Here is a 72,089-nt window from a genome sequence, read left to right as displayed (position 1 = left end):
TTTCAGAGGTCTGCCAGTCCCTCCTAGGTGGGTACCTCCTTGTTTCCCCTGCCTGTGGCTCATAATTCCTCCTATGCGGTCCCTGATCCCAATTACTTGTGTTATGCTGTGAGTCATGTTCTGGTCTAGGGGGTCGATATACATTGCTTTTATAATTACAGTTCCGTGCGTAATGTCCTTCCCTCTTGCAATTATAACATTTCACTACATATGACTTACCATCAGGGGTCTGGGGTGTTGGCTGATGTGGCTTCGTTGTCAGGGCTTTGATACTTACGGTCATCAGCTCATCCCCCTGTGACTCCCTGTGCTTAATGATGTTCCGATCGTGCTCGATATCGGACTCTCTTAATGCAGCCACCGAAATACCTCTCCAGTTAGGTTGAGTGGTTTGTACCCTTGTTCTCAACATTTCTTTCAAGTGTCCATTAATACGGACACAGCTACCTCTCTATGATGTACATTTTCCTTAATGTCCTCGACCCCAGTGTATCTAGCCATTTCCTTCAGTGCTCGATGGAAATATTCAGAAGCAGTTTCACCTTCTTTTTGTCTTATGGAAAAGATTTTATTCCACTTGACAACAGTAGGGAAATATACCCCTAGCTGCAGATTGATCTGTTTTACATTCTCCTGAGTGTATTCATCAGTGAGAGGTACTTCTGCGTCTAATTTACAATCAGCAATGAATTTCACAGGGTCAATATTGGAGGGCAAACATGCCCGTAGCACTGTCCGCCAATCTTTGTTTGTTGGTTCGGTGGCGTTACCTAGTTCTCTAATAAACCTCTGACATGCGGCTAGATCCTTTCTGGGATCGGGAAATTCAGACATAATTGTTCTCAATTCTGTCCGAGACAAAGGACAATGCATAGCAATGTTCCTGATGGGAGTGGTTCCCTGAGCGTCAGTCTTCCCATTGGGGACTGCGATCACCCTGACAGGATTTAGTTCAATTACATCATTCTGGGTTGCTTCTACAATGTGAGGTGCAATTGTCTCTGCATAATGTACTGTAACGTACTTACCTGTGGACACGACCTCACCTGTCCCTCCACTAGGGGCTTTGCTACTGTTCTTACTGGTTGGGCCGTGCCCACTTGTATGTCTTGTATGGTGGCTGCTAGAGAGAGTGCTGATATCGTGCTGGGCTCATCTTCTTGCTCGCAGTCCTGAGGGAAGTTTAAGATGGGATACAACTTGCACGGATTAGCATTAATACATTTATCAAGTTCACTCTTATCATATATTAGTATGCCATTGTCTGTAGCCACTTTCTCCCCTGTAATATACGGTGGTGGTGGTGCAGTTGCAATCAGTTTCCTGCTAGGGTTGGAACCGGCTGCGTGAGCTAGTTCCCTTTGCATATCACTCTCTCGTTGCCATAAATGTAAACAGTTTGAGTGTCTGATCCTTTCTTTTTGGGATTTTAACAGACATATCCTAATCCTTAAATTCTGCAACACCTCTGGATTAAAATTGCCTACCTTAGGGAATGGTTCCCTATCTTCCGCAGTCATACGTTCCCATTCATTGCATAAAACCTCTGCGTGTGATCCATATTTCTCACACATTATGTACCTCGCCGACCCCTTGGGCCGCGGAATATCAACCTGAACCCTGGTTGATCGTCCCTTACTTGAGCAACTGGCCCCCATCTTTTGCAGGTATTGCCTTCTCAGCTAATTCCTACAAAAAACCAAAATACTCAGTGATAAGGCAACGGTGAAAGTTCAACGAGTGCTCTCACCCACTCACGCCCACGTTGGCCAATACACCTAAACACTGTTGTACCCAACCTAGGGCCCCTGTGTAACCTCTATTTACTGGAAATATGTGGGAGTGACTTACCCTAACCAGTAAATATTGGTCGTTGGAGATTTCCTGAGTGACCAGCGAAACTCCCTTAAAATAAAAAAACTGTTACACAAATCAAGTTGCGTGTGCTACACTTAGCGCCTATGATCCCGCGATTTTTACGCAAATGTCGTAAAAGAATATCAGGTTGAGCTAAATATTGCACCCACTAACGCGCAGTACAATCGAACAGCGTATAGGTAACTGTTACTTATCCGCTGTACGACCAATGGAATAATTTTTCAGGCTGCGAAACCTCAGCCGGAGCGTATCTGAAAGGGCCTATATGGGTACTACGCCAACCCCCTGGGCTGCGCTCTCTACACAAAAACCTCGCTGACCTTTTAGGCCGCGGTATTCAGAGCTTCGCTTGACTTTGTCAGCGGTTTTCTGACTTCGCTGACCTCTTGGTCTGCTGTTATCTAATACTTGCTCCTTTATACCTTAATCAATGTTAACGTGAGCAAGCCACTCTCACACCACCAAGTGTCCACTCACCTGGTGTGGTCTCCTACGGGATCCCGAATTCCCTGGGTCCACAAAACCTTTATTGTTTGCACACTCGCTCGTTCACTCATATACACTTTGGTTTTTCTGTACAGAAAATTAACTTTCATTCAGATAAAACAGTCTTAGTTCCAGAGGTAATACAGTAAAAAAGGTATTTAAACTAAATATTGGGAAACTGATCAATTTGTGCTATTATCGCGTGGCTACCGTCTCGCGCCTAAACTAAAACAATGCTATTGTGTGATTTGTACTTAGCGGTCGTACTTTTACGCACGTTGCGTGAACACGCCACGTGTGTATGCCTTTACGTTGCGTACGCAGTCCCGTACCCTGTCAGAGACACGTGTACAAAAGCCGTACGTCTGCAGTACTACAAAACCCACACTTCTGTAAATGTAAGCGATATTTAACTATAATCGCTTACTGAACACAACACACAGTTTCTACTGTATAAACCTTTACAACTAGGCCAGGCTGCGTGTGCGTCTTACACTTACTTCATTAACTATTAACTCTATATTTTAACTAAATAGCAACAAATATTCTCAGTACAGGTCAAAATGAATCTAGTAATCAATGCTTATGGCAATAATGCGAGCAGATATGCAAAGTACAAAATACAGGTGTATGCGTGTGTTGCATGCGCATTTGGCGCCAAACAGAAATTTCACAGATTTTAAAAATAAATAGCTTTTGCATTCTTACCTTACGGATCCCTCCAGCATCCCTTCAAACCATGCAGGGCAGACGCTTATCTAATCAGCACTAGTGTATCCACCGACCAAGAGAAGGCTTACAGGGGATACCTTTCCGCCCTTTGCTGATAGATAAAGTCTGCGTAAACTTGCTAGGCTGCTGGTATGAGGAAGAACCAGACGAGCTCCCAATTGATAATGTTGATATTATCTTAGACCGTAAAGCTATACCTCTAAATACACTTTTACCGTGGAGCCGCTATGGCCACTAGACTGAATACACGTGCTACGCACTTTGTACGCTATTTGCGTACAGAGTCCAACACGTGGTACGTACTTGGAGTACACACGCCACGCTGAGTGTACAGAGTACACACAGCGTGCACACACACAATTGATAACCTTTAAACCTTGCTAATGATACAATGCAATGATATGATTACACTTTAAACCCTTAGCAGCAAAGTACTGCAACGATGTTATACCTTAAACCTTAAGTAGCGCTGACGGTACAAAGTACCCGCAGTGCGTACACCTTATCAATACTTATACACCTTATACAGATAAATACACTCTAAAACCCTTGCAGGAAAGTGAAGACACAACACTGATTTGTAGTTGCAACCACAGGGTTCTAAGGCCACAGTGGATTAATTCCAAAAGGTAAAACAGTACAAATCATACACTACAGGCTAACAAGATAAATCTAAACAGAATAATGGCTACCGAGAATGTACATATGTGAGAATGTTCGCAAGCGCAACCCGCCCGGTCCTCCGCTAGTCAGATAGAAAGCGTTCAGAGTCTTCTGACCGGCCAGGCAACAATGGGCTTTTTATACACAACATGCATACACAATACAATGGTCACTGTAATCTCATTGTCCATTGGACACAAGGATGTGTCTTTACATTACAGAAGAGGTCATAGGTGGATTTGAATAGGTGGGCGATGTCTTTCCCCAACTGCTCTTGTGGGTGGTATCCTCTGGATTCCCGTCGCATACATAAAATACAGTAAATACAGTTAATGTTCATATTCTACTTTTGCACATAACTATATGCAGGAACATGCGATCTTTCTCTAACCAACACCGGAATGTTACCCTCAAAATACCCTACAGCTGGATACTAGACATCACCTTCCAACCTTTATCTGACCCTTCCTATCATGCAAAGGTGAATCTCTTAGTCCAGGAACTGTTTAAACTATTGATACTCGCTGATGTGGTGTGGGGGAGTTATATCTAAAATTTACACTATTTTGGTTAAATATGTAATGTTCTAATAACCCTCTACGCGCTCACAAACTCCGCCGTAAATACCCATATCACGCGCATGATCGCCGGAGCGATCCTACGCAAATTGCGGATATGTGCACGCACGGAGGAGTGCACGAGCAGCGGGCATTGCATGGGGTTAGTACAAGGCATATGCATTACAATATTTTTTTACTTTAGCAGGAGTCTGTGTGGGGCCACTGGGTGTCCCCGCATTTCCATGTGGGTATAATCTGTGCTGTGAGGCTACTTGACTCCTGCAATATCTAGCTCTATGGCCGTACTTACCACATGTAAAGCATGCCATTGGGTCTGGGTGTCTAGGGCCCTGGTATACCGGACCTATATTTCTAGGTGTGTACTTACCTCCCTGCGGTCCCTGCCATGAGTTTCTCTTCTGCTGACTATGTCTTGGCTGTCTGGGGTCCCAATGGCTTTGTGCAGTTGGCCCCTGATTGTTTTGATCTGTCTGTGGGTTGGTTATATTTGTCTGTTGCTGAATTTGTGCAGGAGGAATGTGTTCTACAACAAGGACTGGAGTGGGTTTGACAAGATTGAGTGCATGTGCTCTTGCTTCCCCCACTACAGTGTTTATTGAGAGGTTCTCCATGCTAATTTAGTGGTTTTGAGCGCTGTCATTACTGCAGGCTTTAGACCTTCAACAAAACATGTGACCAGCATTGTGGAAGCCTCATTTGGTTTAACTATCATTTCACCTGCAGTAAAAGTTGGTACCATTAACTTAAATCTGTCAAAATACTCATCCACTGTTTCATTATCTGCCTGTCTGATTGTAAACAAATCATCCCATTTTGGGACTGGTGGGTATAATTCCCTTAGTCTAGTATATAGTGCATCTATTTTGGCCTTAGTTGGGTTGCTGTAATCATTTGCAGCAAGATTAATGTTTGCAGCAAGGGATTACGCTAAGTCTTCTGGTAAACAAGTATACAGCATCTGCTCTAGATCCCTGCAAGTAAACTTATGTACATAGTACTCCTGTGAAAGGTACTTGCAAGTGGCATTAGAGTTTTTCCTTGGGTCGGGAATCCTGCTTTTATACTTAACAACTCAGGTTTTGATAATGGGTAACTGACCTCAACTGAGGAGGCTGGCACAGCCGGGCTTACAATGGTATCTCCTTTGCCTTTCACTTCTGCTCTACCCGGTAATGTCATTGTGTGCATAGGATTCAGTGCTATAGTATCAGTTTCCATGAGTTCCTGATCTGTAGGTACTTGTATGATGTATGCTGCAAGCTGATCTTGAGTGGCAGTGTCAATTACTTCTTGTTTTCCAGTGCGGTGGAATACCCACTGTCCTGTGTTATTTAGTATTTTGTAATTAAACCTTGGTCCATGTCTGAGTGTTCTAATCGACTGTGCAATCTGTTCAGGTGTATGTAGTAGGTGCACTATGTGTTTGCTGCGTGCTGCCTGTGAGTGGAGGGGGTTCTGAGCCCAGTGCGTCTTGTGTTGCTGGAGGAGTGCCAGGACATTGTGCAGCACTTGCTGCTGGCTGTGGAATATTAGACACCTGTGCAACGTGAGGAAGTGTATTTTGAGAAACAGCAAACTGAATAAAAGCTGTGTCATCTTCAATAGTTGAAATATCATTAGGTGCATTTTGTAGTGACTGTAATTCTTTCACAGGATATAGAGATGCTGGTAGTGGTGTGATATTGTTGTATGGTGGAGGATTGTTATGCCTGTTTGGAGTGTCAGTACATGTGTCAATACAGAGGTTAGTTTTAACATTATCTGCAGTCCAGTTACACATTTCTTTTTTTCCACAAATCTAAAACTTGTAAATGCTTAATGCGATCATTAGGTTTTATAACTGACTTTCTCCATTTTTCACGGCATTGAAGTACTGCGGGGTCAAAACTACCCATTGTAGGAAATGGTATAGCCTCATTCTGTGTGATGTCATTCCACTTTGAAATAAACTGGACGCAAGGTCGCCCATTTATGTTAAGCATGCAATTCACTGTGGTACCGTCATTACTCTTTGACAAGTCACTTCCCATTTTTCAACAACAATGTATCTTATTTCTCCCAATTTGATGCCTGGACTGCTCTTTAGTGGCCACAAAGAGTATCAAATAGACAGCATATCAGCGTATTTTACAGATTTGGTTTGCCAAATTTATAACTTATAACAACAAGTGACTCACTTCTTTATTTCCTTATTCCTCCATAGGGAATAATATTCCATAAATAAAACAAATTTTTTTTTCTATTCAAACTGGCACAAAAATCCTACAATATCTTATCTATGTACTTTAGACTCTTCACAAATAACACAATTAAATATTCAGTTAGGATGAGGCAATAAACTTTTCCTGTAATCTCAATTATATATGCACACTAGCAGTACTTCAGTGTCTTGATAAACAGCAGAGGGCAAGAAGAAACAAAACATCACATCATTTAAATTGTACTGTACTGTGATACTTAATTATTTAATTATGCATGAATATGGATCACAAGACCTCACCAAAAATTCCCGAGTTCAGTGTAACTAGCGTCCCATCACCTACAGAATACTTTGACCAGGTAACAGAGCAGAGGGGATGGTACAATTTATTGTATATATATATATATATATATATATATATATAAAGGTAAAATTACCTCCAAGCCAGCTATATGTCCCCTTTGTCTGTGCCTGGGAAAGGTGGTCTTCCATAGGAGCTGGGTGGTCGTAGTTAGAGGACATGCCCCCAAAATGTTAAAGCCTAATTATTTTAAAAGAATTGGGGAGTCTCCATTGTGATGATATTCAGCATATAAAATGTATTATCAAAGAAGAGTCCACGCCCATTTATCTGTGCAGAGAGACATAACTCAAGACAGACTTCATCAATGATGCCCATACCTTCAGGGGATTTCAGGCTTACATATATAGTACATAATTATACAATAATTCATAATTGATTAATCAATGGGGTGTGTTTAGATAACAAGGGGATCATTGATTGGCTGATGGTCACCAATAGGAAATTCCAAATATGGTCAGCTGGGCTAGGTGAAATGGCTGATCTTCTCCTGAAGATGGCAGACTGGTTCCATGAGTCTTGAATCTCCCATTCAAGATAATAGAGTCTCTAAATAAGCTTCATCAGCAAAAAGGTTATTCCTGTTCATGTGTCATGATGCTCTTTTCAAAGCCGAAGGTTCATCTGATATTTACTTATCAAAACCCATAAAATGTCATTATGTTCTGTTTATCTAAATACGAGGGTCTTTATCTAAGCACGTATGCTCTTAGTCACAAGCTAGGACAAAGGTTGACAGAAAATTCCACTGTAAGTAAGACTGACCATTATTGGCATTAAAGAGACAGTTACAGATATCTAACTATAAGTTTGAAAGCACAATTTCTGTGGCAATACAGATCTATATTTGATTTTTCCTCCATCAACAACCAATTGATTTAGAAACAAAGTTGATGAATTAAAAAGTGAAACAATGGATCTATTTTCAATATGTTTCAGTAACTCACTTTGCTGCATGTAATTACATGTACTTAATTAGAATCATCCCAATTGACAGAGGTTGATCCAGAAATTTTATAAGAAAGCTGGGGTTCCCATGAACCTGATGTTGCCTGGCTAAAAGTTATTAAAGTCTCTGGTATGATATCCTAATAGCCGCATATATCAATCTCGGCCAGCCACGAATGGCTGAACTCACTCTGTCCCATGTTTGCTCAAATGGGGGACCTGTTGGCAAGTATTAGGAGTTTCTATGTAGGCTGGAGTGGGTTTGTAGGAAAACTGATCCTGCTGCAGAAAGACTAAGCTCCAATCGGAACAGATTTGCTGTGTGTGGACCTCCAGACTTTATAGCATAAGCTCAGACTTTTGGGACAATTCTGGGAAAACACGCCAGCATAGTCTGAAGAACTGAAACAACATGTTGAGGTATTTTGACTTACAGTGCCTGTGAATCCAGGGTCAGTGCTCATTCACATGGAAAAACTACCCCATAATTTACCTAAAACCTGATATGTTCCCCTTTCACACAGACAGTAATACAAGCTTTTATAATACCCTAAACATTACTAACTAGACAGTTTGCATCTGAGATGCCATTAAAAAGAATATATATACTGGTAACAATCAGCCAGACTAACAGCTATTTAAATTCCCCACTACTTTGCTGTTTCACATTGGGTCAAAAATTGAAAGACAGATTGTTATTCAAAGTAGGGCCTTTTAAAAAGTTCAAACTATATGATATTTCAGCACAAGCAATAAGCATACATGAACAAAAGAATCAGATAAGCCTTAAAAATATCACCTCATGCAACTTGTGATAATTAGAAATTCCATAGTCTAAAAAATCACAACAGCATAGGCAAGTGCATACAAACATGAATTAGACCTAAGTGCACTTTCTAACTGTGAGATTGTAAGGGGAAGGGTAATGGACTGCACACCCTAATTTTAAATATAGTAATAAGAGGTGCTACATGTTCAGACTTGTAGTTCCACACATAAAAAGAGAAAATGGCAGTGGACACTCTAAACACTAAGAACACTGGCAATCACAACAATTATAATAAAAAAATGCGCCCTCTTACCATGGCCAGGTGACCTCATCAGGTGGGTTACTAACATTCCTAAGGTTAAAGTCTGTAGTCTGGACTTGAACCTTAGAAATGTTATGGACCCACATGATGAAGTCACCAGGTCATGGTAAGGTGCCCATATTTTTTGGCTAAAAATTATGCTAAGAACCTCTCTAGTATTGTTAGCACAATTGAGTTGAGGTTGTGGTAAACCCTATTTAAGGGACGGTGGATAGCAATTGTCATGATGTAACAGTGTGTTCTTATTAGTTTCTTTTTGAAACACTGTTATATTTAGTATGCCATCTGTAATATGTACAGTACTATATGGACGTTAAAGAAAATGATGTTGTCAAAACTATGCAGGAATGTAAGTTTAGTAGTGCCTTCCATCTGGTTGATGTTGGAAATAAGAGAGATCACTGGACCAAATAAGGAATAAGTCATCTATACACCTGGTGTACATGACAGTATTATCTGAGATAGTTGAGTCAGAGAAAAAGAATGCCTCCTCCTATTCAAACATAAAGACATTAGTGTATGATGGGGCCAAATTGCACCCCATCACACATCCTGTCTCTTGTAGCTAATAGCCACATATATACATTAAATAATTCTGGGTTAGTGTAAGCTCCAGCAGGTGTAAGCATAATAATATGTCCAGAGAACCAAACTTGATTTTGAGTCAGAATGTGCACATAGTTGCCTATCTTTTAGAATGAGGGATGGTGTAAGTATGCATTGTTCAAAGAAGAGAATGGTGGGGTACCTCTACCAAATCTTACAGCATGGCCAGCTGTTGTGTGGTGTCCTTTAGAAATGTGGGTTGACTTACTATATATGGCTGTGTCAATGAATCAAGAAAGTAAAATACTGGATACAGAAGGGATCCATGGACTGAGATCATTGGCCTCCTTGGAGGAATAATAGGGTCTTCATGTGTCTTTGGCACCATGTACAAAATAGGTGTTATTCATGTGTTTGTGATAAAGCCTTTAAAATGTGTTTGATAATCTGGCAATTTTTGCATGCTTGGGATATTAAGGAATCCAATTCTCCTTTAAACAGTAATGTGGGCTTGCCTCTGAGTTTCTTATATGTAGAAGTAACCAACAGTTTGCATTGATATCCTCAATATATTTGTACAACGGCTCCTCCTTTGTCAACAGGACAAATTGTACACTTATTGAATGAGTACGTGAGCAACTATAATCCATTTTGTAACAAAGATCTTCAATGATGCATTGTTTGATAGAGGGTCAAACAGAGACATAGTGTTTTTCCTCAGAAATACTTTATTTGAATCTGGTATTTGTGCAGGTTGATTTTGGAAAATTTCTTTCATTTTATGGGATTGAAGGAGGTGCTGAATGTCCAATTTCCACTACATATACTTATGTGGGTTGGTGGATAAAAAAAAAAACCCTATGTAAAATATAGACATCAGTAGATGTTAGGGGTCTAGAAGATAATTAAAAAAATCAGTCTTCTTTTTGTTTGCAGATGGTTTTACAGTCTTTTTTATGTTACTGGACTTTGCCTGCCTCCTCTATGACTAAGAACATTAAGTTATATCTGTATTTATTTAATATGGTGATCCAGTGCCTGCAAAACTCAGAACTGTTGCTACCTATTCTGGAAATATTTCTTATGTGCAACCCTCTGAAGATCATTCTTGAACAATAATAATTATACAATTATACAACAATGATCCATTCATTTATAGCATCCATGTTTTTTCTTTTGTGTGGATAAAAAAGGTTGCTGGATGATAATGGTCTTAACCAATATGTATCTTTAATTTCTTTTTTTCCCTGTTTATAACTGGGCAAAAGTATTTTTATGCAGATGTGGTAGATCTTTGTCACTGGTAGAAATGGGCCAAAAGGCCTTAATGGCCCTCAATAGGTCCTGACTGGATAAACAATACTCTGTTACAAAGGGAATTTTGGAAAACGTTGTAGCAGATGTTGTCCATAGAAGATTTTCTCTTGGTATGTTGAGTACCTCTTGTTTGATTTGTTGGATTTTTGTATAGCTCTCTGAAATACTTTGTCTACCACTAGATCCACCTGGGCTGGATCACCAAAATTCATCATGTATTAACTTGTACCACATAGTTTTTGATATATGTTATCATCTGTCCATGTGGTCTGCAATATGTGGGCCAAACCACTGGGACATTCTGAAAAAGAATGAGATTACATACTGTAGGTCATTAAAGCAGCCTTGGTGAATAAAAACATCAATCAAACAGTGTCACACTACCTCTGTCATATAGGCCACCTGTATAACGGACATCAAATACAAATTATTGATCACATACGCCCACTTCAGTAAGGAGAGGATAGAATACAAAAACTAATACTCTGCAAAACCCATTGGAGTCACACTCTTAATAATTTGATTGCCAATGGACATAATGAAAAAATAATTTTGAACAGTTATCTATAGCTTTTTTATGTAACCGACTATTTGACAGCAGTTTTTTAATCCATTATTTATTATTTATTATTTACTATTCCTTAGTCTTTATCTATTTTTTATTAGTTATCTTTAAATTTAAATGTTTATGTTTTTATTATTTTCATTTTAATTATTCATTTTTTTCCAACTTTTTTTTCCTTTTCTTCCATTTCATTTCATATTCCTTTTTTGTACCTTTGTTTTACATAACATCAGTGTACAGTATCTTTTCTCCCTCTGGAATTCCCATTGACAATGGTAGTCTCCTGCAGATGGAGCCACGCTAATCAAGACTCCGTCTGTGCCGTTTGTTCCACATAATTGCTTGTACAGTACAACTCAATTTGATGCCTATTTTTGTGACTAGAATCTCAAAACTAAATTTTTAAACATCCTGTGGTATTTTATATTGTATTAGATAAATAATTTAAATGATATCCCTTATATTTGTTTACTGCATCAATATATGCATATGTATCTTTTATACGATGTTTTCATTATTGCAATTGAATTGCAGTGTTTTACTAAACTTACGTATAAGCATAGTTTTATAATAGTGACACATTTGTGTAATTCTAATATTTTGCCATGTTCTTATACTGTATACCTCTTTTTTTGTGTTCACATGCAACACTTATTCTAACTTAACCTATGATAAGCTTATGGATCCAGAAACTTTTGAAATTTACTCTCTAACTAACTAGGGATGAGTGGGTTCAGTTCTCTGAGACTCAAACTCCCCCGAACTTTGTGATCCAAGCCTGTATCCATGTCTAAGTTTTTTGCACCTAACTCAGATCTGAAAACGAGGTAAAACATCATCATCCCATTGTCTGATCTTGTGGGTTTTGGATTCTATATATAGCTCCGGGGATCGGCGCCATCTTCACTGTGGACTTGGATAGTGCACAGTAAGGACGTTTTCCTTTTCTGTATTCTGTGCTGTATTCTGTGCTGTAATTGGATATGCAGGTTAGGGAAGGGGGGCAAGAGAGAGCAGAGGGGTTGCATTGGGAGAGTTGAGTTAACCTGGGGTGCGGTTTGTGTAGGTGTGCTGTGACTGTCACTGTGTTAGGGCGCTGCATAGTAGACAGTGCACTACATATAGCATACTGTGGCTGTGTATAGGACCAGGTGTTGTTATCTGTCTATAAAACACTGTGTACTGCCGTACACTACTGCTATGTATCCTCTGTATGTGATACAAAGCAAAATATATATATTTCTATTGGTGCGTCACTTTGACTACTAGTACTACGGCTGCCATACACTACTGCTATATATCCTCTGTGTGTGATCCAGAGCAAAAAATATATTTCTATTGGTGTGTCACTCAGTGGTGACTATTAGTACTGCCATACACTACTGCTGTATATCTGTGTGTGATCCAAAGCAAAAAATATATTTCTATTGGTGCATCACTCTAACTACTAGTACAGCAGCTGCCATACAGTACTGCTATATATCCTCTGTGTGTGATCCAGAGCAAAAAATATATTTCTATTGGTGTGTCACTCAGTCACTCAGTGTGTGAAGTGAAAAATGGAGGTAAAACAAGTGAAAGATCAGGAAGCTCTTACTACTGCTAGTGCTGAAGCTGCTGCCACTAATCATAACAACAAAACAATTCCATCAATGTAATTGGCTAAGGCCAATGACCAATGGAGTGCAGGGCATGTAAAGTCAAAGAAGAAATAGTTGAAGATGATAAAAAAATAAAGTTAGCGGAAGAGAAACATAAAATTGGCAATATGCCATTCACTACACAAAGTGGCAAGGAAAGGCTAAGGCCTTGGCCTTTGCTTATAACTGGTGGTTCTGCACCTCATAATGATAATGTAAGCCCTCCACCCTGTATAAGAGTTGAAAAAAGGAAACTTGTAAAGACACAGGAACCAATTGTGCCTTCAATAATATCACAAATTCCCAAGGAGAGTACAAGTGGGTCCACGGTTGACATGTCTAGCCATACTGTACTGGAAAAGGAGGCTCCTTCCTCCATGTGCATACCCTTTGCAAGTCCTGAGAAGAGCAGTGCCAGTCCATGTGCTGACATTGAGGATGTCACTGTAGAAATACACCAGGTTGAGGAGGATATTGGTGAAGGTTGCGCTGAGGAGGAAGTTGACTATTTGGATTCTGATGGAGATGTGGTTTATTTGAATAAGGCACCAGTGGAGACAGTTGTTGGCTATGGGATGAAAAAGCCCATTGTCATGCCTGGGCAAAATACCAAAAAATCCACCACTTTGGTGTTGAATTATTTCCCCATAAATCCAGACAAGTGTCAAGCCAAGTGTATCCATAATAAGTAGGGTTAAGGACATTATGCACCTAGAAACATCCTCCCTCATACGTCACTTGCTGCGCATTCATCGAAAGTCATTGTCAAGATCATAACTTTGGCTAGGAGTGTGACCAGTGCAGTGACACCTAGCTCCCTTTCTTCTGTTGTATCCAAGCACCTGCAATCCACACCACAACATCCTCATCATCAATTTCCTCCTCAATCAGGATCGGAGGTAGTTCTGTAGGCCATGTCATAGGCATGACTGACTCTTCTTGCCTACTGCTGCTGTTGTTGCTGCTGGGAGTCAATCTTCATCACAGATAGGAGCAGGAAGACCACTTGTACTACTGTAACAAAGCAATTGACTGTTCAACAGTCTTTTGTGAGGAAAATGAAGTATGACAGCAGTGACCCAGTTGCAAAGAAGATTACTTTGGGCATAACAACTATGCTGGTATTAGCCATGCATCCCGTATCCACCATTAGATCAGTGGGATTTAGACAGATGATGGGCATACTGTGTCCCCAGTACCAAATCCCGTTTAGATTTCACTTCACTAGACAAGCTATTCCCAGACTGTACAGGGACATTACCAAAAGTATCATTAGTGCCCTCAGAAATGCTGTTGTACCCACTGGACATGTGGACAAGTGGAGCAGGGCAAACTGAAGGAATACATGACTGTGACAAACCACTGGGTAGATGTATTGCCTTCCGCAGCAACAACAGCAGCAGCATCGGCAGCATCTCACAAATGTTAACTCATTCCTAGGCATGCTACGCTATGTATCACTGGTTTCATTACACACCTCTTAGAACTTCTTAGAGAAACTGAGGGACATCACTGCACAATGGCTTACCCCACTTGGACTCTCCCCAGGATTTGTGATATCTGACAATGCCACCAATATTGTGAGAGCTTTACATCTGGGCAAATTACAACATGCCCTATGTTTTGCTCACATAATTAATTTGGTGGTGTAAAATATTTGTTTTAAATGACAGGGCTGTGCATGAGATTCTGTTGGTGGCCCATAAAATTTGTGGCCATTTTCTACATTCAGCAACTATGTGCCAAAGACAGCAAACACTCTTGAACTTGCCCTGCCATCATCTGAAGCAAGAGGTAGTAACGAGGTGGAATTCTACTCTGCTATTATATATGCTTCTAAGGATGGAGGAGCAGCAAAAGGACATTCAAGCCTACATATCCACCTACGGGAAAGGTGCAGGAATGCACCTTACTCAAGCGCAGTGGAGAATTTCTGTGTTGCGCAAGGCTCTCAAACTCTTTAAGCTTGCCACACGTGACGTTAGTTCAGACACTGCCAGCTTGGGTTAGGTCATTCCTCTCATCAGGCTCTTGCAAAAGCATCTGCAGAAAGTGAAGGAGGAGCTGAAATGGAGCGATTCTGCTAAGTATGTGGGACTTGTGGATGAAGCCCTACATTTGCTTTGCAAGAATTCAAGGGTGGTCAATCAATTGAAATCAGAGCACTACATTTTGACCACCATACTTGATCCTAGGTTTAAAGCCTACATTGTATCTTTGTTTTGACACAAATCTGCAGAGGTGCAAAGACCTGCTGGTGAGAAAATTGTAAGCTCAAGCGGAACATGAAACAGCAACATCTCCCTCATTTTCTCCGGCAACTGCGGCTGCAAGGAAAAAAACTATATTTCTCCTACGCTACTTCATGGCAGCCATCACTACTGGGATTGTATCCCATTCCTAACTTTTAGACAGGGAGTCCATTTAACCATTTGGGCCCACCCACTCCGGGTATATAACCTCACTCCTCCCCTTCCTTCCTTAGTCTTTTTCCTGTCTCCTAGCTTTAGACAGTGTAGGGGTTCCTTTTTATTTATTTTTATTTATTTTTATTTTCTGCATGGACTTACCTCAGTTTTTCCCAGCTGTTAGGCCTTATTATAGCCGTGCAGGAAGAGGGTGGTTCCCTGGGGAGTATTGGATGTGTGCTTGGGGCGGTCAAGTAAGTCCCCACTTGTCAGCTTTAAGGTGTTCGCCCATCAGTTTTAATGTGTGGTACCCCCTCCGGCACTTTCCGCTGTCCATACCCGCCGTTTAGTTCTCGTTTCTATGAGGATTATTTGTGCCCTGAGAGGTCCCTTCGGGTGAGGGGAAGCTGCGGCTGCCGGCAGGAAGGTCCGCGCAGCGTGTATGTTCTGAGCGACAGGAAGGTCCGTTCGCGGAAGGGTAGCCACGGCTGGTAACAGGAAGGTCCGGCTAGCGAGTGCGATGTAGCGGCTGCCGGCCGGAAGGTCCTTACAGTGAAGGGGCGGTGCTGTGGCGGTCGGAAATGGTGGGGGGAGGCGGCAGAGGCTGGTGGGCCGAAGTGCTGTTGGCGGCCGTCCCAGGGAACTTTATGGGACGGTCTGCTGTGCATCTAAGTCTCTATGGTAATAGGGACATATAAATAAACGGTGCTGCACACAGGGAGCAGAAGGAAGCTCCTAGAATTGCTGTGCTGGTGTTCTGAGCTTATTGGCAGAATGGAAAAAGAGCCTTCTCCCCAAAAGCCTGTCAGTGCCCAAAAGAGGTAAGTCCTCATAGAGGGCATGTTTTTTGACTCCATTAGTAAGTGTTAGGTTAGGTTTTAAGGTGCTGTTATTTATTATTTTAGTGTGTCTCCACCTAAGAAGAGGTTATGTAAGAAGAGACATAGAGACATGCAGTGTACAGCGTGTGAAAATGTTAAGTTTTGTGAAGAATGTACACAGAGTAATTCTCAAAAGAATGTGCAATCTAGACAAATATGAGATTTAATGAGATGGATGAAAGAGTCCTTTGTTACTAAAGAGCAGCTCCTTGAACTACAAGGGGATAAAAGAGCTAGATCCCTGACTGATACTGACTTTATGGATGAATCGGGGTCACAAGAGCTTGATTATGATAATTACCAGTATGCTTCTAGTGCGGAGTCAGTGGAGCTAGAAGAAGAGGATAGAAGGTTTAATTTGGAAATTGTGGACAGCGTTCTGAAGGATATCTTTAAAACAATGAATTATAAAGAGCCGGAAAAGAAGTGTGATGATGAGGACATTTTATTTGGTGACAGGGCCAGGAAAAACAGGTGTTTTCCAGTCCATAAAGCATTGAAAGATGTCATAAGTAAGGAGTGGCAAAATGTTGACAAGAGGCTGGGTAATATTGAAAGGCTTGATCGTATGTTCCCGATAGAGGATGAGCAGTTTTCTAACTGGTGTGCGGTCCCTAAAGTTGATGCTGCTGTTGCGGAGATTGTGTCAAAAACTACCATTCTGCTGGAAGATGGAGCAGTCTTGAAGGATGGTATAGATAAGCGCATGGAGAGTGCGTTAAAGAAATTGCATTTATCTTCTGCAATATCATTAAAATCTGGTATAGCGGTAGCGTCTGATTCCAGAGCATTGAGAATCTGGGGGTCAGTGTTGTCGACAGATCTGGAGGAGGGAATCTCGAGACAGTATCTGCAAAGGAACTTGAATATAATGCTAAAGAGCATTGAGTATCTTTGTGAACCTTCTTTAGATGCCTTGGACTTTGCCGCAAAGTTTATGGCGGCGGGAGTGATGGCAAGAAGAGCGTTATGGCTTCAATCTTGGTCAGCAGATATGCATTCCAAAAATAGGTTAGTGTCTTTGCCATATGAGGGGTCTCTGCTATTTGGCAACAAATTAGAGGCTGTTATCCAGAAAATGTCGGGAGGTAAATCGGCAAAACTGCCTCAAGATAAAAGGAATAGGTTTCCGATACCTTCTTTCAAGCAGCAGTTTAAGGAAGCAAGGGGGTATCGACCAGGTCGTTTCTATTCGGGAAGATACGCCTCAGGGACCAGTAGACAGTCCTTTCGCCAGTCCTACAGGAGGGGTTGCAGAAGATCATGACTATCACAGACTGCTGGTATCCGTTTAGGTAGGAAGCAGGCTTCAAGGATTCATAAGTTCTTGGGTGGAGCCTGTTCAGGATATCTGGGTACTAGAAGTTGTGTCCCACGGATACCGGATAGAATTCTCAAAGCTTCCAGTAGGGGACAAATTCCTGGTCTCAGAAACACCTACTGTGTGCCTGGAGTTAAAAGCTATGCAGGACAGCTTAAAGAAGCTGATAGAGACAAGAGCCATAGGAGCTGTTCCTCTTTCAGAAAGAAGGGGCGGTTCCTATTCAAGAATATTCCTGGTGAAGAAACCTTCCGGCGAATTCAGAACTATCTTAGATCTGAGACGGCTCAACAAGTATATAGAAACAAAGAAGTTCCAGATGCAGATTTTGAAGTCTATTCTGTTGGGAGTGAGAAAGAAAGACTTTATGGCTTCTATAGACCTAAAGGACGCTTATTTTCATGTCCCGATCGACAAGTAGCACAGGAAGTTTGTAAGATTTTTCATCCTCGGCAAGCATTTTCAATTTACATGCCTGCCTTTTGGCCTAAAGACATCTCCAAGAATATTTACCAAGGTTCTTATGTCACTCATAACTGTGATAAGAAGTCGCGGAGTGGCAATATGGGCATATCTGGACGATCTGCTGGTATGCGGAGATTCGGTCAGAAAAGTCAAGAATGCATTAGTCTTAACATTACACATCCTGCAGAGTCATTGCTGGTTAATAAATTGGGAGAAAAGCAAGTTGACACCACAGCAAAGTATCCAGTTTATGGGGGTACAGGTAGATACCCTTGGTTATACAATAAACCTTTCAGAGGAGAGGTGTCTGAAGCTTCAAGGCCTGGCTGCTCTGGTAAATGGATGCAACAGTGTGACGATTCGTCAGGGGATGTGTCTTCTGGGGATGATGGCATCCACCATAGATGTGGTCCCTTGGGCGAGGTGGCGGAAGAGATATACTAAGTTACGTTCGGAAGGGGTTTTCCCTAAATTATCGTATAAAATTAGGTCAGAAGACAAAGAAGTCTCTAGCCTGGTGGATGGATCCGCAGCTGGTCAACAGGAAACGTCCTTGTCGGACCATCACTTTCTGGTTTAAACGACAGATGCAAGCACAACAGATTGGGGAGCACACCTGCTGCAGCAAAATTGCCAGGGCAGGTGGAACCCAGAGGAGGCTAGTCTATCTTCAAACCACAGAGAGATGAGAGCTGTGTGGAATGCAATAAAATATTTTCGGGAACAGCTATGTGGAATGCACCTCAAGGTTTTCTCAGACAATGTGTCTGTTGTGGCGTACCTCAATCGTCAAGGGGGTACCAAGAGTCAGGTGTTGATGAAGGAGGTGTCAAAAATACTGAATTGGGCAGCATGCCATCTCAAAAGTCTGACAGCTTTGCATGTGCCAGGAGTGAACAATGTGGTGGCCGATTTTCTCAGCAGGCAGGAGGTACTACCAGGAGAATGGGAATTGAGCGATGTAGTATTTCAGGAGATTATACAGAAGTTTGGGATGCCTCAAGTAGATCTGATGGGCACACATGTCAATGCCAAAGTCCCTCTTTTCTTCTCCCGAAACCATCTCCCAGGAACAGCGGGACTGGATGCTTTCTCTTTACCTTGGACATTCGACCAGGCGTATGTGTTCCCTCCGTTTCCGATGATTGGGAGAACTCTCAGGAAAATCAGGGAGGAGAAAGTACAGGTGGTAATAATTCTTCCTTATTGGCCGAAGAGGGTCTGGTTTCCTTCAGCGTTGAGAATGGCAGTACAGGATCCTTGAAGGTTGCCGTTAAGAAGGGACTTACTGCATCAGGGTCCGTTGCTGCATCCGAATTTGCGACAACTTCATTTGACGGTGTGGAAATTGAACGGCAACTATTAAGAGGTAGAGGTCTGTCGGAACAGGTTCTCAATCTACTCATCCAGGCAAGGAAAAAAGTGTCCTCTAATGTTTACTATAGGATATGGAAGAAATTCATATCCTGGTCTGGTCCTAGAATTAATCCGCTGGAAGCAGATGTATCTTAAATTCTACAGCTTCTGTTTGAAGGTTTTGAGAAAGGGCTGTCGGTGTCTACCATCAAAGTTCAAATATCAGCTTTGAGTGTTCTTTTGGAGCGAAAATTGTCCGATGATGAATTAGTCAAAAAGTTCTGTCAGGCAATTAAAAGAATGAGGCCGCGAGTTAGGTCATCTCTTGCCCCTTGGGACTTGAACCTAGTTCTAAATGCTTTAATGTTGCCTCCATTTGAGCCTTTACAGGATGTGTCATTAAAAATTTTAACTTGGAAAGTTGTGTTTCTAGTAGCCATCACGACAGCCAGGCGAGTTGGTGAACTGCAGGCTCTATGGTCAGAGGAGCCTTTTCTTAATTTCTTTCCGGATAAAATCGTTCTGAGAACCAATCCAGATTTTCTACCGAAAGTGGTATCAGAGTTTCATCTTAGTCAGGACATTGTGTTACCAGCCTTTTACCTAAATCTGCAGAATGTGGAAGAGGAAAGAATGCATAATTTAGATCTGATAAGAGCGGTTTCAGTTTACATGGAAAGAGTTAAACAGTTTCGTAAAACGAAGCATTTGTTTGTATTACATTCTGGAGTAAAGAAAGGCGAGAAGCCGACAAAACAAACCATTTCTAGATGGATTAAAGAACTCTTGGGGTTTATTTAAGAAAAGAGTGGTCGTAAAATTCCGGAGGGTCTGAAGGCACACTCTACTAGGGCCATGGCAACTTCTTGGCTAAGAAGAATCGAGTGTCGGCGAAAGAAATTTGTGCAGCAGCCACGTGGTCTTCAATACATATGTTTTCTAACCATTATGCGCTGAATGTCGGGGACAGCCACTTTGGAAAAAGTGTCCTTCAGGGGGCATTGCAATAATAAATGTTATGTTTCAGCATTGAAATAAAGACTCTTGTGTGGTTATGTTACCATCCCTATATTGAGCGTTGGTATATCCCAGTAGTGATGGCTGCCATGAAGTAGCGTAGGAGAAAGTAGCAAATTATACTTACCGATAATTTCATTTCTTCGAGATACTTCATGGCAGCCTACAATATACCCTCCCTTAGTAAGTTTCCCAGAGGGGCCGGTCGCAGGAGACACTCAAAAGATTAAGGAAGGAAGGGGAGGAGTGAGGTTATATACCCAGAGTGGGTTGGCCCAAATAGTTAAATGGACTCGCTGTCTAAAAGTTAGGAATGGGATACAATCCCAGTAGTGATGGCTGCCATGAAGTATCTCGAAGAAATGAAATTATCGGTAAGTATAATTTGCTACTTTAACTAAGAGACACGCTGGTGGTCATGCAGATCAGTCAGGAACAAGTTTTGACATCTGGTCCGGACTGAAGGAGCTGCCTACAATTACTGACATGTCTACTGTCACTGCATATGATGCTGTCACAATTGAGAAAATGGTTGACGACTATTTCAGTGATAGCATCCATATAGGCATTTAAGGCAGTCTGTTTCAATACTGGCAGGAAAAAAAACAATTTGGAGGCCCTCACACAATCTGGCTTCATTTTACTTAAGTTGCCCACCCTCCAGTGTGTACTCAGAAAGAGGTTTTAGCACAACCAGGAACCTTGTCAGCGATCAGCAAAGGAGGTTACTTCCCCAAAATGTGGAAAAGATGATGTTCATCAAAATGAATTACAAATTACACAAGGAAGATTTACCAGCAATTACCTCCACAAAGTACAGAGGGACCTGTGATGCTGGATTCCAGCAGGGATGAATTAATAGTCTGTGAAGATGAGGATGAACACACTGATGGGGGTGAGGATTTGGAGGATGATGACCACATCTTGCCTCTGTAGAGCCAGTTTGTGCAGGGAGAGATCAATTGCTTCTTTTTTTGTGGTTGCTCAAACAAACCAATCATTTTAGCCACAGGTGTGGCAGTCCCTGTCGCGAAAATGATTGGTTTGTTAAAGTGTTTTTGTCCTGTTTATACTACATAAAGGTGTGTAGAGTGCCCAAGGACAATTCCATCTTTCACCTCTTTTCTTTGCATTATGTGCTCTTTGGAGCATAGTTTGTAAAATTGCTATCCTGTCTGACACTCCAGTGCCATTCCTAGATGTGCCACGTGTTTGTGCTGCCCACTTCTGATCCATCTACCTTGGTGCAGCATTTTGGCCTAAAAACAATGTTGTAAGCTGTGAAGTGTTCAGAATAGACTGGAAATGAGTGGAAATTAATGTTATTGAGGTTAGTAATACCACAGGAACAAAAACGCCCACAAATTCTGTTATTATAGCTGTTTTGATGCTTTTTTCCCAAAAATCAAGATCCAAAACCAAAATAAAAAACCGCAAGGGTGGTTTTGACAAAAGCAATCCAGACCCAAAACATGAAGGAGATACAGATCCAAAACCAGAACACAAAAACCCAAAAAATTGCCCGGTGCACACCGCTATAACTAACTCACCTGATGAAACTTCTATCTTCAGATACTTGTGTGCTCTTAAAGTGGTGATGTGAGGCATCACAATACAGTTGGGTTCTATTCTTAAGAAACTGAGGGAGGCCCACCAAGTGGATCTGGAAACCAAGCTTAAAGAATTTATGTCTCAGAAACAAAAACATCCTTTTGCCACTGTTAAATTATGCCTGTCTCAGATGCAGGGACCCTAGAATAGGTTACATAAAATATTCTACTCTGCAGGTAACAAGGTGAGTAGATTTTTGGGTTAAAAGCTATGGGGAAAACAGGCCATCATTTACTCACAAAGTTCCACATTCCTCAATCCACCTGATATAGGGGGTCATTCCGAGTTGATCGCTTGTTGCCGATTTTCGCAACGGAGCGATTAAGGCAAAAATGCGCATGCGCATGGTACGCAGTGCGCATGCGCTAAGTATTTTAGCACAAAACTTACTAGATTTACTCACGTCCGAACAAAGAATTTTCATCGTTGAAGTGATCGTAATGTGATTGACAGGAAGTGGGTGTTTCTGGGCGGAAACTGACGGTTTTCTGGGAGTGTGCGGAAAAACGCAGGCGTGCCAGGATAAAACGCAGGAGTGTCTGGAGAAACGGGGCAGTGGCTGGCCGAACGCAGGGCGTGTTTGTGACGTCAAACCAGTAACGAAACGGGCTGAGCTGATTGCAGTGTAGGAGTAAGTCTCGAGCTATTGAGAAACTGCTAAGAATTTTCTATTCGCAATTCTGCTAATCTTTTGTTCGCAATTCTGCTAAGCTAAGATACACTCCCAGAGGGCAGTGGCCTAGCGTGTGCAATGCTGCTAAAATCTGCTAGCGAGCAAACAACTTGGAATGACCCCCATAGTGAAGGTGTTTGCAACTAATCCTGCCCAATTGTATAAGCTGAATGGAGATCAAACCACTTTCCAACTGATCCCTTCAACCTTCTCCTCTTTCATTCTTGACCTTCCCTTCATGAGACAGAGGCCTTGTAATCGTTAAATGTTCCTTTGACTGAGTCCAAGGTACCTGCTACCCATGAGATATCTGCCAAAGAACAAGGCTCTATTTATAGTAGCTGTGGGTCAAGGTACTGTCCCTTTGAAATGTTAGAAGTGCAGATAAGTTCTGTCCCTAAAACCAATAAAGATCTGGTGATTCTAGTAATTATACAAACCCATTGCAACTTTTATCACTTTGTAGATTTGTCTGGGCCAGGTGGGCTTTGTGCATGGATGCCAGGTATCTGACAATTTCCATAAGGTCTCTCACATGAAGGAGAGCTTGCCTGCTTCTCATTTTAATAGATAATGAAAAGGCATTCAAACAGCTCCATTGCTCTGGTCTCTAAGTAGTTTTGTCAAGATTTGGTTTTATAGGAGAAATCTTTCACTCTATTAAAAGTCTTTATATGGGTCTATCTGCTAGGGTTTTTAGTACTGCATACTGTAACTGGGTTGGGATTGATTTGCCGGCGGTCAAGGATGCCGGCAGTCAGAATACAAACCGTGGTATCCTGATATTGTGAAGCTGACAAACCAGCCACTCACAGCCAATCACAGGACAACATTTACAGTGGAGCCCTCTGATTGACTGGCGGGTCTTTTAGTGACAGAAGTCACCCAGATTCCGCTCATTTGTATAGTGGAAGTGTATGTGTTCTGTTTTATTTTCTTTAACCTTCTTGGATGCCTACTTAGAATGAAGAGGACCTGATCTGCACAAGGAATATGTGAGCATGGATTTCTTTTTTTACAGGTTCTGTGGATGCTTGTATGATGCATGTTAATGTGCAACAGTGTTTACGGTATTAAAGTTTTATTTTCAAGTTGTGCATGTTCTGTGTTTTTTAATATTTAAATTACAGGGGGAATGTAGGTACCCTGCATGCTGGTACTTGTGGTTCTTCTAGTACCATCCTGTGGGGAGGCTTGCTGGCACTTGTAGTCCTGTAATAGACAATATTAATTCACTTTTTGAAAAAATCTAAATGGACTATCAATGCAGCACATACAATCCATGGGTACTGTAGATAGCTTCAGTTTTGGCCTTGGGTGCCTGGAGGACACCACTTTATTTGAAGAGTCCCCATTCCACAGGGAACCGCATCCAATGCTGATGAGTTAGGGGATGTTAATATCACGGCCATGTGGACCAATATCAGCATGTCCCTTGGATGTGGCATTGTCTCCCTTACTAGTGAAGCCCAGTGATGGTTTAAAAAATACTGGGTACCTTTATGTCACTTTCCCACCTTTTTTTGGAACCAGAACCAGTCCAAGAGCCTGGTGCTGGTTATCATTTCCTATTTTTTACACTTGTTTCACATTTTACCAAAGAAACCCTGCCTAGATCTCACTGATCTCACTGATCTGTACAGGCTTCATGTTCGGGAGTGTTTGGCTGTCGGCAAACGCGATAGCCAAATACGGACACATACACCATTGGAAAACATGAATTTCTAAAGCACGGGAACATAGTAAATTCCTGTGTTTAAGTTATAAAGTGAACAATTTGGTTGGGGAAGGAGAGAGTGGTGCTAGGGATGTGTGTCAACTGTGGAGAACAAAGTATCATGCACAATTGCCTCAAGGGTATGTTTTCTAATAGTAGACTGATGATGAAGGGTTAAAGGGGTATGGTACAAGTTAAAGAAAAAAGGTAATGGTGAGAGAATGGGGAATTGTCAAAATCAGAGAAATCACATTGGCAAATGAGGACAAGATACAGGAAATGCCCACTTGAGTAGTAGGATGAGGATGTCTATTGTGAAAGACCAACACATGTTGTGAGAGAGGAGAGGTCAGTGGGATTATCAACAAGAATATTAAAGCCACAGAAGAGAAAATGTGTGATAGCCAGGTGGAAATGGTATGTAGGAATATGGAGATAGGACCAGGGAGACAATAGATGAGTGCTATGCACATATGAACAGGTTCAATGAGACAAATTGTGTGAACCTCAAATGAAGATTTGGGGAAAAGGGTTGAGTAAATTATCTGGATGTGATGGAGAAATTGTCAGTAGAGAGTGTGGTAGGAAGTTCAATAGGAGAAGGGTGTAGTAGGATGGCTGCTGGACTTAGGGACTATTCACAATTGTATGCTATGCCAAAGTTTTCACAGATGAGAAATTATTGGTAAACTGTGCATGCATTACTGCCATAAAGTGCACTCACAGCTACAGATTTGTGGTTACACTTGCAATGAGGATTCATTTGCAAGTGATTAATAGGGAATGGCTGTTTTGTGGGAGGTAATGGGAGTGGTGGAAAAATTTGGATGTATTGGATCAATTTTCATTGGTTTATCAGCTGCCAACTGCAATACTGCCGTGATGCAGGAATCACGTCTCCGGCATTTCAGTTACTGTGGTCATTCTGAGTGACCATATACTTACTGGAGGAGTCAATGTTTTCCAGATCTGCATCAATGCTGAAAATGTGTATGCAGTTGTGGGCAGCTGTAAAAGCTCTCATGGGTGTCTCTATAGAAATTTCAGTGGATGTTCAATTAGCATATTCTCACACATCCTGTAAATAGTAAATTGCATCTGAAGCAGCATTAGTGTACTACTATGAATCAGGCAGTAAGTGTGTGCAAAGCAGGACCAGGATGCAGGGTGTAGTCAAGATATGTGATTGGGAGAAAGTAACATAAGATAAAAGAAGTGGGGAAGGAGACAAGAGGGAGAACATAGAACAAGGGCAGGAGGAAGTAGAAAGTATCAACTTGGTATCTGGGTGGAACATTATGACGGGAGAGGAGGAGAAGTGATGGATAACTGCAGCATGAGGCATACAATAGGGAAAACAGTAATGGGAGAGGAAGTAGGCTTAAAGTGGTGAGATGGAGAAATAAAGAGAAGTGCGAGATAGAGATGAGTGGGTTCGGTTCCCTGAGAACCAACCCCCCCCCCCCCCCCCCCCGAACTTCACTACCCAAGCCTGGATCCAAGTCAGGCTCGGGTTTTCCCGCCTGACTCAGAAATCAGAACGAGGAAAAACATCATCATCATCATCCTGCTGTCGGATTCTCTTGGGGTTTGGATTCCATTTAAGGAGCCACCATTTTCACTCCGGCATTGGGGAGTGTGGAGAGAGGACGTGTCTCCTTCCTCAGTGTTCTGCATCAGTTCAGTGGTAGTGTCATGTGCTGCATCAGTCCAATTACAGTGGTGGCGTCCACTGCTGCCATATGTCCAGTGCTGCTGTATAAGTCAAGTCCAGTGGTGCTGTGTTGTGCTGCATCAGTCCAGTGGGGGTGTCTTGTGCTGCATCAGTCCAGTCACAGTGGTGGTGTCCTCTGCTGCCATATGACCAGTGCTGCTGTATAAGTCCAGTCCAGTGGTGCTGTGTTGTGCTGCATCAGTTCAGTGGTGGTGTATTGTGCTGCATCAGTCCAGTGGTGGTGTCTTGTGCTGCATCAGTCCAGTCACAGTGGTGGTGTCCTCTGCTGCCATATGTCCAGTGCTTCTGTATAAGTCCAGTCCAGTGGTGCTGTGTTGTGCTGCATCAGTTCAGTGGTGGTGTATTGTGCTGCATCTGTCCAGTCACAGTGGTGGTGTCCTCTGCTGCCATATGTCCAGTGCTTCTGTATAAGTCCAGTCCAGTGGTGCTGTTTTTTGCTGCATCAGTTCAGTGTTGGTGTATTGTGCTGCATCAGTCCAGTCACATTGGTGGTGTCCTCTGCTGCCATATGGCCAGTGCTGATGTATAAGTCCAGTCCATTGCAGTGGTGCTGTGTTGTCCTGCACCAGTACAGTGGTAGTGTCTTGTGCTGCATCAGTCCAGTCACAGTGGTGGTGTCCTCTGCTGCCATATGGCTAGTGCTGCTGTATAAGTCCAGTCCATTGCAGTGGTGCTGTGTTATCCTGCATCAGTCCACTGGTGGTGTTTCTGTGCTGCTGCATATGTCCAGTGGTACTGCTGGATATGTCCAGTGATACTGCCGTATATGTCAAGTGATACTGCCATATATGTCCAGCAGTACTGCCATATAAATCCAGTGACACTGCTGTATATGTCCAGTGGCACTGCCATATAATTCCAATGGTAATAGTGTATAAATCTAGTCCAGTGATACTGCCGTATATGTCCAGTGATACTGCCGTATATATTCAGTGGTACTGCCATATAATTCCAGTGGAACTGCCATATAATTCCTGTGGTACTGGTGTATAAATCCAGTTCAGTGATACTGCCGTATATGTCCAGTGGTACTGCCATATAATTCCAGTGGTACTGGTGTATAAATCTAATTCAGTGATACTGCCGTATATGTCCAGTGGCACTGCCGTATAAATCCAGTGATACTGCCACATAATTTCAGTGTTACTGTAGTATAAATCTAGTCCAGTGATACTGCCTTATATGTCCAGTGGTACTGCCTTATAATTCCAGTGATACTGCTGTATCATTTCAGTGGTACTGGCGTATAAATCCAGTGGTACTGGCATATAAATCTATACCAGTGATACTGGCGTATATGTCCAGTGGTACTGCCATATATTTCCAGTGATACTGCCGTATATGTCCAGTGGTACTGGTGTATAAATATAGTCCAGTGATACTGCCGTATATGTCCAGTGGTACTGCCATATAAATCCAGTGATACTGCTGTATATGTCCAGTGGTACTGCCATATAAATCCAGTTGTACTGGCATATAAGGCCAGTCCAGTAATACTGCTGTATATGTCCAGTGGTACTGCAATATAATTCCAGTGATACTGCCATATAATTCCAGTAGTAATGTCGTATAAATCCAGTGAACCTGCCGTATAAAACCAGTCCAGTGGTACAGCCATATAAGTCCAGTGGTACTGCCATATAATTCCAGTGATACTGCCATATAATTCCAGTGGTACTGGTGTATAAGTCCAGTGATACTGCTGTATAAATCCAGTCCAGTGGTACTGCCGTATAAATCCAGTGATACTACCATATAGTTCCAGTGCTACTGCCGTATAATTCCAGTGATACTGCCATATAATTCCAGTGGTACAGGCATATAAGCCCAGTGATACTGCCAAATAAATCCAGTCCAGTAGTACTGCCATATAATTCCAGTGATACTGCTGTTTAATTCCATTGATACTTATGTATAATTCCAGTGATACTGGCGTATATAACCAGTGATACTGCCGTATAAGTCCAGTAATACTGCTGTATAATTCCAGTGATACTGCCATATAATTACAGTGATACTGCTGTATAATTCCAGTGGTAATGCCATAAATCCAGTCCAGTGGTGCTGCCATATAAGTTTAGTGGTGCTGTCCTGTGCTGTATATTATTTACTCCAAATAAAGGGGTTATTAATATTTAATCCAAATAATTTTCACAGGGTTTGCCTGTGTGGTGTAGAGGTACGCTCTCCTGTACTACTGTACATGTTGTTATATAACTCAAAAAAATAATGGAGAACAAAAATTTGGAGGATAAAATAGGGAAAGATCAAGACCCACTTCTTCCTAGTGCTGAAGCTGCTGCCACTAGTCTTAGATGATGAAATTCCATCAATGTCGTCTGCCAAGTCAGATGCCCAATGTGATAGTAGAGGGCATGTGAAATCCAAACAGCCAAAGTTCAGTAAAAAGACCCAAATAATCAATCTGCAGTAAGTAGGGGTAAGGACATTAACCACCTAGGAACATACTCCCTTATATTTCACCTGCTGCACATTCATCAGAAGTCAGTGTCAAGTTGTGAAACTTTGGGTAAGAGCATAAGCAGTCCACTGACACCTAAATCCCTTCTTCTTCTTGTACCCAAGCTCCTGCAAACCGCACCACCAACTCCCTCAATGTCAACTTCCTCCTCATTCAGGAACATCAGTAGTCCTGTAGGCTATTTCACTGGCAAGACTGATAAATCCAGTCCAGTGATACTGCAGTATGTGTCCAGTGGTACTGCCATAAAAGTCCAGTGGTACTGCCATATAAATCCAGTCCAGTTGTAATTCCATATAAGTCCAGTGGTACTGCTAAATAAATAAAGTCCAGTGGTACTGCTGTATAAGTCCAGTGAAACTGTCATATAAATCCAGTGATACTGTCATATATGTCCAGTGGTACTGCCCTATAAATCCAGTGGTACTGCTGCATAAATCCATTCCAGTGGTACTGCTGTATATGTCCAGTGGTACTGCCGTATAAATCCAGTGGTACTGCCGTATAAATCCAGTCCAGTGATATTGCCATATAAGTCCAGTCCAGTGATACTGCTGTATATGTCCAGTGGTACTGCCATATAAATCTAGTGATACTGCTGTATATGTCCAGTGGTACTGCCGCATAAGTCCAGTGGTACTGCTATATAAATCCAGTCCAGTGGTACTGCCGTATATGTCCAGTGGTACAGCCATATAAATCCAGTGGTACTGCCGTACAAATCCAGTCCAGTGGTATTGCCGTATAAGTCCAGTCCAGTAATACTGCAGTATATGTCCAGTGGTACTGCCATAAAAGTCCAGTGGTACTGCCATATAAATCCAGTCCAGTGATACTGACATATAAGTCCAGTGGTGCTGCTATATAAATCCATTCCAGTGGTACTGCTGTATATGTCCAGTGGTACTGCCGTATAAATCCAGTGGTACTGCCGTATAAATCCAGTCCAGTGATATTGCCATATAAGTCCAGTCCAGTGATACTGCTGTATATGTCCAGTGGTACTGCCATATAAATCTAGTGATACTGCTGTATATGTCCAGTGGTACTGCCGCATAAGTCCAGTGGTACTGCTATATAAATCCAGTCCAGTGGTACTGCCGTATATGTCCAGTGGTACAGCCATATAAATCCAGTGGTACTGCCGTACAAATCCAGTCCAGTGGTATTGCCGTATAAGTCCAGTCCAGTTATACTGCAGTATATGTCCAGTGGTACTGCCATGAAAGTCCAGTGGTACTGCCATATAAATTCAGTCCAGTGATACTGACATATAAGTCCAGTGGTGCTGCTATATAAATCCAGTCCAGTGGTACTGCTGTATAAGTCCAGTGGAACTGTCATATAATTCCAGTGATCCTGCCATATACGTCCAGTGGTACTGCCATATAAATCCAGTGGTACTGCCACATAAATCCATTCCAGTGGTACTGCCGTATAAATCCAGTGGTACTGCCGTGTAAATCCAGTCCAGTGGTATTGCCGTATAAGTCCAGTCCAGTGATACTGCTGTATATGTCCAGTGGTACTGCCGTATAAATCTAGTGATACTGCTGTATATGTCCAGTGGTACTGCCGTATAAGTCCATAGATGCTGCCGTATAAGTCTAGTCCAGTGGTACTGCCATATAAATCCAGTCCAGTGGTATTGCCGTATAAGTCCAGTCCAGTGATACTGCTGTATATGTCCAGTGGTACTGCCGTATAAATATAGTGATACTGCTGTATATGTCCAGTGGTACTGCCGTATAAGTCCAGTGATGCTGCCGTATAAGTTTAGTCCAGTGGTACTGCCATATAAATCCTGTCCAGTGATACTGACATATAAGTCCAGTGGTGCTGCTATATAAATCCAGTTCAGTGGTTCTGCTGTATAAGTCCAGTGGAACTGTCATATAATTCCAGTGATCCTGCCATATACGTCCAGTTGTACTGCCATATAAATCCAGTGGTACTGCCACATAAATCCATTCCAGTGGTACTACCGTATAAATCCAGTGGTACTGCCATATAAATCCAGTCCAGTGGTATTGCCGTATAAGTCCAGTCCAGTGATACTGCTGTATATGTCCAGTGGTACTGCCGTATAAATCTAGTGATACTGCTGTATATGTCCAGTGGTACTGCCGTATAAGTCCAGTGATGCTGCCGTATAAGTTTAGTCCAGTGGTACTGCCATATAAATCCAGTCCAGTGATACTGACATATAAGTCCAGTGGTGCTGCTATATAAATCCTGTCCAGTGGTTCTGCTGTATAAGTCCAGTGGAACTGTCATATAATTCCAGTGATCCTGCCATATACGTCCAGTGGTACTGCCATATAAATCCAGTCCAGTGGTAATTCCATATAAGTACAGTGGTACTGCTAAATAAATAAAGTCCAGTGGTACTGCTGTATAAGTCCAGTGAAACTGTCATATAAATCCAGTGATACTGTCATATATGTCCAGTGGTACTGCCCTATAAATCCAGTGGTACTGCTGCATAAATCCATTCCAGTGGTACTGCTGTATATGTCCAGTGGTACTGCCGTATAAATCCAGTGGTACTGCCGTATAAATCCAGTCCAGTGATATTGCCATATAAGTCCAGTCCAGTGATACTGCTGTATATGTCCAGTGGTACTGCCATATAAATCTAGTGATACTGCTGTATATGTCCAGTGGTACTGCCGCATAAGTCCAGTGGTACTGCTATATAAATCCAGTCCAGTGGTACTGCCGTATATGTCCAGTGGTACAGCCATATAAATCCAGTGGTACTGCCGTACAAATCCAGTCCAGTGGTATTGCCGTATAAGTCCAGTCCAGTTATACTGCAGTATATGTCCAGTGGTACTGCCATGAAAGTCCAGTGGTACTGCCATATAAATTCAGTCCAGTGATACTGACATATAAGTCCAGTGGTGCTGCTATATAAATCCAGTCCAGTGGTACTGCTGTATAAGTCCAGTGGAACTGTCATATAATTCCAGTGATCCTGCCATATACGTCCAGTGGTACTGCCATATAAATCCAGTGGTACTGCCACATAAATCCATTCCAGTGGTACTGCCGTATAAATCCAGTGGTACTGCCGTGTAAATCCAGTCCAGTGGTATTGCCGTATAAGTCCAGTCCAGTGATACTGCTGTATATGTCCAGTGGTACTGCCGTATAAATCTAGTGATACTGCTGTATATGTCCAGTGGTACTGCCGTATAAGTCCAGTGATGTTGCCGTATAAGTCTAGTCCAGTGGTACTGCCGTATAAGTCCAGTCCAGTGGTGCTGCTATATAAGTTCAGTGTTGCTGTCCTGTGCTGTATAATATTTGCTACTATGGAGTTATTAATATTTAAATCAAATGATTTTTACAGGGTTTGGCCTGTGTGGTGTAAAGGTACACTCTTCTTTGCTGCATTTTGTTATATAACTCCAGAAAAATAATGGAGAACAAAAATTTGGAGGATAAAATAAGGAAAAATCAAGAGCTACTTCCTCCTACTGCTGCCGCAGTTTTTGCTCTGGGGAGTCGATCGTCATCCCAGACGGGAAGTCAGAAGACCACTTGTACTACTTCCAGTAAGCAATTGACTGTCCAACAGTCCTTTGCGAGGAAAATTAAATATGTCAGCAGTCATCCTGTTTCAAAATGGATAACTGAGGCCTTACCAGCTATGTTGATGCATTCGGTATCCGCCATTGGTTCAGTGGGACTTAGAGAATTGATGGACATACTGTGTCCCCCTGGTACCAAATCCCATCTAGGTTCTACTTTACTAGGCAGGCGATACCGAAAATGTACAGAGACTACAGAAAAAGTATCCTCTGTGTCCTAAAAAATGCATATGTACCCACTTTGCACATAACCACGGACATGTGGACAAGTGGAACAGGTCAGACTAAGGACTATATGACTGTGACAGCCCACTGGGTAAATGTATTGCTTCCCGCAGCAACAACAGCAGCAGCACCAGTAGCAGCATCTCGCAAACTCTTTCCTAGACAGGCTACGCTATGTATCACCACTTTCCGTAAGAGGCACACCGCTGACAACCTCTTACGGAAACTGAGGGACATCATTGCACAATGGTGGCTTACCCAAATTAGATTCTCTTGGGGATTTGTGATATTGGACAATGCCTCCAATATTGTGCGTGTATTACATCTGGGCAAATTCCAGCACGTCCCATGTTTTGCACATAGAATTAATTTGGTGGTGCAGAATTATTTTTAAAAATGACAGGGGCATGCAGGAGATGCTGATGGTGGCCCGAAAAATTGTGGGCCACTTTCGACATTCAGCCACCGTGTGCCGAAGACTGGAGCACCAGCAAACACTCCTGAACCTGCCCTGCCATCACCTGAAGCAAGAGGTGGTAACGAGGTGGAATTAAACACTCTATATGCTTCAGAGGGTGTAGGAGCAGCGTAAGGCCATTCAAGCCTATACATCCACCTACGATATAGGCAAAGGAGGGGGAATGCACCTGACACAAGCGCAGTGGAGAATGATTTCCATCTTGTGCAAGGTTCTCCAACCCTTCGAACAAGTCAGTTCTGACACTGCCAGCTTGAGTCAGGTCATTCCCATCATCAGGCTTTTGCAGAAGCAGCTGGAGAAATTGAAGGAGAAGCTAAGATGGAGCGATTCCACAAAGTATGTGGGATTTGTGGATGGAGCCCTTCATTTGTTTGCCAGGATTGAAGGGTGGTCAATCTGTTGAAATCAGGGCACTACATTTTGGCCACCGTGCTCGATCCTAGGTTTAAAGCAGGCATTCCCAACCACGGTCCTCAAGGCACACTAACAGTCCTGGTCTTAGTGATATCCAGCCTTCAGCACAGGTGACTTAATTAGTAGCTCAGTTATTTTGATTTAACCATCTGTGCTGCAGCCTGGATATCACTAAAACCTGCACTGTTGGTGTGCCTTGAGGACCGTGGTTGGGAATGCCTGGTTTAAAGCCTCTGTTGTGTCTCTCTTTCCAGCATACATAAGTCTGCAGAGGTTCAAAGAACTGCTGGTTAGTAAATTGTCTACTCAAGCAGAACGTGACCCGTCAACAGCTCCACCTTCATTTTCTCAAGCAACTGGTGCTGCGAGGAAAAGGATAAGATTTCCTAGCCCACCCTCTGGCAGTGATGTAGGGCAGTCAGGAGCAAGTGCTGACATATGGTCCGGACTGTAGGACTTGCCAACGATTACTGACATGTCGTCTACTGTCACTGCATATGATTCTGTCACCATTGAAAGAATGGTGGAGGATTATATGAGTGACAGCATCCAAGTAGGCATGTATACTGGCAGGAAAAAGAGGCAATTTGGATTCCGTTGCACAAACTGGCTTTATTTTACCTAAGTTGCCCCCCCTCCAGTGTGTACTCTGAAAGAGTGTTTAGTGCAACCGGTAACCTTGTCAGCGATCAGCATAGGAGGTTACTTCCACAAAATGTGGAGAAGATAATGTTCATCAAAATGAATTATAAATTCCTCCAGGAAGACCTTTGCCAGCAATTGCCTCCAGAAAGTACACAGGGACCTGTGATGGTGGATTCTAGTGGGGACCAATTAATACTTTGTGAGGAGGAGGATGTACACACTGAAAGTGGTGAGGAATCGGAGGATGATGTCGACAACTTGCCTCTGTAGAGCCAGTTTGTGCAAGGAGAGATTGATTGCTTCTTTTTTGGTGGGGGCCCAAACAAACCAGTTATTTCAGCCACAGTCATGTGGCAGACCTTCTCGCTAAAATTATTGGTTTGTTAAAGTGTGCATGTCCTGTTTATACAACATAAGGGTGGGGGGGGAGGCCCCAATGACAGTTCAAACTTGCACCTTTTTTTCTTCTTTGTAGAATGTGCTGTTTGGGGACTAGTTTTTTAAAGTGCCATCCTGTCTGACACTGACGTACAACCCCAGGGGTACTGCCGTATAAGTCCAGTGGTGCGGTCTTGTGCTGCATCAATCCAGTCGATGTTGTCCTGTGCTGTATATTATTTACTCCAAATAAAAAGGTTATATACAGATAGATCCATGGTTATCTTGGCTTCTTTGCTGTGCCTAGGCACACCATGGTTTATTTACATAAACCCATAATCTATTGTTCTCAGATGCAATACAATACAGAGAACAATACAGCAGGGGATTAAGTCATTACAGCAGGGAATTAAATCCAACTGGCCAGTCTCAGTTAATCCTATTAAAGGCCAAGATAAACATGGACCCATCTGTACATTACTTATATTATTATCCAAATAATTTTTACAGGGTTTGCCCTGTGTGGTGTAGGGGTATGCTTGCCTATGCTGCATATTATTATAATAGCTCCAAATAAAAGGGTTATTTTTATCCAAATTAATTTTACAGGCTTTGCCGTGTGTGTGTGTGTGTGTGTGTGTGTGGTTTAGAAGTGTGCTCTCCAGTGCCAACAATATTGTGCATGTATTATATCTGGGCAAATTCCTGCACATCCCATGTTGTTTGTTCCGCACACTTATGTCGCTTAGCTTAGTCATACAGCTACCTCATTGCACGTCTTTTTCTTCTTTTCATGATGTGCTGTTTGGGGCCAAGTTTTTTTAAGTGCCATCCTGTCTGCAACTGCAGTGCCACTCCAAGATAGGCCAGGTGTTTGTGCCGTACACTTGTGTCACTTAGCTTAGTCATACAGCTACCTAATTGCACCTCTTTTTCTTCTTTGCATGATGTGCTCTTTGGGGCCTAGTTTTTTTTTAGTGCCATCCTGTCTGCCAATGCAGTGCCGCTCCTAGATAGCACAGGTGTTTGTGATGCACACTTTTGTCACTTAGCTTAGCCATCCAGCTACCTAATTGCACCTCTTTTTCTCCTTTGCATCATGTGCTGTTTGGGGCCTTTTTTTTAAATCTGCCATACTGTCTGCCACCGCAGTATCAATCCTAGATGAGCCAGGTGTTTGTGCCACACACTTGTGTCGCTTAGCTTAGTCATCCAGCCACCTCGGCGCAACCTTTTGGCCTAAAAACAATATTGTGAGGTGTTCAAAATAGACTTGAAATGAGTGGAAATGATTGTTATTGAGGTTAATAATACCGTAGGAACAAAATTACCCCCAAATTCTGTGATTTTAGCTGTTTTTATGTTTTTTTTTTAAATCATCCAGATCCAAAACCAAAACAAATACATGAAAGGGTGGTTTTGGCAAAACCAATCCAGATCCAAAACATGAGCATGGAACCAGAACCAAATCCAAAACACAAAATCACGAAAAGTGCCCGCAGCACATCTCTATGCGAGACTATAACAATAGTAAAACAAAATTGTTACACAGTGTAGTGATAAATTAATATGCTTATTGCAATATGGACAATGCCAACGAATGCAGTAAGGACAATGGTAACAGATCCAAAGGAGATAATAGCAGCAAACAATGGAAAACAACAATAGAAACAATGGCTCAAAAGCAAACTAAGAAGTATAATAATAGGTTAAGCAGCAGTAAAATCGAAATATTATGAAAAATACAGAGTTACAGTTATAAATATGCAGGTATATATGATAACAAGATCTAAAACTAAAAGGCAGAGAAAAAATATCAATAATAGCAGGGAAATAAAATATTGTTATTTGCAGGGAAATAAATGAGAGCAGTTATATAATATGTCCCTTCTCTCTCTCTCTCTCTCTCTATCTCTTTTTTCAGGTATGACTATCTAAACTTAAAAGTTTTATATAAAGGGAATTCAAAAAGTCCCTCTGCAGTGAGTGCTGTTTCTGGCTGCAGATATCCTATGCAGTCATGGGAAGCCAAAGAGAGACAGCACTTTAAACACTTAGGCGGTATCCAATTACAGGTGTTTTTTGTGCAAAAATATACATGGGTCCCGCGAAAAGCTGCAGACCTATGTATATTCACTGCACTTATTGCAGTTCTAAGGGGCACTTATCATGGATTATGTTTTTCATGCCTGAGGCACAGCATAGTTTCCTATAAATTCCTGTATCGGGGATAAACTCTGGCTTATCGGAGCTAATTAAATAGCCCCCGGTGAACCAATTATCTGTGGCTAGTTGTATACTGCTTTAATGTAGTTAAGTATGTAACACATTCTCTTTTACTACATGTAAATAAAGTGTTTAAAAACAATTATGATGTCATATTACTTAGCAAGCATTCTCTGCGGGGACACCTGCTTGGCAGACGGTCACTTTTGAACTCCTGTATTAATTTTAATTGTGCGATGTTCTTTATGTCCTATCATTTATTTGTTATGCACTGTACAGTGCTATATAAACGTGCTATGCATGTTTTATTTTTCTTTACATGTGATTTGTGGTATTGTATGTAGCCTAAAATGTCCTTAAAATAAAATTTAAAGAGACACTTGTAAATAATGTGTTGGCCTTTTTATATGTTTATGGTTATAGATTTTAATGGCACTGTACTTTCAACAGACAAAACAACTGTTTTTTCAGTGTGATTTAATCTTTTAGTGACAGGAAATAAATTGTAGTTTATTTTAAAGAACTAAAACATAAAGTTCATTTCTGTAAAGTTATTTTATAAATATTGCCAATTTCCCTACTGTGTCTTTGGTTCTAGCTAAGACGCAGTGTGACATTTTGTTTTCAGTTCAACGTGCCAAAGAAAGGCTTCTGTTTCAAGAGGTGCCTTGTGGGTATACATGAAGTGTTTTTCATGTAAAATGTGAGAAGTCAGTGTACTGTACTTCAAAACTTTTTTTTGGTTTTTGGATTGAAGCCCATGTTAATAAATATTGTATTTGTGTATGTTCTATTTTATAAAGCTGCACATGGTTAATGATATATGTTTATATCAAAGATTACGTGAGAGCTATCAATAGAAACATATTTCTAAAATAAAAACAGTTTAAACCACAATATAATTTAACACTGCAATTATTTTAATATCAAATATAATATAAACATAGTTTTGTTTCTATTTAGAGAATGTGGATTATTACTGAATATATAGCCTTTGATTATCTGGGTGTCAGAATCAGTGCTGTGTGAAAAAGTTTTTTCACACAACACTGATTCTGACACCCAGATAATCAAAGGCTATATATTCAATTGAGGCTCCACACAATATTGGCGTATATTCTGAGCTCAGAGAGCATTTTCCCTACAAAAAATTCCCAATATATGGAAGAAATATCACACTGTACAAGGAAAATGATATTTTCAATTGCACATTAATTTTTCGCCTAACCTTGTATTCATACCTAAATGTAAACGTGCGTTCCACCAGCCGCCTGTGGAGCGCACACTGGCGCTTTTCCTCGATCCAGCATGTGGGGTGTGTCTAGGTAATACCACTAGACTGGGGACAGTTTATGATAGTTACCCCTTGTTTGATGGATTGTGATGGGATGTTTATTATGGTAACTCCCCCGTTTTTAGCCATGGTTGCTTCTGTTGTGATGTGTTGATATGAATATTGGTGCCTTTCCATATAGCTGTGGGTACATATAGGGGCCTTCCAGGCTTAGAACATTTGATACTGCTACCTTTGAGCATCTGTACTCTGCTGTTTTAGCTGCATGAAGTGTATATCCTGAGGAAGATCCGGAATGGATCGAAACGTTGATGGAATTGATCTTATGCTAAGTATGAATTAAATTTTCTAAAGTGCTAAATCTGGTGAGTGCCCCTCTAATTTCTTCTCTAAATGTATGTATGTTCTCTAAATGTATATATGTTCATGTCTGTTCCTCTCTTTTTAAGTGTGATGTAATAAAAGTAAAGTTTAAAATTTCATCAATATAATCAAAAGTATGCCCCAGGAAAGACACATAGTCACTTTTGTTTTTTGCTTTACAAAATCATATCTTTCATGTTGTTTTAAAGACTGTGTTCATCAATTTCAAAATGCTTAAACCCTTGTTTGCTTATCTGGAACTTGATGAAAATGTGTGTAAAGGTGGTTTCAGCAGAGTTATGTACACCCCAATGAAACTGTAATTAATCCAAGGCACATGTCCAGCGACTTAACCAGGCAAAGTGGTTTATTGAATAGATGATTATATAGCCATACTCACTGTTACACTGGATAAGGAGAAGCATAAATTGGAACTTGTAGTGGAGTGTGCTCAGACAGCTCAATAGGTGGTCACTGTCTCTGGTGTGCAGTAACCGTGCAGATGTTGGAACAGTGGTCAATGCAGGTAATTAGTTGCAGGTCTCTGGAGCTATAGTAAGGGGAAGACAACCATGTCCCACAATATCACTAATGCACAATTCACAGCAGCAAATTTGTTAGCAGTTGGGCAAAACCATGTGCACTGCAGTGGGGGCAGATATGACATGTGCAGAGAGAGTTAGATTTGGGTGGGGTGTGTTCAAACTGAAATCTTAATTGCAGTGTAAAAATAAAGCAGCCAGTATTTACCCTGAACAGAAACAAAATAACCCACTCAAATCTAACTCTCTCTGCAAATGTTATATCTGTAACACCTGTAGTGCACATGGTTTTGCCAAACTGCTAACAAATTTGCTTCTGCGATCAACTCTGAATTACCCCCAATGACAAGTATTAGTACTGATAGATATCTTAGTAAAGGAATGAAGCATCATCCTTTGAGGAACCATATTAAAATTTAAAAACAACTGCGCTGTATGTGTCTAAGCAGCTCTGTTTAAATGAACACTAGTAAAATATTTGTACCGAGCGCTAAAAAATGTTTATATGAAGATTTGTAAAAACAGTGGCACCTGTAAAGAAAAAAACTGTTAATGCAAACGGTGTTTACAGCTTCTTTTGGAGAATTTTTGAGCTCAGTCCGTCCCGATTCACAAGATGTGAAAAGATCTACCTCTCCCTAACTACTAACCGGTACCTATGCAGGGTTCCAAGGTGTAGAGGACGCACCACTCTACACCTTGGAACCCTGCATAGGTACCGGTTAGTAGTTAGGGAGAGGTAGATATTTTCACATCTTGTGAATCGGGACGGACTGAGCTCAAAAATTCTCCAAAAGGAGCTGTAAACACCGTTTGCATTAACAGTTTTTTTCTTTACAGGTGCCACTGTTTTTACAAATCTTCATATAAACATTTTTTAGCGCTCGGTACAAATATTTTACCTTTGAGGAACCATGTTGGTGACTGTGCAGTAGTGCTCTCCACTTCTAACAGATCTCACTGAAGACAGTGATAAAACCCACTGCACAACTGATAGAAAGTGCTGCAAAAAAAAATGGAAACTGTTGGCCAGTTCCTGGTGCTTTTTCATTGGTTAGCCAAGTGCACATGTGCCTTTTTTTTCACCACACTAGCTCTACAAAAAGTGGCACACTTCAAATTTACATAGCAATAGTTTAATAAAGTGGCTGACTACTGCAATTTGTTTGCTATTTTATTTGAGCTAAAATGTGATTGGGATGTGTTACTGAAAGTAGTACTTGCATATTTACTATTATACTGTTAGTTCTTTATAGCCCAGTTTATATGTTCTGTTTTTTTCTTGTGTCTATTTTAAGGTCTGCATGTGTTTTTGTGTGTAAGTGTACAAAGTGGAGATTTTATCTTACTGCAATGGTCTAAGAGGTCACCGTTTATTTTATTATACACTGATATGTTCAGTAAATAATGACTTATAAAAATTAGATGTAGCTGTATCAATCAAAGGACATTAAGTGGTGGTGCTCCCACAGAGTAATAAAAGTTACACAAAAGGAAAACCAAGCTCTTAGTAGAAAGTACTTGAAAGACTCTATAGTTGGTAAAGCACTCTTATATTAGTGAGGGGATCAGAAAAAGATAAAACTTAACTTTTAATAGCACATTCAAAAAAGCCTCAAAAGAGGCATACTGTACATCACACTGACATGGGTGGAACCAGGATTCCAAATAGGGCGAAATATAAACAATGACAATACAACAAAAACAAGTAAAATTCACAAAGTTAAAAAGCACACAGGTTTGTTATGCAATTATGGTAGACATGAATCATTGAGACTATTATAGAATAGATAATAGACAGGACCCCTAAGGCACCTTCGAAATTCTGCTGTCCCTCATGTGCTCAGTAGTGAATGAGGGATGAGAAATTCTTACAGGTGTCAGTCCTTAGAAATAAGAATTTAGGTCCTGTGTCAACAGCAAGGAAGGTAAGTAAACCACCTTTGTCCTCCCAAAGAAAAATTTGCAGCCTGGACTTTAAACTGAATCAAGCACTGATTCAGAAATGGGCTGTATCAGAGGTGACTGGATGGAACTGAACTGCTTCATAAGTGTCTGTAGGTGGCATAATCTAGGCCTTACAGTATCATGCTCTTTCTTGACTCTCAACTCTGTTGAGTAAATTATCCATCAATTCTTGTGGCAAGGGCTTATCAGCAGCATCAAATTTGCAGGCCAGAGTATTCTAATATGAGGTTATGGATGAATAGTGGATACGAATCCATGTGGGATTGGCAGAGACCCAAATCAGATGTACAAATTCTAACATGGCAGATTATTTAACAGGGACCCCTGAAAGGAGGATTGGGTTTAGCTGGACCTGACACACTGGAGTAGACTATGAATGATACATAATTGCATACAGACACTGGCACGTCAAACAGTAGTAAAGTCAGTCAACAGAAACATAGAGTGAAGCACAAGGGTACAGGTACCAGGAACGGGAGAGGAACCAGGAATGGAGCACAGAGACAGTAATCCAGGATAGCACAGAGGAAAATTAACCAGGAACATATTTTAATGGAGATCACAAGTAGCACAAGGATGATGCTGGAATAAGGTTTGGAAGCCTATACTCTGGCACAAGGACATCCTCAAGAGCTTCCTTACACAGGTGTAGTTTTAAATTGGTTGCCAATGTGATGTCAAGTTTTTGCCACATCTAGCCCTTCAATCACAGTGCAGAGGGGTGTTTGTGTCCCTATGGGATCCATATACTCAGAAGAGAGGAGACTCACTGGTGCTGCAGCCAGAGGGGAAGCCAGATTACCACAGTTGGTGCTGGGGTTATCCTGCCCACTGCCCTGTCCTGGAAGCAGGACACGAGTGACTGATTAATATATAATATTCTTTTTTTATTTCCAGCAAGAGGAGGCAAGAAAAATAAAATACACACACATATACAATATGTCTAAATAAAAGTCTTATTTTCTGATATTACCAATCATCATGTGGTAGTGACCTTTTTGAGTATACTGTTCTTTTATTTATGATTGTGGAAGAGCTTGTTTTTGTCGCTATTTTTATTACCATCTACTGTACCTACAGGAATGTCCCCTCACAGCTATTTATATTCACAGAGTTTCCTCGGAGGGTTCTGAATCCTCAGTGGATTGTTCTGTCTAAAGCTATTATACAAGCTTTCCAAGTGGAGATATTGATTTCACTACAGTGTTATTTAAAGCTGATGATCCATAGTACATTTGGATATTATATATTTGGCCGAATGTTTTATACATGTAATTTTGTCATTAAGGAGCATATGAATGTGCCATGTTGCTAATAATATAACATGGCTGGTTTTAGGAATTTTGTTCAATTGCTTAATTGAATATTAAAATAACCTTGTAAATTTTAAAAATGAATACCTCTATTCCTCTGTTCTGTCATTTTTTCCTAATGGACATAATTCGGACTTCAATAGAGCTACTTCATATATGATTGTACTAATCCCTAGTGTTGTGGCCTTTATTTTCAGTTTCTTGTTTATAAAACATAGATTACAAGAATTATTTATAGAAAATGAATAATACAAAGAAAGACCTAAAATTATAAATGCAACATCAAATAGAAAATACTGGTATCTTAGTAATGGACTGCATTAAGTATACAGTATGTTGTTTTTAGGAGTCAATGCGGGATGTAAAACCTTGTGTTTAGTTTATTGGTTCATTATGTTTGATTGGGTTTAAGTAAAATTGGATTATGAATGAAGTGTTAGAAGTTTCAATATTGGTGTAGATAATAAAGAGTATTGGAATGTTACATGTAAAATTAGAGGGTTAGATGTTCTTCATTTTGAGTGAAAAAAATAATTGACAAAGTGTTTAGATGTGGCATATAGTATATCAATTTAGTTGTTAGATGCAGTAAGAGTTAGTAATGGGTTATAATATTTTGATGAAGGGTCGCTTGTGTATATAGGTTATAAAATGAATATGAAGATTTCTTAATATACATATCGTAACTATCCCTCTCATCAGACTATACCTTTCGCTGGACATAACATTGGGGCATATTTAGTGGCGACTGATATTCTTGTTATTACTCATTATTATCCTAAAAGATGCTCCAACAATTCAGCTCCTAACTGTCAAGTGCTTTATAATGAGAAAATGCAGGTGCACAATCTAAATACTAAACACTACCAATCAGAATTATTGTAATGAACTCTACAATGTAACAGAGTAAAATTGAGCATAATCTTAGTCAAAATAATGGGCCCACCAACCACGACCAGGTGATCTCATCTTCTGGGTCCCTAACACTAAGGTTCAAGTTCTGGAAACTGGACCCCCCGGTTCAGAACAAGCAAACCACCCCAAGGCATCCCAAATCACCCCTAGTGATAGCTTTAAGTGTTAAAAAGTGTTACATTAGTAAGAAGCAGTAGTTATGTATTCCGAGAGTTATATAAGTAAGAAATGTTAATTAGAGTGTTAAAAAGTTATACACTGCTAAAACAGTGCTAGATTAAGTGTTACAATATGATGTCCAAAGCAGCCAGGCTACACCAACTCAGAAGGCTCTGCACATTGGAAAAGGAACTATGAATGGTAAGTCCTAAATAAATGTATACAATTTGTCGGTTTTAGGGATAAGTTTTGGGCATGGGACCCCCTTGTTTTCTATGACCTGTCTACTTTGGGGCATCAAATTTGCACCTAAATTGTTTTTTTTTAACCATTGTAATACTTTGTAAAACTCTAATTATTTATCCCCAACTATGGAGCCAACACTGCTCAATAATGTAACACTCTCAACACATTGCTACTGATTCTTAATAATGTAAAACTTTTTAACACTTAAACCTCTTACTAGTGTCATGCCTTTGGGCCGTTGGCTTGTGCTGACCTGGTACCCAGGAATTGAACCTTAGTGTTAGGGACCCACCAAATTAGGTCAAAAATCGCAATTGGTGGGCCCATATTTTTGGCCAAAATTATGCTAAGTACTTCAAATTTACTGTTGTTTTGCAGTTTATTATAATTATTAGGAATAGCAGTGAGTATTTAGAGTGTGCATCTGCATTTTCTTTTTTTATCTGTGTGGTTCTACTAGTCTCAGCATGGTAACAACTTTCATATTGATTAAAATTAGTGTATGTTGTCCAAGGTACCCACCTCCTCCCCTATATGTGTTTGTAAAATGACAGTTATTTGCTGATTGGTTGGAGCATTATTTAAGATTAGTAACAAATGATAAAAAGAATATTGCTCATTATTAAATGTGTCCCTTAGTTAGAGCAACATGATACAAGTGATAAGGTATCATAAGCTATTATTTTTATTGAACTCTACAGTGTAGATTGGGATATGTTATTCATTTTAAGATAAGATATCAAATAAAGCCATGTGTATATCTGGCCATGAATTATGGGGCAAGAGTGATTGGGAGGGGAGAATTTCCACCACCCACACAGCATACAACTACATAATTAGTGACCATAATTTGTCATCATCTTTTAATTGTTTTGGTTTGGATTATGTTTTTTGGCTCACTTAAAAAAATTGGCAACAAAAAGCAATAATCATTGATAAAAATGTATAAAATAGCTAAAATAAAGTAATTATTGCAATCCAAGACCTGAAATTAAGATTTAAAATCCAAATTCTGAACTGTGGGATGATCCAAACCAGTTCTCTATTTGGATCATATCTCCTTGGGAAATCCGGACCAGGTTTTGTCTGTGTTTGGATCCACAAAATGCAGGTGGATTTTAATTTCTGTAGAACTGAACCTCACATCAGTAGTTCAAAGCAGGTGCTTAATTTTAGAGTTGTTTAAGCACACAACAGTAAAAGCTTTAACAGTTTATGTGTGTACTTAACCACTTATCTGGCAAGCATAGGATGCGACAACAACCAGATGTACTTTCAAATACATGGTCACATCCAGCGGCGTAACTACTGCTCCCACAGACCCCGCTGTGGAATGGGGAGTGCTGTCACTCCGGAGTTTGAGTGACAAGCTTGGCATGGCTAACAGAAAGATTTGCCGGCCAATTATATTGAGGTGAGCATGGAACGGTCGGAGCCTCTGGTGAGTTGCAGCTTATCATGTATTTGTGTGAGAGAGGGTGGGTACGCAGCGCGGAGATCGAGTGAGGAGAGATGGAGGCTATTAGTGCAGCCCGCACTCCCTCCATCTGGTCCACCACCCATGAACACATTGCTGCCCTGCCTCTTATTAAGTGAGAGATTTAGTGGAGGCAGCACTGTTAGTGTTAGGGTAGGCAGGGTGAGTTGCAGCGTGCAGTCCGTTCCCACGACTTCCACCACCTGGGAAGACATTTTCGCTGAGACCTGAGAGAAATACTTAATGCAAGAAAAGGGCGGAGGCAGAACAGTAAGACTCAGTGTTTTTAGTAAACTAGAAATCACCACTGTGAGTGATAAATGAGATTAGTTATTAATTGGTTATAAACCTTGCTGCTTTTCACACTGCCTTTTGTATAAAATGCTTCCAAACTTGGACTGTGAGTAGGGCCAGACTAGTGTAAGGTTTCTAGGTGCCCTTGGCAAAGCCTCACTCTGAGACCAGTGTAAGGTTTCTATGTGCCCTTGGCAAAGCCTCACTCTGCTGCTCCTGTTCCTTTAAGACTCTCTACCTGGCCCCTCATACACACTGACTGAGCTGGGCTGGGCTGGCCTGTGTAGGGCCACTGCAGCTGCTCAGACAATGTATACAGTGTCTCTATACACTGTGACTATAGAGCACAGCACAGTTAAATACAGCAGTCTGCTACCATTGCAAGAACTCTGTTTTGCCCCAGAGGGATAACACTCCTTGTTCTCACTCAGATATGTTCAGATTATCTTATAATATACCATGACTATGATATTATGATCCTTATACTTTTCTCTTTTATGCTGTATGTTTTGAAATACCCAATACAAATATTTGAAAAAAAATACAGCAGCGGATAATGCAGCAGACAATACTGTGCCCCCTATGCACACTGGCTATTCAGCACAGCCCCTTGTGAGACTCTGGAGACAGCAAAATTATAATATATTAACATAGCAGAGTTAACACAGCAAGCATACAGCATCATGCAGTGTACCTAGTGACTCCATATCAATACAGCACCTTGTGAGACTCTGGTCACTGCTGTTGCAACTTGCAGCAGTGTATCCCCTAGCCCAGGCATTCCCAACCACGGTCCTCAAGGCACACCAACAGTGCAGGTTTTAGTGATATCCAGGCTTCAGCACAGGTGACTTAATTAGTAGCTCTGTTATTTTGATTTAACCATCTGTGCTTCAGCCTGGATATCACTAAAACCTGCACTGTTGGTGTGCCTTGAGGACCGTGGTTGGGAATGCCTGCCCTAGCCTATACATTTATTTATTATTTAGTGACAGTCTTCCCCTTTTTTCAATTAATGTGTTCCCCTAAATATATATTTTGTTTCAGTAGAGCTTAGCGTAGCACACACCAGCATTATTATTATTATTATCCTTTATTTATATTGCACCACAAGGGATCCGCAGCTCCCATTACACAGTAAATAATCAAATGAGCAAACAAGAAAACAGCACTTACAGTACAAGACAATATAGGGCAGGTATAGAAAACTCAGGGTTAGGTGCCATCAAAGGGAGTATGGAGTATAAGATAGTGTAAGTAAGAAAAAGAAAGACACATGAGGAAAGAAGACCCTGCTCTTGCGAGCTTACAATCTAAAAGGTGAGGGGCTAACAGAGTTACACAGAAGGGGTAGATATTGAGCATAGACAAGAGGGTTAGGAAGAGAGTTGGCTGGGTTTGGTGAAGAAGTGGGTCTTAAGAGCCCGTTTGAAGTTTTGTAGAGAGGTGGAGAGTCAGATGGGGAGAGGTAGAGCATTCCAGAGATAGGGAGTATCATGTGCAAAATCTTGTAGGTAGGAGTGGGAGGAGGTAATCAGTTGGCAGGAGAGACGGCGTGCATTAGCAGAGCGAAGAGGGTGGGTGGGAATGTAAAGAGAGATAAGTTCAGAGATGTAAGAGGGAGAAGAGTGGGTGAGGGCTTTGTAGGCGAGTGTGAGAAGCTTGAATTGGATTCTTAATGGGAAGGGTAGCCAGTGAATGTCCTGCAAGAGAGAGGATCTGGATGTAGTACATTTGGTGAGGAAGATGAGATGGGCAGCAGCATTGAGGATAGATTGAAGTGGAGAGAGGCATTTTTAAGGGAGGCCAGATAGGAGGAGATTGCAGAACTCCAATCTGTAGATGACCAGTGAGTCTTAGTAGCATGCTGGGTGAGAAAGGGTCTGATCCTGGAGATGTTTTTGTGATGAAAAAGGCATGTTTTTGAGAGGTACTTAAAGTGTGGTTTGAAGGAGAGGGAGGAGTCAAGGATTAATTCAAGACATCGCACTTGGGGGCTAGAGGAGATACAGATGGGTCCACCATTATCTTGACTAGTTTTCTGCGCCTAGGCACAACAAGATTTATTAGCATAAACCCTTCATCTATTGTTCTCAGCTGCAATACAATACAGAGAACAATACAGCAGGGGATTAAGTCATTACAGCAGGGAATTAAGTCTGACTGGCCAGTCTCAGTTAATCCTATTAAAGGTCAAGATAAATATGGACCCATCTGTAGTTGTGCCATCAATGGATTATGAAATTGTGGGAGGTTAGGTTATACGTGAGGGAGGGAAGATGATCAGCTCAGTCTTAGACATCTTAAGTTTAAGAAAGCACTGGGACATCCAGGAGGAGATAGCAGAGTGACAGTTGGAGATACGAGCGAGGAGAGCAGGGGAGAGGTCAGGGGAGGAAAGGTAGATCTGATTATCGTCAGCGTAGAGATGATATTTTAAGTCAAAAGAGCTAAGGAGCTCACCTAATGAGGATATGTAGAGAGAGAAAAGGAGAGGCCCAAGAACAGAACCTTGGGCGACACCTACTGGTAGAGAAAGTGGGGGGGAGGTGGAGCCATGAGAAGAGACAGAGAAGGAATGGTCAGAAAGGTAGGAGGACAGCCAGAAGAGAGCAGTATCATGCAAACCAAGGGAGTAAATGATTTGCAGGAGGAGAGGGTGGTCTACAGTGTCAAAAGCAGCAGAGAGGTCAAGGAGAACAAGCAAAGAGTAGAGGCCCCTTGATTTAGCAGCAAGGAGGTCATTGCAGACTTTCGTGAGGGCAGTTTCAGTGGAGTGCTGAGGACAGAAACCAGACTGGAAAGAGTCAAGCAGTGAGTGGGAAAAAAGAAAGAAAGACAGTGAGGCGGTTGTAGACAATACGCTCAAGCAGTTTGGATACAAAAGGGAGAAGAGAGATGGGTCGGTTGTTGGAAAAATTGGTTGGATCAAGGGTAGGTTTTTGAAGAATAGGGGAGACAAGTGAATTCTTGAAGGCAGAAGGGACAGTGCCTGATGAGAGTGAGAGATTGAGTAGATCGGCAAGATGAGAACAGGCAGAGCAAGAGAGGAAGCGGAGAAGGCAGGAGGGAAAAGGGTCAAGTGGGGAGGTGGAGGGGGGTGAAGACCAGATGAGGAGCATGACTTCCTCTCCAGATACAGGGAAGAAAGATGTCAGAGTTGGTAGGAGGGAAGGAGAGGGAGGTTGAGAAATAGAGGATGAGGTTGCTCAGGTTCTGGTGGGATGTTATGTCCTGATGAATGGAGTCAATTTTGGATGTGAAGTAGGTGGCAGTCAAGAGCAGAAAGTGAAGAGGGGAGTTGAGGTGGGGTGGGCAGAGGAGCGAGTTGAAAGTGGCAAAGAGGTGCCTGGGATTTGAGGATTGGGAGGAGATAAGGTATTTGAAGTAAGATTGTTTAGAGAGGGTAAAGGCAGTGATAATGCTGATTTATATACAGGAATGAAAAGCTATACCTTATACACACTTTAAATACACTTTACCATGGAGCCGCTGCGGCAGCTAAACTTAATACACACTCTACACATCTTTTACGCTGTTAGCGTACAGAGTCCCGTACCGTGTTTTTCAATGGTACACACGTGATTGGATTCGCCGCGCTACCCGGTCCAGTCCTCGGTCATCTAGTAGATAATTTTGTGAGTCTTGTGTCTGACCAGGCCTGCTGCAGGCTCTCTTTATACAATTCATCCAAAACATAACACAATGGATACTATAATCTCTAAGTCCATTGGACACAGGGATGGTCGCTTACAGTACAGGAGAGGTCATAGGTCGGTTTGAATAGGTAGGCGATGTCTGTTCCAACTGCTCCTGTGGGTGGTCTCCTCTGGATTCCCGCCGAATACATAATGTACTGTAAATACAGTTTATATCTATATTCTGCTCCTGCACATAACTATCCGCAGGAACATGCAATCTTTCTCAAACCAACACCGGAATGTTACCCTTAAAATACCCTTCAGCTGGATACCAAACACCACCTTATAACCTTGTTCTGTCCCCTCCTATCCTGTAAAGGTGAATCCCTTTGTTCTGTTACCATTTAAACTGCTGTTACTTTCTGATGTGGTGCAGGGAGACTGTGTACATTGTGCACTATTTTAATTAAATATGTAATGTGTTTTGATAGCCTTCCATGCATTCACAAACTCTACCGTAAATACTCATACCACGCGCTAATGCGCAGGACTGCGGGAGCGACCATTCGCAAATTGCGGATATGCACACGCACGGCAGAACAAGTACACGCGCGGAGGCCATCTGTGTGTAGCTTGTACGTGATGTGTGTACTGCAATATTTTTTGACTTTGACAGTCCGCCCTCTGGCAGTCACCAATAACTGCCACTATCTAATCACTAAGCAGAAAAATATCTATACAATATCTACAGGAGTTTTGGATGGTCGGGGGAGAGTTGTAGGTGGGAAATGTATGCCCTAGTGGGATAGTAGAAAGCCTGTATGTATGAATCCATGTCTGAGGGGCATGTATCATCGTGCCGTATATGTTCTAAATAAGCTTCGAGGTATTGCGAAGTATACATTAAATCCTTCTCATCCCGTATTAAGGGTCTGTAAATGGGCCAACAAACACTACCGAGCTCTTTTTCAGCTTCTTGCTAAAACAAATGGGGCGCACATTTAATTAATGATACATGGAGGGGGAAACATAAGTGAGTGCTAGTATATGTGTATATCACCTGTCGACTATGTGTGCTCTTAACTGGAGGTTGCAGAGATGAAGATAAGACACATATCTAAAATACATTCACATAAACATTTTGGGTAGGGCTGATGTCTTTTCCGGATGGATGTATCTGGGCAGAGGGGGAAACAAAAGAAAAACGGGTGAAAGAAACAGGCCATGAAATTCATTTGCAATCCTTATCATAACACTGTCTCTATGGATGGGTCAGAAATTAAATCTGCTGCTATAACAGCGCCCTCGCTCCTTAGACTCATCAACTTTGTGCCGTGCTTGCGCTGCGTCAGAATTTGAACACACCTAAATATCGAACCAATAATTATGACGACTCCCAGGATACAAAGGAGAAGCTTCCCTACACTCATAATAACATTTTGAGCCCATTCTCCTAAACCTGAGAACCAATTTCGTGGGTTCAACCATGAGACCCAGCCGGTCAGTTCATTACTCACAGTCGCTAAGCTAAGGTTGTGCTTCCTCCTGAACTCCCACTTCAACTGCAAGATATCATCCATCTTTTGATCGATGATCTCTGTGGGGTCGTCAGTGCTGTTCGTAATATACGTACTGCACTTCACACCATATTGAGTTGCCAGAATAACACAGTACCCACCTGTCATGGCTGTGATATAATTAAGGACCATCCTGTGCTGAATCAGTTCCTGCTTGTTAGCTTGTAACTCCCTTCCCGTATACCTGAAGGTGTCGTCATACATCTCAGTGATATTATCTATCAAGTTCGCTAGCGCATGGATATACCTATAATTTATAATTCCTCTGGCAGTACTAGTGATGTCTAATGCGAGAAGGAATTGAATCCCGGTGGATTCGTGGATCAAATCAGAGGCTGCGTGCTCTGTCCTATCTATGAGGTGTCTCTTGACGATGTGATCATAGTGAGTATGAGTTTAAGGAACCTGAGTACTGCGGTGAACGTCTTTCATCTTATCATGGGTTATGGTCATGACCTCTGGCAGTACTCTCCCAATTTAACACAATCCCTCTGAGCTCGGGGCAAGCCACTTGTACGCCTTCCTCCCACATATGAAATAGACATCATCTGGGAGAACATAGGGGACAAAATATAACATCACCATATTACAAACTTTCCAAGTGAAGAAACCAATCCCTAGTTTTCCCATATGCTAAGTACAAGTATTGGGCTGGATGATATGAGCACAATACCCTGGCGATACTTTTCCAACCCACATGGTCTTGCTTCCACGAGTAAACCTATACCAAAAATACCTCCCACTGTTGGCTATTTGGTGTACAAGTTCAGAGTCTAAGGGTATCCTATCAGCTCTGTGTGAAAAGGTCATTGTCTGTTTATTCCACGTCACTTCCCAATTTCCCGGTTTTCAGCAATTGGAAATATTAAAACACAATAAGGACCTGTCTACATGATACTGGTGGAGCTTCAAACTAGTGGGCCTAGAAATGTTGAATTTCATGTCCACCGGACTCCCACCCAGTAATTCGAGTACCTCATCTATTGCTAAAGGGTACGGTACTAATCCTGACTTGCTCTGACCTTGAGGTACCTCTGATCACACCCAGCATTCTGTCTGGTTTAAGACCTTACCCACTAGTGAGTGGTAATCACTCAACGGATGACGGTCCATGTCGATATTAAGGTTGGACTGACATCTCTGGATGCACCCATCCTCAACTATATTCTCACAATTCCTACAAATACAATATTCATCAGATAATAACCCCTCACAGTGCCTCCGAGCTCCCTGATTACCAGAGCGCTAACTGATGCCAGCCTTTACTAAAGTGATGCGCTGATCCTGAGATCCTACAAATTCATACTTGCCATCAGAACCCATTCCAGATCCCTGCTCGACCTCTCTGAGACCCTCACCAAAACAAACTGTCCTGATCAAAACCAGAAAAACTAACAGAACCCGAAATGCAGTCTCTTGTGATTGATCCATTTCGTTAGGGGAAAGGAGGAAAATAAGAAGGAGAAAAGAAAGGAAAAATGCAGGGGGAGGTGAAAAAAGAAAGTGGTACGACAACCGTTCTAGCTCTTGTTACTCTCTGTGTTCAGATTTCTTTCAACAGTCCTGCCTCTCAACTTTCCCGGAACAGACACTCTAGTGATATGAGATTCTCTACACTCTGCTCTTTGTCACGAGTTCTCTCCGGGTCAGCGACCTTCTTGCAGTGGGATGAGTGGATCCAAGTCTCTCTTTTGGCGACCTTCAATGCTGTTGTGCTGGTTAACAAGACTTGATATGGTCCTTCCCACCTGTCTATGAGGCAACCTGAGCGTAAGAAATTTCGAATCATCACATAATCCCCAGGTTCAATGTCATGACAATTACTGTTCGGTAGGTCAGGAATCACCAGCTTTAAATTTCTTTGTTGATTTCTCAGCTGCTGGCTCATCCCAACCAAATATTTCACAGTCACTTCATTATTACATTTCAAATCATCCTGGGGGTCTATCATTACATGAGGTTGTCGACCAAAAAGAATTTCAAAGGGTGATAGGTTAAGGGGAGACCTGGGAGTGGTTCTGATGCTGTACAACACTAGTGGCAAAGCTTCTGGCCACGACAATCCAGTTTCAGCCATTCATTTGCTCAGCTTGTTCTTAATAGTTCTATTCACTCTCTCCATCTTTGCACTGGCCTGTGGACGGTACGAAGTATGCAGCTTGCTATTAATTCCCATCAGCTTGCACATGACCTGAAAGACTTCACCTGTAAAATGGGTACCCCTATCACTTTCATTTATTTTAGGGATACCATATCTACACACAAATTCCTGCACAATTTTCTTTGCAGTGAATGTAGCAGTATTTGTGGCAGCAGGGAACGCTTCTACCCAGTTGGAAAATACATCAGTACAAACTAACACATATTTTAAGTTCCTACAGGGTGGTAACTGTATGAAATCGATTTGTATTACCTGAAAAGGTCCGTCTGTTGGAGGGATATGGGATGGCTCTGTTGGTATTGACTTTCCAATATTCTTCCTCAAGTAAGTAAAACATGTCATTGCTCTCTTACCTGCATGAGAAGAGAATCCTGGCGCACACCAGTAGGCTCTCACCAGCTTACACATACCCTCTTTTCCCTGATGAGTCAGACCGTGTGCCGCCTCAGCTAGGCTTGGAAGATATGCTCTGAGGGCTACTGGCTTACCGTGTCCACCTGTCCACAGTCCTGAGGATTCCTGGCCATATCCCTTTGACCTCCAGACTGCCTTTTCCTGTAAAGAACACAAATCTTGCATTTCAATTAATTGTTGTGTGTTGATCGTGTTAAATGTCATCAGTGGTGTGATGTTCGTTTGTATGGGGGTGCTGGCTGCTGATTTAGTAGCTTCGTCTGCCTGGCTGTTACCAAGTGAAATTGGGTCTTGGTTGTAAGTATTTGCTTTGCACTTGATAACAGCCACTCTGTCTGGTTCCTGTATCGCTGTTAGAAGCCTTTTTATGTGGGACGCATGTGCTACAGGTGTGCCAGCTGCCGTCATGAAATTTCGGAGGCGCCATAGGGCCCTAAAATCATGCACCACTCCAAAGGCATACCTAGAATCTGTGTATATATTAACTGACTTACCCTTGGCCAATTCACACGCTCTGGTTAGGGCGACAAACTCAGCATTTGTGCTGAGTGCGGTGGGCCCAGGGGTTCAGCTTCTATGATACCTCTGTCGTCTACAACTGCATATCCAGTACACAGGTCTCCTCAGTCCATCTGTCTGTGGCAACTACTGTCAGTGTAGAAGATAAAGTCCACTCCTTCCAGTGGGTTGTCACTGATGTAAGGCCTCGCAGTGAAAGTCTGATTCAGGTATTCCATACAATCATGCTTATCAGTGTCTGCACTAAATCCTCCTTCACCATCATTCTCATCCTCAACCCTTTGTGCCTGTCCAGGCACACTTGGCAAGTAAGTTGCAGGATTTAGTGAGTGGCATCTCTTAATGGTGATGTTTACAGGGGCCATCAGTGATAATTCCCACTTTGTAAACCGAGCAGATGAGACATGTCTGGTTTGGGCAGAGTTCAGTAAGGCTAATACTGCATGAGGTGTATGGATGGTCAGGTTGTGTCCTAACACTACGTCCTTGCTTTTACTTACTAGCAAAGCTATCGCTGCAACACTTCGCAAGCATGTGGGGAAAGACCACGCTACGGTGTCCAACTGTGCACTGTAGTAAGCTACCGGCCTGCTGGCATCACCATGTCTCTGGGTTAAAACTCCTGCCACGCACCCTGCACTTTCTGTACTGTATAATTCAAAGGGCTTCTCATAATCTTGCATACCTAATGCAGGTGCCTGTGATAGGCACTGTTCGAGTCTCTCAAATGCCAGTTCGGACTCATCTGTGTGTGAGACCCGTTCTGGTTTGTTCGAAGAGACCATTTCTTGCAAAGGTAAAGCCAGTATAGAGAACCCTGGAATACAGTTTAGACAGTACCCACACATTTCAAGGAAAGTGCGGATCTGTTGTTGCGTTTGTGGCAGAGTCATGTCGCGAATCGCCTGTATTCTATCAGCGGTGAGGTGTCTAAGTCCTTGAGTCAAGCAATGTCCCAACTGCAACTTATCCTTTGAAACCTTGTGTCCCGTTTGGGAAAGATGAAACAGAAGCTGTTTCGTATCTTTCAAGGACGATTCGAGTGAGTCAGAACACAACAATAAGTCATCGACATACTCTATTAGCACTGATCCACTCTCAGGTTGAAAGGATTGTAAACAGTCATGCAAGGCCTGGGAGAAAATACTCGGGCTGTCAATGAAACCTTGGGGGAGATGAGTCCAGGTGTACTGTACTCCCCTGTATGTAAAAGCAAAAAGATATTGTCTGTCAGGGTGCAGAGGGACAGAAAAGAAGGCAGAACAGAGGTCGATGACAGTGAAGAATTTTGCAGTAGAGGGAATTTGCATGAGGATGACAGCTGGATTGGGCACTACGGGGAATTGGCTCTCAACTATCTTGTTTATCCCCCTTAGATCCTGAACTAGCCTGTAACCCCTCCCCCCACTCTTTTTCACAAGGAAGATGGGACTATTGGCAGTGCTGGACGTCCTGACTACGATGCCCTGTTGTAGCAACCGCTCTATGACGGGGTACAATCCTAATTCTTCCTCTGGCTTCAGAGGATACTGAGGGATTTTTGGAGCTATCCTACCATCTTTTACTTGCACTACTACTGGAGCTACATTCGCCATCAATCCAGTGTCTTGTCCATCTTTGGTCCAAAGGGAACCTGGTATTTGTGAGATCATTTCCTCTACCTTTGATGGACACTTGTCTATAACAGTAGAATGCGACATTAGCCTTTGAGGGGTGTCTAATATATCTTGTACTTTTTGAGCATGGTTCCCAGGTATATCCAAGAAGACACCCTCAGGAGTACAGTATGTGACACACCGCATTTTACACAATAAATCTCTCCCGAGTAGATTAGTCGGAGCCGATGCAGCCAACAGGAAAGAATGTTTGGTTTGCAAGGGCCCTATCGTAATCTCTGCAGGTCTACTCAAAGGGTATTGTTGCACAGTTCATGTTACTCCCATTGCCGAAATTGTTTTACCCATGGTTTTTATGCCTACTGTCGAATTTAACACTGACCTGGCCGCCCCTGTATCTACAAGAAAAGGTAATGGTACACCAGCTACATCAACCGTGACCTCAGGTTCACTACCAAGGCAAGCAATCAACTTCACTGGCTGCAGACTACAGGTGTGGCCCAACCCCTTTTGTGTGGTGAGACCCTCCCGCAGCGCATTGGCAGCTACAATATGTGAGGGGGGTAGCTGAGAATTTTCGGAGGCCTGCCAGTCTTTCCTTGGTGAGTACCTCCTTGATTCCCCTGTATGTGGCTCATTATTTCTACTAGGTGGTCCCTGATCCAAATTATGTGAATTGTAGTGTGGTTCATATCCTGGTCTAGGGGGTCAGTATACATTATGTGTACCTTTATTCCTACAGTCCCTTGCAAAATGTCCTACCTTGTGATAAGTATAGCATGTTACTACACGTGACTTACCATCAGGGGTCTGGGGTTTCGGCTGATATGGCTTTTTTGTAAGTGCGTCTATACTTACTGTCATCAGCCTTTCCCCCTGTAACTCCCTGTGCTTAATGATGTTCCTATCATGCTCGACAGCGGACTCTCTCAATGCAGCCACCGAGATACCTCTCCAGTTTGGTAGAGAGGTCTGTACCCTTGTTCTTAATGCCTCCTTTAACACATCCTTTAATACAGTAACAGCTACCTCCCTGTGATGCACATTATCTTTTATGTCCTCGATCCCAGTGTATCTAGACATTTCTTGCAGTGCTCGATGGAAATATTCGGATGCCGTTTCACCTTCCTTTTGTCTTATGGAAAAGATTTTATTCCATTTGACAACAGTAGGGAAATATACTCCTAATTGCAGATTGATTTGCCGTACATTCTCCTGATTGTATTCATCAGTGATTGGTACTTCTGTGTCTAACTTACAATCGGTTATGAATTTTTCGGGGTCAATATTTGAGGGTAAACATACCCGTAGCACTATTCACCAATCTTTGTTCGTGGGTTCGTTGGCATTACCTAACTCTTTAATGAACCTCTGGCATGCGACTAGATCTTTTCTGGGATCGGGAAATTCTGACATAATTGACCTTAACTCTGCCCAGGACCAAGGAAAATGCATGGCAATGTTCCTAATGGGAGTGACTCCCTGAGCGTCAGTCTTCCCATTGGGGACTGCAATCACCCTGACAGGATTTAATTCAATTACATCATTCTGGTTTGATTCTACAATGTGAGGTGCTATTGTTCCTGCATAATGTACGGTAACGTACTTACCTGTGGACATGACCTCACTTATCCCTCCGCTAGGGGGCCTGACTACTGCTCTTGTTGGTTGGGCCATGCCCACCTGAGTGTCTTGAATGGTGGCTGGTAGAGAGAGTGCCGATATCGTCCTGGGCTCATCTTCCTGCTCGCAGTCCTGGAGAAAACTTAAAATGGGATACAACTGGCAAGGGTTAGCGTTAGTACATTTATCAATTACTCTCCTATCCTGTACCAATGTACCATTGTCTGTAGCCACTCCCCCCCCCACAATATATGGTTGTGGTGGTGCGGTCGCCATTGTTTTCCCGCTAGGTTTGGTACCTGCTGCGCGAGCTAATTCCCTTTGCATATCCCCCTCAAGTTGCCATAAATTTAAACAATCTGTATGTCTAATCCTTTGTTTCTTGGATTTTATCAGACAAATCCTTATCCTTAAGTTCTGTAATACCCCTGGTTTAAAGCTGCCCACCCTAGGGAATGGTTCCCTATCTTTGTTAGTCATACATACCCATTCATTGCAAAAAGCCTCCGTGTGTGAATCATACTTTTCACACATAATAAACCTTGCTGACCCTCTCGGTAGCAAATCTGACCATTTCGGTCCCACTTCTTCAGCCTGAATCCTGGCTACTGAACGCCCACTGCTTGTGCAATTGGATCCAATCGCGGACTTTTTGCCAATAAACGAAATCCCCAATGCACACCGCAGATAAACGGTGAAAGACACCTAGCGCTTTCACTCGCTCCTTCTCCACTGAGTACCACGACTCACTCCAATAGTGAACCCAGCGAGGCCCTATCTGATTTCTATTTACTGGAAGTGTTTAGGAGTGACTTACCTATTCCAGTAAATATACACCGCTGGAGATTTTCCTGAGAGAGACCAGCGAAAACTCCCTATAACCTTATACACAAATCACACTTGCGTATGCTCTATACAGCGCTAATGGTTCCGCGATTTTACGCAAAAGCTCGTAAAAGGGTATCCAGTTGCGCTATATATATCGCTCCCACAAATGGGCGGTCCAATCGCACAGCGTATAGGTACTTGTTACCTATCTGCCGTACAACCACGGGTCGATGTACAAACTGCGACCCTCAGCCCGGAGCGTAATACAAAAACCTTTTTATTTCAATACTTATGCACTATCACGCTCCTTTGCAAATCACCTCACGATTTGCGTATTTCAATCTATATTAATGTGAGTCAGCCGCCTCACGCCACCAAGCCTCTACTTACTTGATGTACCACGGGACCCGATTTCCGGAGTTCAATACGTTCACTCTTACGTTCGCTCACTCAAATATACTTTGTTTTTCTGTGCAGAAAATTTGGATTCATTCAGGTTGGCAGCTTTACCCCCAGAGGCAATTTAAATTAAAATTATTTATACTAAATTTTGTTTTTATACTAAAAATTTTTAGAAACCGGGTAGTTTTGTGCTATTGTAGCATGGCTACTGTCCCACCTTTAAACTAAACGAACTATTGTGTAATTTGTACTTAGCGCCCGTACTCTTACGCAATTTGCGTAAACACGCGACCGTGCGTGTCTCTTACGCCGCGTGTGCAGTTCCGTACTTTGTCCGAGACACGTGTACAAAACCGTACGGCCGCAATAGCACAAATCATACAACTCTATAAATGTGAGCAATAAAACTACTATTGCCCACTAAACACAACACAGTTTATTTCTGTATAAACCTTTACAACTAGGCCAGACTGCGTTTGTGCTTTACGCTTACTTCCTTAAATATTTATTTTAGTTTTAACTATATAGCAACAAATGTCTCCAGTTTCACACAGCTCTAAATGAATCTAGCAATCTGAGTGTTATGGCAACAATGTGAGGGTATACAAAGAGTATGGGTGCTGTGTACGCTTTTGGCGCCAAAAAAATTCACAGATTTTTAAAATAGCTTTTTTCCTGTTTACTTTACGGGTTCTACCAGCATCGCTACAAACCATACAGAGCAGACGCCATCTAATCAGAAAATAAGTAGGATTTTCAGTGTATCTATCGACCAGGAAAAGGATACGTAGGATACTTTCTGTCCACCCTTTTGCTGATAGATTAAGTCTGCAGTGACCTGTTAGGCTGTGAGTATGTGGAAAACCGTACGGAGTCCCCAATTGATTATGCTGATTTATATACAGGAATGAAAAGCTATACCTTATACACACTTTAAATACACTTTACCATGGAGCCGCTGTGGCCGCTAAACTTAATACACACTCTACGCACCTTTTATGTTGTTAGCGTACAGAGTCCCGTACCGTGTACGGACTTTGCGTACAAATGCCGCGCTGACGGTACAAAGTACACACAGCGAGTACACACACAATGAATACACTTTAAACCTTATGCAGCAATGCAGTGCGATGCTATTACACTTTAAACCTTAGCAGGGAAAGAAAGACACGACACCAGTCTGTAGTTAAACCACTGGGTTCCGACACCACAGCGTATTAATGCTGAAAGGGGGTTACAATATAAACAATACAATACAACAGAATAATGGCTACATTCAATGGTACATACGTGATTGGATTCGCTGCACTACCCGGTCCGGTCCTCGGTCATCTAATAGATAATTTTGTGAGTCTTGTGTCTGACCAGGCCTGCTGCAGGCTCTCTTTATACAATTCACCCAAAACATAACACAATGGATACTGTAATCTCTTTGTCCATTGGACACAGGGATGGTCATTTACAGTACAGGAGAGGTCATAGGTCGGTTTGAATAGGTAGGCGATGTCTGTTCCAACTATTCTTGTGGGTGGTTTCCTCTGGATTCCCGCCGCATACATAATGTACAGTAAATACAGTTTATATCTATATTCTGCTCCTGCACATAACTATCCACAGGAACATGCGATCTTTCTCAAACCAACACTGGAATGTTACCCTTAAAATACCCTTCAGCTGGATACCAAACACCACCTTATAACCTTGTTCTGTCCCCTCCTATCCTGTAAAGGTGAATCCCTTTGTTCTGTTACCATTTAAACTGCTGTTACTTTCTGATGTGGTGCAGGGAGACTATGTGTACATTGTGCACTATTTGGATTAAATATGTAATGTGTTTTGATAGCCTTCCATGCGTTCACAAACTCTATTGTAAATACTCATACCACGTGCTAATGCGCAGGACCGCGGGAGCGACCATACGCAAATTGCGGATATGCACACGCACGGAAGAACAAGTACACGCGCGGAGGCTATCTGTGTGTAGTTTGTATGTGATGTGTGTACTACAATATTTTTCGACTTTGACAGCAGCAATGTGGGATGAGAGCATAAATTTGTAGTGGAGGAAGTCGGCCTTATTGCATGATATCCTCCACTGTCGCTCATCGGTATGTGAGCATTTTTGCAGATATCTGGTGCATTTTGTGTGCCAGGGTTGAGGTGTTGATCTGCGAGGGTGAATAGTGGTTGGTGGGGCGACAGAGTCAAGAGCAGAGGTAAGGGATGCATTGTAAAGGAAAGTAGCTTATTCAGGGCAGGAACGAGAGAGTATAGGAGAGAGAAGTGAGTCAAACAGGGAAGATAGTGATGTGGTGTCAATAACCTCTATGTTACACTTGGTGATGGTAGTCTTAGGTGGTAAAGATGGAGAAGCAGATAGAGATAGGTTAAAATGGAGCAGGTGATGGTCAGAGAAGGGGAACAGGGAGTTATAGAAATGAGAAAGATCACAGCGGTTAGTGAAAACCAGATCCAGTGAGCTTCCACTCACTTGGGAGGGGGTGGAGGTCCACTGTGGGAGAGACCAAGAGAAGAGGTGAGGTTAAGAAGTTTAGAGGCAGGTGATTTTGTGGGGTTATCGATAGGGATGTTGAAATCACCTAGGATAATGGAGGGACTGTCAGAAGAGAGGAAATGAGGAATCCAGGAAGCAAAGTTGTCAAGGCATTTGGAGGGCATGCTAGGGGGACGGTAAATGACAGTGTGCATTCTTCTCTGGGAAAAGGCGCTGAGTCTATGCCATGGCACCTTTAACAGAATCCAAGTCCTGCAATAATCCGAAACTGGGCCGATGGCGTTCGGCCTCGCCCTGCGATCCGAGTCTGGTGGGAACACACGAGCCTGAGGCTATGATGCACTCGAATCCCAGTGTTCAGAGTGGTCCAGATTCCATATAATCCCTAATTTTAATGGTCATGCTTAGTAATATTATACTGCAAGAGGGTGGTGAAATCCTTAGTGTCGCTTCTTGTGTGCCGATTGCTGCCTTCTAAGTCCAAAAATGGACCTATCCATTCCAGTCCAGAGATTTAGACAAAGGAAGATTGTGGTTGTGTGGACTAGATGGCACTATCGTTCTAGCAGTGATGGTGAATTTGAGAGTAATAAAAATACTTAGCTGTACTATAGAGATCCTGATGGATTGCCAGAGACGTTCTGTATCCAAGTTTTTTGGTGGAGAACTCACTCTGTGATCCAGGCTCTCTCTTGGGGCAGTGCAGCAGGGGTGCGAGCACACCTCGGGAGGAGAATGATAGCGCCATCTAGTCCACACAACCACAATCTTCCTTAGTAATATTATGTATGCACTTTGGGTGCAACTAGTGGAAAATGTGTGAAGATCAGGATTGAAAATATGCAATGATGCCTGTTCTTTGTGTGTGTAAGTCATGAAGATTTGAGTATAATGGGTATGCAATGCTTAGGGTTGTCTTTATGCCTACCATTAGAGGATTCAGTGGGATGCAAATAGGTATGCTAAAAATTGGATCCCAAAAATATAACTACTGTTTGTATTCTAAGGTTCTAGGGAAGTAGCACTCAGTTTGATATGTTGACAATGTAGTAGAGTTTCTCTATCCTCTCACTCTCATGAGCAATTTAAGACATACTGTACATGAATCTAAAGCAAGCCATTTTATGAAAAGGATGGCCCTATATTAGTGATATATTATACTGTAAAGTATCATTTTGACTTTTTCCATTAGATATACACATATTCAGGTAGATTTAAAAAAATGGTCATACTGTACTGTATATGCATTTACATTGCCATTTTAAAAACAACAGAAATTAGACACATGATTTGAAATGTATTAAACAGACAACTACAGACATTCTTCTGCAAATAAAGAAGCGTGGGTCAGTATATTGGGGGTCATTCCGAGTTGTTCGCTCGCAAGCGGATTTTAGCAGATTTGCTCATGCTAAGCCGCCGCCTACTGGGAGTGAATCTTAGCATCTTAAAATTGCGAACGATGTATTCGCAATATTGCGATTACACACCTCGTAGCAGTTTCTGAGTAGCTTCAGACTTACTCGGCATCTGCGATCATTTCACTGCTTGTCGTTCCTGGTTTGACGTCACAAACACACCCAGCGTTCGCCCAGACACTCCTCCGTTTCTCCGGCCACTCCTGCGTTTTTTCCGGAAACGGTAGCGTTTTTTCCCACAAGCCCATAAAACGGCCTGTTTCCGCCCAGTAACACCCATTTCCTGTCAATCACATTACGATCGCCAGAACGATGAAAAAGCCATGAGTAAAAATCCTAACTGCAGTGCGGACATTGCGCATGCGCATTAAGCGGAAAATCGCTGCGATGCGAAGATTTTTACCGAGCGACCAACTCGGAATGACCTCCATTATGCAGTTCATAACTTACCCTCTTTATAGAAACTAATCTAACTTGTGAATTTTTGGTTATTTAAATGGTGTTCTTTAATTAGCAATGTTTTCTTTCCCTATTGCTACTGAGCACAGTGCACTCAGCAGGTGCTGTAAAATTTGTGTTCCCCTTATAACAAAACAAGTATCACAAATAACCGCCAGTGCATGGTTAGCATCTGTTCTACAGTGTGACTACAGCAGCAGATCTCTTGTAGCTGGCGACATTTAAAAGATAATAAAGAAAACATGCCAAGAGAGGTGTAATTACATTGCATGCAAATATGGTCCTTCTGTGCATTACTATTCACCATAGCTATACATAAAGTATTATGTTATTTTAACCAGCAGTATAAAGCAAGAAATAGGCTTTGATTATTGTGGCAGTAAACTTGGAGGACAACATACCTTAAATAAATAACATGATCTCTATTGGTACTCCTCTACAGATCTGTAAAGACAAAGCACAAAGTCAGGCGTTACATAAATTACCACATACCAGTATTATGACTTGTGCAGTAATAAGTCTAGCTCTACATTTCTATCTCTCAATACTTTTCTAAATTTTGATTTGAGGTTGGGCATTATCTCTTGGCGGTTTCTATTTGTCACACACATATATATATATATATATATATATATACAGGTTGAGTATCCCATATCCAAATATTCCGAAATACGGAATATTCCGAAATACGGACTTTTTTGAGTGAGAGTGAGATAGTGAAACCTTTGTTTTTTGATGGCTCAATGTACACAAACTTTGTTTAATACACAAAGTTATTAAAAATATTGTATTAAATGACCTTCAGGCTGTGTGTATAAGGTGTATATGAAACATAAATGAATTGTGTGAATGTACACACGCTTTGTTTAATGCACAAAGTTATAAAAAAATATTGTCTAAAATGACCTTCAGGCTGTGTGTATAAGGTGTATATGGAACATAAAAGCATTCTGTGCTTATATTTAGGTCCCATCACCATGATATCTCCTTATGGTATGCAATTATTCCAAAATACGGAAAAATCCCATATCCAAAATACCTCTGGTCCCAAGCATTTTGGATAAGGGATACTCAACCTGTATATATATCCCATACAATATCTTAGAATTTAGAGATCTTGGTTATACATATATCTAGGTGCAGGGCCTGGAACCTAGATATAGCTCTAGGAACCCCCAATATATACAGAGAGGCCTTGATGTGGCTTGGGGGCATATACATACATTTGTGCAGATATATGTAACCAAGATCTCTGAATTCTAAGATATTGTATGGGATTTAAATCTGGTTACTGCTTATATTCAGGGTGTTTTGTTTCCTGCTTAGAAAAAGCCCTCCCTTTCAAGCACCTGAATGAAAGCACTAAGCTAATTGAGCATCTGCCACTATATATATATATATATATATATATATATATAATGCATATAAAAATCCAACCCAGAGATGAATCTAAACTAGAGGAAATATACCAAAAAAGCTAACAGGTGTGTGCTGTTTCTAACATGGAACCAATATGCTATAACGTGATCTGCATTCTTAGGAAAACACTTTTCAATCTGGTTATCTGAATTTATGTTTTACATGGGATTGTACTAGGATCCGGTGCTTGGGATGCCGGCATTCAAAATACTGACAGTGGCATCCCAACGCTTAGGATCATGAAACCCAGTAGGTAAGTATACTACACCTAACCCTCCTTTCCTGATTCTAGACCCAAACCTCCACCCCCCGCAGCCTGACTCTAACCCTCCCTGATGATACCTAAACCTAATCCCCCCCCCACAGCCTAAACCTAACCTTCCCTCAATTGCATTATATAATTATCATTATTTACTTACGCGGGGCCAATATTTCACGCTGCACTTCAAAATAAATATGTTTTCATGTAAATCAGCCTTGGTCCTGATGGAGTTTAGAATATTAATCCCTTATCTCATGGATTTAGTTCCCATGCAGTATACTGTGTATGTAAAGCAATTGTAGGCATGCATGCCAGCACATTGTAGTACAGCAATTCTGCCAGTGTCCTTTCTATCATCCAAATTAAAAACAATAAAAAATAACATCAAAATGTGAATCCACCTGACAGTGCCCCACTTTACAAAAAATAAAAAGTGTGTGTGTGTGTGTGTGTGTGTGTGTGTGTGTGTGTGTGTGTGTGTTTGTGTGTTGGGGGGGGGGGGGGGCTTCTAAAATATTTCACCACTAGCTTATGCCCAAACCATGGCTTCTGCCTAGCTCATGCATTTTTGCAGTTGCTATAGTCACTGTCAAACTTATTAGTATAGTGATTAAATAGAAGTTAAGTGCTCTTTTAAAAATAATCTGCTCTAATTTGTGGCAATGATAGATCTCATCACACCACTTAGTGGTAGAATCATAGGCCTCAGTCAGTATTTTTATTGTAACATGTAGAATGAGTACTGCATATTCCTTTAAGTCCAGTTTAGGGGTTAATTAATCAATTACATAGGAGCTGTGGAACATAATTTAGGAAGTTCATTAATATACTACCTTAGATTATAATTCATGAGGCAATGAAATTATGAATGTACTGTATATAACTGATTTATTTACACATTACAAATTACTATGTTAAAGGAAAGGGAATATGCATAAATACAATATAAGCAGCGTGAAATTTATATGTGCATAGTAGCCACAAGTTGTGGTTAGGCTAAAGATTTGCACATGCAGTTCCTCACGCTAATGATTTGCACTGGGAGCCACACACATGCTGGTGAATGTAATGGAAGCACTGCTTTCTTGAGGGAGAAACTACTAGAATTGTTGCATGCATTGACTGTCTCATGCAACCAGTGGGAAATGGAGATGCCTTGCGATGTGAGGTGAAAAATTTTAAACATAAAAGTACAAGGACATTTTGTGTACCTAAAAATGAATATTAGGTTCAAAATGTGTAACTTTCAACTTTTTTTTTTTAAATATGTTTATTAGGAAAGAGAAAAATACATGTGTAACACATACATTGTATACAATATCTTTACAGTGACAATAGTATCCATGATAATTTCAAATCTCAGGATGCATAGGAATGTATAACGTTATATCTGTACAAAAGCAATCACATACATTAGTAAGTTATTGATGATAAAAGGAGGTTACGGATATCATTAAACATTTAACAGGAATTAGTTGTCTCTTGTTGCCATCAACAATGTATATACTTTAATTTAAGAGGGTGTTCCTGAAAACAACAAAGTTGTGGTTAGAAGAGCGGTGATCCCCTTGTGAGTATCTCTGTGTTGTACCATGTAGTATATTTAACTACTTTTCGTATGCTATCACAGATTGGTTGTGGTAGAGTCACCACATAGGGTAGCCATGTTGCAAAGAATTTGGGAGAGTTGGATTCCGCTCTAAGAGAGCATTCAATCCAGTCCATTTGGAATAGATGCGTCAGTCTAGGAAATAAAAGGGTTATAGGTATAGGGGTTTTGTGTATCCATTGGGACAGTATGGTCTTTTTTGAAGCTGCTGCTATCCGAGCTAATAACAATTTATTGCCTGTAGATAATGAACAATGTTCAGGATCATATTGATTCCAGAAAACCCAGAGTAGAGTTGGTGTGAGAGGAATATTTAAAGTCGCTGTGATGTAGTTACCGACCTCTTTCCAAAATAGTTGTATTATGGGACATGACCAAAGGCAGTGAATGATGTCTGCATCAGGTGAGCAGCACTTGAAGCAATTGGAATTTTCAGAAATGCCCGTGAGGTATCTGAGACGAGGAGTATAGTATGCCCTGTGTAAAATTTTTAAATGCATTTCAGCATAGGAAGAGGATACTAAATATTTATTAAGTAACAAGTGCCAGCGTATTATGGTCTGTAAGGGGATGCCAGGTAGAGTGGTCGACCATTTAGCTAAGCCTGTGGTTTGACAATCCAAGTCAATCTGGCGTCTGGTGTGTGCATAAATAAAGGATGTAGGATAGGAAGACTGAGGGTTTAAGCGTATTTGTGTGTCTAGGGGAAAGTTATAATCTACTGGCCGTAGGCGTGTTATCAATTGTGTTGCAAAGCTGCGGGTTTGAAAATATGCGAATAATGGTATATGTAAGTTTGGGAATTTCAGTTTTAATTGTGACAGGGTGAGTACTTCAGTACAAGTGACATTTAGGAGTTGATACACTAATCGTAAACCTTGAGAATACCAAGTCTTGATAATTACATCTGTGTCTCCGCCTTGAAAGTCTGGATTATGTAGGAGAGGTTGGAATAGGGAGCAGGTAGTTGTCAGTCCTTTGCGCTTTCGAAGATGTTGCCACGCTTTGCACAGGGCGAGCAGCAAGGGGTTCGAGCGGATGGACGTCAGTGTGGAGGGGTCTGTAGAATGCAATATGGTAGACAAAGTACCATGGGGTAGCATAAGCTGTTCCAGCGATGTGTTAGTGTAGCTAGAGGAACCTCTTACCCAGTCTAGGGCATATCTATAATTAGCAGCTAAAGAATAGTCTTCTGGGCACAGCAAATTCACGCCACCCAGCGTAGTCTGTTGTTTTAATTTAAAAAGGGCTATACGTGGACGCTTGTTTGCCCAAATGAAGGTATTAAGGGCCTTATTAATTGTTTGGACATCTCGTTTGGTCAGAAGAAATGGGAGCATTTGGATCGGGTATACTAAACGAGGGAAGGAGATCATTTTATACAAGTGGCATCTACCTATGTATGATACTGGCAAGTTTTGCAAGCGTGTAAAATCCACAATCATTTTGTTAATGACGCGGGAAAAGTTCAGTGGATATAGTTCGGCTAGGGTAGGTGAAAATCGTAAGCCTAAGTAGGTTATAAAACCAGTCGCCCATTTAAAGGGGAATCTGGAGCCCCAATTTTGTGCGGCCTTGGGTCCTAGAGCCAAAGCTTCTGTTTTATCGAAATTGATTAAAAAGCCCGAGATCGAGTGGAAGTCATGTAGCGTGGCCAGTAAAGAAGGGAACGCCTTTATGGGATCACTAAAATATAATAATAGGTCATCTGCAAAGGCCGAAACCTTCACTGGTTGTGTGCCAATTTTTATTCCTTCCCAGGCAACATTTTGCACGCAAGTGGGTATCAGTGGGTCTAGAGCTAGATTAAAAAGTAAGGGAGATAGGGGGCATCCCTGGTGCGTACCTCTATGTAAAGAGAAGGCCGGTGTGCTCAATCCATTAATGGTTAGGTAAGCTTGTGGATTAGAGTAGAGCAGAATGAAGATTTTAGTGAACCCCTCACCGAATTGTTGAGTGTGGAAAATTCTAAGTAGGTGTGCCCATCATACACGGTCAAACGCTTTATCTGCGTCACAGCTGACCACAAGTGCTTTAGATGTTGTGGAGTCTTTGACACTATGTATTGCTGCTATCAGGGTTCATACATTATGTACTGATGTTCTAGTTTTAACAAACCCCGTTTAGGTACGATGTAAAATACGTGTTAGTATCGGTTGGAGACGAGTGGCCAGTAATTTGGTGAATAGTTTTAGGTCTTGGTTGAGAAGGGATATGGGTCGGTAGGGTTGGACATATGAAGGGTCTTTACCTGGCTTAGGGAATACTACTATTCTAGCTTCGGTGAATCTTGGGGGCGGAGGGGATCCATTCAGTAGTGCATTAAACAACGTCAATAAATATGGTGTTACGTGGGGAGCTAGCATTTTATAATATACTGCTCCAAACCCATCCGGGCCTAGTGATTTCCCATTATGAAGTGACTTAATCAAGAACAGCAGCTCTGTGTCTGTTACAGGGCACGTTAGTGATTCTCATTCTTCCTCTGTTAATGTAGGTAAGTCAGCTTTTTCCAGGAATCTCATACCCTCTGTGGGGCTATCTAAAGGTGCCGCGTATAAATGTGTATAATATTGTAGGAAGGTGTTTGACATAGTTTGTGTGTCCATAGTTGAGGAAGTTGGGTCTGTGTGTAAGCTAGTTATACGGGAAGGGGCAGTAGATGATCTCACTAAGTTGGCTAATAATTTACCCGACTTATTACCTCCTCGGAAGAATTTATTCCTCTGTACATCATAGGAGAAACTGGCTCTCTCGGTGCAAAGCGCGTCATAAAGATGTTTCGCATCAGTGTATTTTTGTCTGTTGTCTGGGGAGTCAATTAATGTCATTGCATTATATGCTGCAGTTAAAGCCTTGCTCAGGTCACACAACTGGGTATTCAATTGTTTGCGCTTTCTGGAACGTATTCTAATATTTGTCCATGGACAACTGGTTTTGAAGCCGACCAAAATAAATTAATGTCGTTCTCATGAATTCTGTTATCCTCAGTATAGTTTAGGAAGGCTCTGTTAAGAAATTGTTTAAAGTCCTCGGAAGTTTCCAGATAAGCGGGGAAACGCCAATTAAAGGACCTAGGCAATGGGGTATCTAGGGTGATTGACAACCAAATTGGAGCATGATCCGAGAGTGATATTGGCTCAATTTTAGTATCCACTATATGATGCAGAAGAGAATCAGTTCAGTAATTAACCAAAAGTCTAATCGAGAAGAGGAATGGTGCGGGTGGGAGTAGAAGGTATATTCGCGAGCGTCGGGGTTGCGAATTCTCCAGGGGTCAGACAGTCGTAAGGAAGAGGTGAGTAGTGTGAGTGAGGGTGGAGTGGTGATCGCAGGTGTACCGGTTATAGATGTTTTATCAAGACCAGCTGACTGTACACAGTTGAAATCTCCTCCCATGATAATTTCTCCCTCTGCCCAACCTTGCAAATTCATATAGATATCAGAGAAAAAAGATGCGTTAGGGCCATTAGGGGCATATATATTGGCTACTGTATAGAGCGTATTTAGTATTTTTATTTTCAAGAACAAGAATCTACCCTCTTGGTCGACTAGGCTATCTAAGATAGTGGCAGGGAGTGATCTATTAAGAATAGTTAAGACGCCTCTGCGTTTAGATGTGAAGGAGGCTGCTCTACACTCTCCCACCCACACATCCCGCAGTACATTAGGATCTGAAATTCGCCAATGAGTTTCCTGCAACAATACTATATCAGGTTTCAGTCGTTTCAAATAGGTGAGGACTTTTTTCTGTTTAATGGGAGTATTGAGCCCATCTACGTTCCAGGACACTAACCGAAATCGTGACTGTACTATTGTGGGAGGGTCATGGGTTGACAGCATTCAGCCGATACCAACCTTAGGCCAACCACGGGGAATATTATACCTTAACTGTTGATCCCAGTCCGTCCCAGCGAGCAGACCGATATGGATCATTGATGATAAATAAGAATAGGAAATCAATGGATACATTCCTATCACTATACATAAACCATGTGTGTACACAGTGTCAACATTATGAACCAAGTTACAAAACCATTTTAACTTTTTGTGAACCCATATGGGCGCCCTATTAAACAATGGCAATCTCCAAGTGGAGAGCAATAAGACATTTGAGGAGGGTGTCCTCCAACCTGGCAACCGGGGGCACCATATTCCAAAACAATATGGCAAAAGATGAGAAAAAAGGGTGAGGGGAAAGGAAGAAAACAAACAAAAGATTGTCAGAGACAATTGCAGATAGGAAAAGATGCACAAAGAGAGAAATAGAAGAACATAACCAACATGGTACTGTCGCACCGTAGCCCTTTTCAAGCTCCAGTCGCTACAGTAGGCTATCTCCACTGTGTAGAGATACATTCTATTTAGCTTATCAAACAAGAAGGTGCTATTTGACTCAAACATGAATGGGTCAAGCAATGGAGACGGTCAACCCACTTGAGAAGGATATATAGAGTCAATCAGCATCGTCTGTACCCGAAAGATGAGCTGTATCTAAAGAGTTCACGAAATTTCTGTCCGCTTGTGCAGTTTCAAAAAAGAGGATTTTGCCACCATAGGTGATTCTCAGCTTAGCCGGATATAACAACGCAAACCTGTGGCCCATCTCGAAGAGACGTTTGCAAATAGGTGAGAATTCTCGTCTTCTTGCAGCTACAAGATATGAGAAGTCTTGAAACAATAGGATTCTGGAGTCTTGGTATCGGAGATCTGTGTATTTTCTATATGCCTCCAGCAATCGGACTTTATCGGCATAGTTGAGAATTCTCATTATGACCGGCCTGGGTCTATCTCTGCCGGACTGGCGATCAGGACCGATCCGATGAACACGTTCCACCAGAATGGAGCCCGTGGCCGAGTTGCATCCCAGCTCTCTGGGCAGCCACTGGGAGACCAGGGTCATGAGCTCGGAGAATTTCACAGATTCTGGCAAACCCACCAGACGAACATTGTTTCTACTATTCCGATTTTCCAAATCTTCTAATTTGTCTTGCAGAGACACCATCAGCTTGTCATGTTCTATCTGGGTGTTTTTAGCTGCTGACAAATCATCCTCTAGATCCGAAATTCGTTGCTCTGCCTTGGAAATACGTTGATCATGGGCTGTGAGTTGTGCAAGCGCTGAATCTAGAGAGGTTTTCCGGAGCGCTAATTTTTGGTCTAGCAGAGATGAGAGTATATTTGTAATTTCAGTCGTGATGAAGGATTTGAGGGATCCATAATTGGTGCGGGTTGCCCCCTAGGACTAGAGCCTTGACTATACGTCGGTGAGACAGGGGCACTACTAGCAGGATTTTCACGATTTTTGCCTTTACCCGACTGGGCACCCCGTGGGTTACGTAATGATTTAGACATTAATTTGTCCATAGCAATACCAGACTCACTCCAATCCGCACTTCTAGCCTGTGAGCTGCAGGGGGCGTCAGGCTTATGTTTCCTCTATGTGTTCCTCTCTCTCTCTCCTCTCTTTTTCTCCCTTCTCCCCTCTTTCCCCCTTCCCTTGATGTATGAAGATATGGGGATGCTTAATTTCAGGGGGGGGTCAGGTAAGGGAGGATGTAATTAGTTGCTGGTGTTCCAGTATCTGGCTAACCAGCAGACACACAGATAAGGCCCCAAGATAAGAGGTCCTCCAGTGGATGGCTTGTATGCCTATGCTGAGGCTCCAGGCACTGTTATCCAGCACACCCCTTGGTGAAAAATAAGGCACTATGGTCTTCTTACCTCGCCTGGGCCCCTCAGACTGCAGATCTGTAGATGTACCCACAGGGCCCAGCGGGAGAGACGTGGCTGAGATGAAGTAGCAGGGAGCCGTGGATGCGTAGCCGAAGCAGCCGCCCGCCATCCCGCGGTCCCGTCAGAAGGCTCAGCGTCTCCGGGCCAACTTTCAACTTTTAATGCACAACAAAGTCACAGAAATATTCTGTATTCTTACTGTAAGAATCATCAGCTCAGACCTGGTGCACAATTAAAATCCTTTTATCCACTGGTTTTTCTTGCATGCATATTTATGTTTAGATACCTTTGAATTGTATTTCTGTAATGTACAGTAATATATATTTTTTCTTTACTGCAGGGTAATAAACTGGCAAATCCGGCAATAACCCATTAATACTTGCAACAAACACATAATAATATTAGTTCTACTACAAAAATTCCAGTAGATAATTGATGTAGCTGATACACAGGAAATGTAGCTGCCCCCTCACATTAAAATGACACACATCGGGCAGTATTCAATTATTTCCGCCCCCTTCCACACTCGTTCTGTTTCTGCTGATGGGCGTGGTATCGTCATTTCAGCTCGCTACCCCTGGGGTTATGAGGTACCCAACCTTTTATGCAGCTAAACCTGATTACTATGGGCACAATATGTGCGATAAGGGGGATCACTTTAGAAAGGAGATTGGGCA

Source organism: Pseudophryne corroboree, chromosome 3, assembly GCF_028390025.1.
Source record: "Pseudophryne corroboree isolate aPseCor3 chromosome 3, aPseCor3.hap2, whole genome shotgun sequence".
In the NCBI taxonomy this organism is placed as follows: domain Eukaryota; kingdom Metazoa; phylum Chordata; class Amphibia; order Anura; family Myobatrachidae; genus Pseudophryne; species Pseudophryne corroboree.
Note: the sequence above shows the minus strand (reverse complement) of the source record.